General features: G+C 36.3%; 1 protein-coding gene across 1 annotated transcript; it reads right to left on the bottom strand.

The window, feature by feature from the left end:
• Positions 1-48,374: 48,374 nt before the first annotated feature.
• On the bottom strand, positions 48,375-71,809 carry LOC122315906 (bifunctional TH2 protein, mitochondrial-like). Its single transcript, XM_043132224.1, has 7 exons — positions 71,239-71,809; positions 60,308-60,416; positions 52,967-53,257; positions 52,402-52,816; positions 51,695-51,949; positions 48,728-49,332; positions 48,375-48,624 (listed from the first exon to the last, which is right to left on the bottom strand). The coding sequence occupies exons 1-6, from the start codon at positions 71,601-71,603 to the stop codon at positions 48,923-48,925; spliced, it is 1,845 nt and encodes a 614-aa protein (XP_042988158.1). The 5' UTR covers positions 71,604-71,809; the 3' UTR covers positions 48,375-48,624; positions 48,728-48,922.
• Positions 71,810-72,089: the final 280 nt, after the last annotated feature.

Below are 72,089 nucleotides of genomic sequence, written 5' to 3'. Positions count from 1 at the left end.
CTATGAAATGCAAGTTCATATCCATTCATACATGTTCTATATATATTTGTTACATAACTTATTGAGATTTTAATAAGGTCTCATTTGAGAACCCATCTCATCTCATCTTATCATCTCATTCCCAAACATCACTCAAATACAAACATATTTTTAATTTCAAGTATTCAACTTTTACATTTAATCATTACTGCTTTCCCAAATTTTAAATAAAATAAAATCAACTCTTTCAAATTTTTTTAAAAAAAATTAAAACTTATATTCTAATAATATTTTAATTTTATAATACTTTTATTCAACGTTTTCTCTCTCATTTTTCAAACCTAAATAAAATATCTTATCTCAAATCATTTTACTACTATTCAAAAATTTTTCATCTCATCTCATTTCCCAAACAAGACTTAAATTTCACCGTAATAGTCACATTAATTACCATTCCTACTCGAAATGGTAGAAGTTGTAACAGGACAATCCATAGGTGATTAGGCAAGATGGAGAGGAGCAAACCAACTCGAACGAAGTTGATTGAGGATGAGCTCGATTTTGACAAGAGGATTGAACTAACTATATTCTTCTTGGACATTGTTTTGCTATTATCTAATGGCAGAAGTTAGGGAAATGTTTTGATAGCACGTATTTTTTTGTAGCTGTTGGAGCTTTGATAACATTACTATGGTATTTTGAATTGTGGATGATGGATTTAAGTTGGAAACCCGAACAATGTTATGGTATTTTGGAAGCTTATGTTTTATTTGGGGCAAATAGTTTTTTCGGTACCAATGATTGCTTAGTTACTTTCCCTTGTAATTTATTAATACGGCAAGAAACACATTTGGTACGTAATCTAGTATTGCATATTAATTGTTATGAATAGGAGTAAGTAATTTAGTATTGCATGTCCCGACGTTTTGATTATTGCCAAATTTTAAACGGGAGTTGGGCATCACATCTAGTCTGATTTTCTTGACATTGTTGGAATATGTGACACAGCAGTTGTTTGTCTAGGTGATCAAACTCGATCAATTGTGTTCTATATTTTGCACAATATATTTTGTAGACCTTCCTTACAGTGCAATTCCCGTACTTAAGAGTGTATATTATCTAGTCAGGAATGCCATTTCAACTCAAAGCCGTATATGGTTATTATTTTTTCAACTTAATTTTTTTTTGAAATATTTTTAATAAAATAGAGGCGCTTCTAGGAGAATAAAAGTTGGTTTATTGCAAAATCCAAGTACAACTCATAACTCGGGATGGTACCCGGGTTTACGGATCATTGAAAAACTTGAATTCGTCCAGGTACTGAGCCAGGTCATAACCCAAGTTAATCAGATCGGGCAGGTATCTAGCCCGCATGACACACGAGTTCGGGCCCGAGTATACCCATATACCTGGATAGTTGCATTTCGGTCACATTTCATTTTGCAGAATTCTCCCTATAATTGTGTATGAATACATTGGCCAGCCAAAACTCAACACTGCTAGTCCCACCTTTTAACGTACGTAAAGTAGCCACCTTTTAATTGAAGTGTTGTACGTACAAACCTACTGCATGCTATATCTCATCTTAGTTAAAGGGGTTTGCTTAGGATCAGTTTACCCCGGCCCTATCAAAAGTTCAAAACTTTTAAAACCATGCAGCATGTTTCTCATAAAGAAAAAGAAGTACCACTGCCTCACGTTATTGGGAAGCCACAAACACATGGCCACCGTGCATGCCACATCCATAGGCCAGGGTGTAGTCGGCAAAAGTGGAGCTTCTTTAGCCTAATGGGCGGCCAATAATGAACAAAATGGAAAGCAAATAAAAAAGAAACACCTGCCTCCTGATCCATTGATGGCACTTTCAAGTGAAATCATAGCTAGACAAGGACTCCAAAATCTCAACTGCTCAAATAACTAAACTTTTTTTGACCGTACAATCATGACACTAGCAAAGTTATAATATATAAATCCATCCACCAAAAAGGAAATTAAGGAAATGCAAAGTGATATGATTCTTGCACGAAAGACTCAGATTCCAGATCTAAAACCCTTAAGAAATACCATAAAAAAGGCTGCAAATAAATTAAGATAACTTTATTTTAATTTAGATAGTGGAAGGTATCTCTAGTTGGTATTTGCTTCTTAGATTCTGAATCTCCTTCAGCTTTTAGTAGGTGTCATTAATGTTATGGGCCATTTGTCAAAGATTAAAATAGCTTGTCAATGAGTCACCAACCAATTAAAAAATGCTAAGCAAATTGATGTCATTTTCCACTCGAAGCTGCTAGGGATAGACATGGGGCAGGGCAATGGCTAGAGCGCTCCAAATGAAAAAAAAAAAAAAAAAAGGAAAAGACACAAAAGGCATGATGAAAGTTAAAGACTTTATAAGTGGATCATCATCATCCTTATCCTAACCTCTGGTTGATTACAGCTATGGTTTTCTTTAACATGGACGTGTATTACAAAGTTAAAAAAAAATCTGATCATGAACCTTTATTTGTGGCTTTCATGACTTTGGCACAAAAGTTGGAGAAAAGATTCCATGTACCGTCCCCATTCGAGAATGTATATAAGGTGCCACTTAGCAGTGATCTCTGGGCAATCCCCCAGCTAAATTCTATTTTTAAATTTTTTTTATTTATATTTTAATATCTATATTTTTTTAACATCTTTAAATATTTTTAAAAAATATAAAAAAAATATCAATACACTAATCTTCACTTCTTTAAATTATTAAGTAAAAAAGATTAAAAACTTAAGTGCATGAACAATCAAAATAAAAGGACAAAATAACATTATTTATATATATAATTTTATGGCCATATTGCATGCGCGCGTAACTGCATGTGTTGACCAAAAACTATATATTAATGAAAGATTGTTAAAAAAAAAAAAAATGATAGAATTAATTTACAGCATGGATATTGCTGGAGAGCATGCACACATACTTTTAACTATTATAATTTGCATAAATCTACTATGCGACTTTGGCGGTACTCTTCAAGTGTACTTGCTCGAACATTCTTTTATTTTTTTAATTTAGTGATTAAAAAATAATTTTAAGTGTATTAATATATATTTTTATTTTTTAAAAATGTTTAAATATATTAAAAAAATATGAAAAGAAAATTTAAAAAAAAAAATGACCTGGATGATATGTCCAACAGTAAGAAATAGGTAACACAGTAACCCGACCCTATACATTTATATGTGGAACGCTTTCTATGTGGCCGCATCACCAGGCCTTTCAATAATATATATTGTAATTAAAGTTAAATTCATTAGAGGTGAAATAATATAAGTAACTAATTAATTAAGTTTTTAATTTTTATTTGAAGTTATTTAGTAAGCACCCTTTGTTTTTGTTTTGTTTTATTTAGCTCGTGTCTATATATCTATGGATCGTACATGCGTGTGACGTCTAATGCATACATAAGACGCGTTACCAACATTTTTAATTCGCTTAACATTTTATAATTATGATTAGGGGTGTGTTAATAGGTCGTATTCGTGTCGTGTCAAAATATGTATATTATACTATATAGGTTAATCCTAATCCGATCTGTTAAGTTTATCGTATCAAAATCGCAAACCTTAACACAACCCATTAACATAACGGGTCGTATCGTGTCAAGCTATTTTGACCCATTAGTAAATATTATGAAATAGGTTAACATGATACAATACAATCTGTTTCAAACTATTTATGTAAATGGGTTGAATAAACCCGAAATCAATCCGTTTGATCTGATTAAATTTAGTATAATTTTATATAAATATTAAAATTACAATATCTATAAAATTTATAAAACTAACTACAAGTTCAAAATTACAATCTAAACAATAAAAATATCGAAATTGAAATTCTAACAATTTTACTTTTAAGTATAAGGATATAATTGTAATTTAACTTTTTTAACGTATCATAACGAGTTATAACAGGTCAAAACGAGTTGACCAGATATTAATTTATTAAGCAATCGTGTTTTAACAGATTAACCCGTTTTGACCAAAACCTGTTAATACTAAATCTTAATCTACTATTATTATATCGTATTTGTGTTGGGTTAATAGATTATGTAATATATTATCACTCTTAATTATAATAAGATAAGAGTTTACGTATTCTTGTTCTAAGAATTTAAACTAGACATTTTATGCAGCTCGAGTACTTTAATTTGGTCTGTTCGAAGATGTTTGCATTAAAAAATACTCTCAATCAATCTCATCTTATCTTATCATTATAATTTTTTTAAATTTTTATAAAAAATATAATAAATAATTTAATATTTTAAAATTTTAATATAATAATAATATTTTATTTAATTTTTAATTTTTATTTAAACTCATCTCGCCTCATATTCTAATTTTATTTTATTATCTCAACATTGATGGGTTAATAGAGGTGAAAGTAAACCTAATCCTAACCCAGCACTCAGTGGTCCGTACGTACGTACCATGGTACAACCTCCACTCTGCACTTGATAAGATTCGAAGACATGCATCGTGATTAGTTCCCCCGCCTAGCAAATATTGCGCCGTACGTCTTGACCAATTTTGTACTACTCGATGGCATGTTGTATCTATATCTATCCAATTGGAATGATTAAAATTTATAAAAGTAGTTTTATTATATACTAGTACTATCGTGTATTAATTTATATATTAATATTAATTTATTTATATTTAAAATTTAAATTAATATTATTTTTAATAAATTTTATTTTTTGATCAATTACATTATATTAGTGTACAATTATACTTATAACTATATTTTTTCTTATAAAAGAGATCAATACCCTACAATATACCAACACTTCATCTGTGCGAGAATTTGATTATCTTATAACCATATGATTTTTAGATTTGACGACACTGTCAACATGCAGCAAAGATTTACTGAAATAATGCATTTCTCACTAATATGATCTTTTATAACCGGCCAATAGGTATCTTCTCTCTTTATAATAACAAAAGAGAGCTGGCATGGAATCGTAGATTTTAATTCTATAGATAAGTAATCATATTTCAGTAGGAAAAAATAGAAGTAATGGATTTATTAATTATTACAGATGAAATCATGGACAGAGGCGGAACTACATGTAAGCTAGGAGGGCAGCCCCAAATTTTTCTAAAAAACTGTTATAGTATATAAATATATATAATTATTTTTCATATATAATTAAAATTAACTCCCAGATTATCAAAAGTAAAAAAGTTGGCCACCAATTTTTAGGCTTCTAAAACTTTTGCTCAAGTTATCTTTCCAAATCCCAATACTTATTTAGTCTCATTCTAACTTTTTACTTCACTGACACACAAATCTTCAACTTACTAATAAACCTTGAAAACGAGCTTGATAAATTTTCTACTGCAGTATACAGTAGTGAAAATGAGACCTTGAATAGTGAGCGAGTTTTATTATTTGAGCTATGCAGAGAACTAGCAATTTCAGAAAAGTCAAAGATTTATTATTTGATTGACGGGTTAATTCGTCTAGTATTAACTCTTTCTGTTTCTACTGCTACTACTGAACAAACATTTTCTATCATGAAACTTATGAAATCTAGATTGCGTAATCGAATGGAAGACGAGTTTTTTGTAGATCATTTGCTAGTTTATTATATTGAGAAAGAAATTGCTAAGAATTTCACTATAAAGATGATAATAGATGAATTTTAATCCATGAAAGATCATCCTCGAGCTTAATTTGAAGGGAAAATCTTAAATTAATATTTCATTTTCTTCTATTTTTGTAATGTTCTCTAGCAAACTACGAGAGTCCTAAACAAAATTATCTTATAAGATGATTTATAAACATGTATTTTTTGTATACAATTTTATGATACATGATTATTATTTTTTATATAGTCATGTACAAAAAACACAAATTACTTATACTCACACATGCTATATACTTTATCAATCGTCCCCCAAATACCAAATCCTAGTTCCACTTCTAATTATCGATCTAATCGTCACATGATATGAAGTGAATATGTTGTAAAAGATACAAAGTGCTCGAGATGCATGATAGAAATAAGAATTAACCCTACAAAGGAATCCGATCTATTTTCTCTCTTTTTTTTCTTTCCCCCCTCCCCCCAAAAAAAGAGGTAGAAGTCATGCATCTAATCATCATTCGTTATGGATGATGCGTATGCACATGCAATAGAAGGTTACAAATTATTGGAGATGTTTTTAATATGTTACCATGATATATAGTTGTGATATATATGTCTTAAATTCAAATGGCACGTTCTGCTCTTCAATGAACTTTTTCCTTCAAATAGTTTGAAGAATTGATCTCATATTCTAACTTGATCATTGGCGCCTATGTTAAAGTGAGGTGACACTTTGGTGTGTCAACACATCAATTGTGTTTACAAAGCATTTTTAACCGTCTATTAAAGGAATTCTGATGAAGGGACTAAATATTCGATCATTCTTAAAACTATAGGAAGTAAAAAATTCAATTGAAAAGCATTGATCAAGCAATTTGAGTACTTTAAGGTAAATAAAACAGTAATTATTACATAGCATTAGAATTTAGAACATGACAAAAAAATTGTAACCCTCAGATCTATTATATATGTGAATCGTGATGTTATATCATTTTGAATTGACGGTTATATATATAAGCAATTATACTAATATACTACATAATTTTTCTATTTTATTATTTTTCTATTTTCAAATATGTGGTTTATAAATGATAAGTACAAGAACTCAATTAGTTTAGGAAGAATATAATAAAAGAAAATTTTAAAACAATTAAAAAAATTAAAAAGTAAGTGTAATCATGTGTGGTGTACATGTATGTGAAAATGATGAGTAGCAAAACTCATTAATTTATAGTCTTAATTTAGTTTAAGCTATTAAGACCATAGGAATTAAGGATAATTGATTAGTTAACCTTGTTGTAAACAAACAAAATAAAATCAATCTGATTGTTTAATTTTGATATATATATACATATATATATATTCACCACAATCCAAATTAATGTTTGGTGTAGTACATTAACATTCTTTCAACGCAGAGCCAAGGTGGAGATATATCTATAAACACGAATTAATTAAATACCTCCATCGATCAATTTAAGTTAAAATGATTGATCTGCGTTGAAGGAATGTAAAAACTAAAAATGCACGCCATGTAAAAATGAAATGCATGTCATTTTTATCGGCGTGCATGTCACGTCAATGATATGTTCAATGTAGCAAATAGAGTTAAGCCATTCTCGTCTCTTTTAGAATAAAAATTCTATGTGCAGTTATTTTTGTGGACTTCTTTGTGCACTCCAGTGATATGATTGGTTGTGTATTAAAAAAAAATTAATTCAACCAATCATATCAGTGGAGTACGCAAGGAATACGCAAAAGTGACTATATGTAGCATTACTCATTCTAGAAAGAGATACCCTCTCTTCCCTGTAGAAAGTTGTCATATTTTCCAATCGTTTTTATAGGAGAGTTTTATTGGAGAGGACTCCGTTCCTTTTTCAGTTATTATTTATGTATAAGTTTTCTAACTAGTATTTTTAGTCTATCTTTTCCATTGGCTATGTTTTGATCAGATCTATCACACTCCAACAACAGATAGCTTGCACGCACCCCACCACACAACTCCACATGTGCCAATCTACTGGGAGAAAGTGGAACTGCAACAAAAATCCTTGCTCGTGAGGCTCACGCGTGGCCAATATGCACCGCAACGACAAAATGAGTTTGGCAATTATACATGCCACACTAGCAGATTCTCCACGTCAAGATCTAGAACCCACCCCACAATCATTGGCACGTGGTCCCCTTACACCACCACCGACGAGCATGAAGAAACTTGGTTCACCGTAGTCCAGCCATTTGATGCCGTCTCCCTACTATGTTTATGCTTTCACTAACTAATGATTTTGAATATGGGGATATAGGTCTCTTCAAGAAACATCTCAAGATAAAAAACTGCAGTACATCTTTAGCATCTACTGCCTCCAACGGTGTCATCATAGTTTGCACAAACATGTCAACTTTACAAAACCATCATTTAAGACGGAGCCCTCTTTTGCATAATATGGGTGAAGACCAAGTTTTTGGTCCCAAAATCCAATTTCTGCTTCACCTTAGCACCATGGTTGTTGTAATAGGGTACTGTTTGTTGGGAAACCCAACTCTCTCCTAATTATATGTATCTTGTTTTCCATTTCTTAATTAAATATTTGCTTGCTTAGAAAAAAAAAAAAATGGACTACCTCCAAATAAAAGAACTCTCTCCACCTTATATAAGATAATTAAAAAAAAAAAAATGCTCTTTCTTCCAATATATAGCTTGAATCTAGTATTTTACGACATATATCGATCTTTATCTGACTACATGATTTCGTAACAATTCATTACTAAATTATGCTAAAAATCAACGGAATAGTCATAGACTCTTAATTGGTAATTTCACGCCAAAAAGCATGGCACAGACATTTTATGTATAGACATTCCCTCTTTTTTTATTTTCTTTTTTTTCACTTGGTATTAATTTCTTTGAAGTATTTGTTGATCATTTCTTTCCCTATTTAATAAAATTACTATCTTGAGCATAATAGCAATGATAATATATATATTATTATTTGAAAAAAAAGACAAGAATTTTACGTTAGGTGACTTTTTCAGGCAGACCGACAGATTTCAAGGGTGGGTCCAAAATCTAGATTCAGTGGAATCAAATTAAGCCAATCTATGCCCCTATGTAAGTCAGTTGTTCCCTCCATATCCTCGCTCTCCTGTTAGCCCACGCTCTCCTGTTAGCCCATCTTCCTCATGGAGTACTCTGCAACAGATATTTCCATTTGGGGCAATATTATATTATTTCTTCTGCTTTACCAACAAACATTATGATTTCCACCCTAATCGTTATTATTAAAAGTAAAAGTTGTGTTAATCGGATTAATGGGCAGATCGACTTCTTTGATTTGAGATCAGCACCTTTGCTGATGATCTCTACCGAGAAAATTTTGTATTAATTTCTTTATTTGAACTTTAAAAATCACTTCACGGCTTCTTCTTTTTTTATTTTGTACTTTTTTCGAGTTCCTTTAAATAAACCCTGATAGCCTTCTTTCTCCCTAGTGGCAACCCTTATTTCAGAAGCAAGATCTTGAATTTTAGGAGTCTTTATATGGGTTTCTCGATCGAGAAAATTTGTTGGAGAGATCCAAAGAAGTAACTTCCCCACTGTGAATTGAGGATGCTGAGATGCTGTGATAGCTCAGATTGTTTTAACCTTCGATCTCATTCGAACAAATAACAAAGTTTCGAAAATACTAGTCCATCTGTCAGTCGATATCAACATAAAATTATGGGAATAGCATGCATCTCTTCTCAAGACTAAATCGATAAACGCCAAGGATGGAAACAGAAAGATGAACCCAGCATCCTAAATTTTTCCTAACTGCCAAACATCTATCTTGCTGTTGTTTTACGTCGTCGACGTAAGTGATGATGTATCGATTCTTTCATCCAGAAGGAAAATGAATAAATAAATAAATAAGCCGAGGATGCTTTCTGTTGCAGCAGCGAAGAAATCCAAGCTGTGTTGAGACTTCAGTGACCGACATTGATATTATAAATGTAAGAAAACAGTGTTCTTCTATACGGATGCTTTTTGTTATTGTAGTGTGGAAAAACACAAATTCACGAAAGAGGACAACTATATATTAAACTTGTGTGGTCACAAAACAAGACAGCAAAAACTAGAGATCATCAAATTATGGAATCTAACATGGACTCGAGATCCAATTTTCTTGTCCTCCAAACTATCATGGGAAAGAAACGGAAAAAAGAAAAAAAAAAAAAAAAAAAAAGGAAAATAGATAAAAGAAAGAAGCTGCTAGCAGGCGGTGGAGAACTGAAAAAGCCAAGCATTAGACTTGCCTAGAGGTTATATATTTCCTCAAGCTCACCTTCCTTGTAATCTTAATTTCGGCCATGGCTCGAAAGCAAATCCATATCCCCCAGAAGAACAGTCCAACATGTAAGAAAGATGATCAAGAACTAATTGTAATCCTGATCCAGTTGAGTAATTTGAGCTCGACATGAGAGCGCGCAGGCAGCTCCTTAATTTCCCAGAGTATATATAGATATGCAGCCAATTAACTTCGACACCCAAAAGCTTATTTCTTCATAGAAAGACGAGAATCGATCAGGAAGAAACGTACAGCAGCAGAAAGAAAGAGATAGACAGAGATGGATTGAGAAGATGCAAATAGTTTGGAGTTGTTGGTTATATTTATACTAGGGTTGGAGATTTTATCCTTCTTTGGTTTGCAATGGAGACGCGAAGAAACAAGAGCTACAAGATAAAACTAAGTTGGCCACGTATAGACATGTGGACCGGAGGGCCTACTTCACATGTTTGTATATGTTAGATACGAGTAAAGCGAATATATCCAATATTTATAATTTTTTTTAAAATATTAATAAATAAATAAAGTAAGGTCTTGTGCATTAATAATAAGAGTGGGAATCTGAGGTGAACCATTAATTTGTGGTCCATAAAACAACAAGGTGGTTTAATAAATAAAACAAATTAAAGTGATGATTTAGGGGTCCATTAGTGCTCAATAATTGTATGCGTCACTAGCTATGGTATCCTTGATCTGCTCTTAACTTAATTGGTATATATTTTACCACCCAATCAAAAAAATAGTAAAAAAAGCTTAACTGTAATTAGCGAGCTCAGTAATAAATTCAAGACAGAACTAAGCATCACTAATGATGAGCCCAATTCTCGATCATCCTCTCATCATCCTATAACCGCGTGACATTAGATGATTGAAAAATATTTATTATATTTCACTTGTAAACCTATCATATACTGTCATATCATGAGATGATGAAAAGATGATAAGAAAATAGATAATGAATATATATTTTCTACTACTACATACAGTGATAAAGTATAAATGCAATTATGCAACCTTAGTTAATGCATATAATATATGGAGAAAAGATATTTACAACCGTGAATTGTGCAACCGTAGCATTATCATTTTGAAGAAAGTGAATAAAATATGAGACCTACATGAAGAACATTAATTTTTTAATAGTGGATATCATCACTCTTTTTCAAATGAAGTAATTATTTAGTATTTATGTATTTTATGGTTGTATATAGAATTATTCATATATATGATCCAGGAGAGACTAATTAATATATTATATATATTCTCCCCCAAGTGGATTATGTTAGGTTTTTGTTTAATATATTTTATATAAGCAAATCATATAAATATATATATATATATATATATATATTAATATTAATTAGTCAAAGAAGGGGTGAGACGTATATATACGTAAAAGGTAAAAGAAGAAAGTGAAAAATGGAAGCAAAGTACTAATGCTTCTATCTGACAGTTTCTAATTTAATTAATCTATAGAAAATGCTATGCTACAATAAAAATGAATATTTGTAATGAATTATTTGCGACAATAATAACTACTTGCGATGAAAATAGACTAATTATTTTGACATGAAATATTCATTTTTATATGAAATAAATTACCACAAATAAAAAATTTTCTTGTAGCTATTAGAATAAAGCTGGCAAAATATTTAATTAAATATGTCTATAAAATTGTGGTCCGCTTCGAGAATCATTGATCTAGAATATGGGATATTGCGTGTGATCTGTAGGTTCTTGATCTAGAGATTTCATTGGATGGATTAAGCTTTTTCTCTAAACATGCATGCAACATGGATATGGCCGGGGAGGGGCAGTTACAACGAGTGTGGCATGCACAAGTATTATTGCCTGTAAATTAAAAGCCGGTTGACCGGAAAGCGAGTGAAGTGGTCGTGCGACAATGTGGCAATGCGCGCATGCATTGTAGTCTTGGACCATGGCTTGTCTCCTAGTCTTTGTCTGGGGCAAGGCAGGGTGAGAGATGACGGCATGCTCGTGCGTTGGTGGAGGGGAACTCTGTGGGGGAAGATGCAAAGGAAAAAAGAGAAGAAGATGGGTGGCGGCGATAGAAGGAAAATCTGGAAACCCTAACGAGCTGGGCCCCTAAATACACACTAGCTGGGCCTTTTGGCTTAGATTGGGCCTATTTGTTTTTATAGCCCATTGCCAGTTTTATTTGTTTTCTGTATTTACAGTTGTTGGTTTTGTTTTAGTTTTTTAAAATAAAAAAGAAATAGGCTAGTGTCTCACTTCTCTTTTGGAGGAACGTGGGTGTTTAGAGGAATGTAGGTGATTGTACTCTTTCTCCTTGGGAGGAGTGAGTGTGGTTATACTCCTCCTCCTTGGGAGGATGGAGCATGGGTGTACCTCTCTTCTTTTGGAAAAAAGACCATTTAGCTCTGCTTTAACATAGTGCTTTCTCCACTGAATGTTGTCAGGAAAGAAGGTATAGAAGTTTAGACAATTTTCGTCACAAAAAAATTTGTTGGAGGGGGAGCCCCTAACAGATGAATAGTTTGGTTGATAATCTGGATTTTCCTGTATTGATTAGTCACAGATGTAACTTCATTTTCAGTGAATGAAATTAATTCTATTTCAAAAAACAAATGTAGATCAATGATTTGTGATCTCGAGGTGTTGCACTAGTTAAGTACGGGATGCATCCCAAGTGCTATCAATTAATTATAGCCTTCATTATACTTAAAACCAAATAATAATAATAATAATACTTTAGCATAAAAAAATTACACAAAAATAATTTTATAAATTGATGTGGCTTAAGTAATGTGGTTTGTTAGATTATAAAATTAATTTTATTATAGGTAGATCTAACAAATCATATGAAGGTACATCAATTTATAAGATTATTTTTATATAATCTCTTTAGGGTTGTAGCAGTACTTTTCAAACAAATAACTGTAGAAGTGTTTGCAAAGTGCAGCTCTAGCCACTAATCAAAGTGGAATGTATTAGCTTAAAAGTAGGGGGCGGGGAGGAAGGGGTAGTAGTATTGGAGCTCTAATGTACATATACACAGAAATACATATACATATATATCTATATAACTTTGCTTGTATATAGAGATGCAATATATAATGTAATAATTCCCTCAAATCTAGTTTGTTCCTCTATGGCTATGTACGTGTAATATTAGCGAGTTTGCACTAGTTAAAGTATAATGTTGATTAATGTCTGGCAGACCAATATTAGCAAGTTTGCACTAGTTAAAGTATAATGTCAATTAATGTTTGGCAGACCAATATTAGCAAGTTTGCACTAGTTAGATTATAATGTCGAAGGATTGGTCTCCTAGCATGGTGCTAAGGAGGTTTTCTTAGCTCTCGGCAAGATAGGTCTCCTAGTTATCATTGAGGAGAAGTGCAGTTTTCTTTTCTTATTCTTTTCATATTGTTCTCTGCATCCAAGATGTGGTGCTGGTGCAAATGGCTGAAGAGATTATAGAGAAGTGGGGTGACCTTTGATTAACTGAGAGGGAACCGACTGCACTAGAGGTTGAGATCACAAAGGAGATTCTGACACACATACATGGTAAACTTTGTCTCATCAATTTCATTGTGGCCGAGAAGAATGTCAATACTGAAGCTTTTAAGACAACCATGTAGACGGTATGGAAGCCAAAGGGGAGAATCTAGTTCAAGGAAGTTGGTGAAAATTTATACATCATTGAATTTCAATACGAGCAAGACATTCAGAAAGTGAAAAAAGGTAGACCTTGAACTTTTGATTATAATTTAATGTGTTTGAATAACTTTGATGGATTTGCTACACCACAAGATTTATCTTTTACGATGGAACCAATGTGGATTCAACTCCACAATATTCCTTCTGGAGGTATGACAAGAGAGGTAGGGGAACAAATCAGGAGTAAGGTTGGTGTGGTGGAGAGGATAGATACAGATGAGGATGGCATTTGTAACATCCCACTAGAAATTCAATTGTGAAATTTCTATTAACTTTAGGAACCTCGTGAAGACCCCATAAGTTTTCACGAATCCATTAATCGTATAGATTTTTGTCTAACTACATAGTTAGTATTATTATTTACTATGGTATCAGAAGTGTATTTTTGATTATTGGAGATAGTTAGAAGTGTCAAAATGTATTATGGTTTGTGCCATTAGACTCGGAGCGTTATTTAAGGTCTTATGGTGCAATAACATTTTTTCATATTTTCGGACAAAACGTCTGTTCAAAACTATAGATATTATTGGATAAAAATATCTTAAACTAATTTTGTGGATATTATTGGATAAACATATTTTAAACTAATTTCGTGGATATTATTGGGTAAAAATATCTTGAATTGATTTTTGTAGATATTATTAGGTAAGAGAGTCCTACACTCCACTCTCACTCCGAGTAAGAGAGTCCTACACTTAACTCTCACTTCGGGTAAGAGAGTCCTACACTTAACTCTCACTTCAGCCTCATCTCTTCCATATCTCATCCATAAGTATCTCCAGCCACCCCTCCCCATGAAATTATCTTCATTTATACTTTCCATTAAAAGAATATCAAACACTCTCTCTCGTACAGCTTTTAGGAGTTCTTTTGCACGCCCATTTCGAAGCTTTTGTAAGTATTTTATCATAAAGTCTCCTTCATATAAGTTGTTCCTTTTTTAGTCTAGTTTACGTGAATATCTTATTTGTCCCATTTGAAAATCATTTGGTCAGTAAAATATTATGTAAGCTATAGAAAGGTCATTCTGGAAGATAAACTGGAGAATATGTTATAGTTTGGAGTTTTTGACCAAGCTAATGGATAGATATTGGTCCGAAATTTTTATGGAGTATTTTTAACATGTATATATGACTATTGGTTGAGGATTTTTGCATGATTAAAGGTTTTGATGAAAGATTTTCTTAGATTTAGAAACTTAGAAACTGGAAGAGGAAAAACAGTTTCTATCTTGAGAAAGTTTAACTCTTTGGTGGTCTAAACCTATTCCAATGACTTTGATAATTTTATTGGATGATCATAAGCATCTTATATACATGTTATATTATTATTTTGAAGATATTTGATGTTATTTTCAAAGATATAAAATTTTATGCAAAGAGATATTTAGATAAGCCAAAGTGTGGATGTTCTTGGCTAAATTTATGTTTTGGTTAATTTTTAACCATGTGATCTTGAATTAGAAGCTTATATATATTTTAGGATATCTTTTTAAACCATGTGATGGTTTGGTTTGAAGATCACATTTTTATAAGTCATAGATCAAAAGGTTAATCAAAACAAGTTAGAAACAAAAATCAATGGAAATAGCATATGGGAATTTCGGCCCTATGGAGTTTTAATAGTTGTGATTAGTTTTAAATTTTTCTAAATTGATATTTGAGTTAAGGATAAAATTTACATGAGGCATGTAAATTTTGGTAACTTTTGGAGTTAGTATGCAAAATCCTTAAGTTATGGGTAAAACGGTCATTTTCCTACATGTAGAGAGTAAAATAGAAATTTTACACTTTAAGTTAGTATTTTTCATATTTCAAGTTATGAGTGATTCAGTGCTCTTTTAGAATCACTAATTACATTTCCTCGTGATCGCGCTTAAGGTTTTATAAGAAACGTGGAGATCGAGGTAAGTTAACTTTTAACTTACTAGCAGTCTACTGTGTATGTGTGCTAAGTAAAGGAACTACAGTGTATGTATGTGTGTTATCATATATATCATGCCATGCCAAGTTATCACGTAATTGTCTATTATACAGAATTTATTCCATCATCAATTTTTATTTGTTACATAATATATTCTGTCATGTATTACTGTACCTTACAAGTACGTCATGCTAAGTATGCCATCTATTACATGTATGTCAAGTCATGTAATATTCACTGTTGCAAGTATGTCATGTTAAATATGTTGTCTATTATATGTTATGCCATGTTACGAAATATTTCTATCTCAAGTTGGTTATGTATTTCAAGTTATGTTCAAGTCACATTATGTTACGTCAGAACTTCAGTCCTTTCGTATTCCAGTCACGTTTCATCTTGAGTACATTCAGTTTTGTGGGGTCCACAACATCTGTGGCACACGAAGTATGAGGTCACAGAAATTGTGACGCATACACTACGTGAGACACAACAATTGTGACGTGTAGAATACATGGGGCCACAACAACTGTGGAGTATGCATTTACACGTAGAATACATGGGGCCACAACAACTGTGGAGTATGTATTTAACTGCATTGTGATGTGTATAATACATGGGGCCACAACAACTGTGGAGTATGTATTTTTCATGTTAAGTCAAGTTTGTGTAGAATACATGGAGCCACAACAACTGTGGAGTATGTATTTACACGTAGAATACATGGGGCCACAACAACTGTGGAGTATGTATTTTTCATGTTAAGTCAAGTTTGTGTAGAATACATGGGGCCACAACAACTGTGGAGTACGTATTTTTCATATTAAGTCAAGTTTCAGAACAAGTTCATGATAAGTCAAGTTTCATATCAAGTTCATGTCAAGTCAAATTCAGTTCATGTTTCAATTTAAGTTATGTCAATTATGTTATGTTGTACGTCAAGTTATACTTTAATTACTTATGAATTTGATTATGCATTTATGCTTTTATTGTCATCCATGCATTATTAGCTTGTGTAGAAGTTTTTTTGTTAACTTACTGAGATTTGTAATCAAATCTCACTTTGGTAGTCCCAACTACCATTCCCCCCAAATGGTAGATCTTGTTACAGGACCTGAAGGAGAATCAATAGCTGATCAACTAGACATAGTTGACTAAGCGACGGTGCGACGTCAATGTTAATATAGTAGTTAACGTAAATTACTACTTGTACGATGGAGTTGCATATCTAGTACTTTTTGAATCATAACCATTTTGTACTAGTGTTGTGATCTGTTCAATGGGTCTTTATGTATGAAGTATGTTTTAAGCATTTGGGATATTTTCAATTTGGTGCATAGTATTGCTAAAGAAAAAAAAATTATCTGTTGCGAATATTGCATAATGTTATATGCATGTTAGGAACATTGCATCTTATATGTCATGAACGGGGGCATGTAACCTTATATTGCATGTCTCGACACTTCAAATGTTCGTCCAATCCCAAACGGAATTTGGAGGCGTCACAGCATTGGATGGGGCCCTTACCTCATAGTTAAAGCTCTTATTGACATTACTAAGCCATTTATGCGAGGTATACTTGCAAGGTAGTAAGGGCTGGGTTTCCTTTAGGTATGAAAGACTACCAAATTTTTGTTTGAGATGTGGTATTATTAAACATGGTGCAAAAGGCTATGAACAAGCCTTTGGTGAAAGATCCGTGCATGGTAGTTTACAAAGCAAATATGATGCTTGGCTTCGAGCTCCTACTCAAAAGGTAGTGACTAAGACTCATACCCAAGCAATAGTGGGAAGGAACAGTTAGGCTCTCAAACCTCAGATCCACAGTTTGAAGATGAAGCTGTAAAAGGAAACAAAACCAAGGTTGGTAGGCCAGCCTCAAGTCAATTGGGAGGGAAGGCTGAATCACAGTGGGATGGTAGAAGGAAAGAAGATTTTTTGGAAAGATCCATTCCAGAGAATAAGGAGCAATCAAAGGGTCAAGGGTTATCTTTGGATAGAAGAGATCATTCAGAGGAGCCATCTCATGAATATACTGGTCCCTTTTTGGGCAGGGTTGAGGGATCAGGGGAACTAATATTGCAACTGATGATATTGGAGATATTAGGTGCTCCAGGGGACACTAAATCAAATTGGGAGTGAGCACAACATTGCTATTCTTGCTAGCACTGATGATGTCTTTAGTATTCAACAATATTCTCCTACACAACAGATGAACTATGTGCGGACCTTTTAGATTAATAATGACAAGCTTCACTTAGAGATAGAAGAGCAGATCCTCTTGGCTGATAAAGATAAGACTGAGATGAAGCATAAGAAAGAGACAAGTGGAAAAGAAGAGCCAAAAGCAAACAACCATCACTCACCTCTAAGCCTATTTGTTGGAGTGGTGCCCATAAAATAATTCTACCTACCATAACAAATGGTCTAACTGCTGAGGTGGGAGGGGCCACTGGGGTAGGCAAAAATTAAAGCGACGGAAGAGTGCAACTTGTGTGGAGGAGCAACATCATGTTTTAATGGTAGATGCTGGTGACCAACCCTGCCAACATCAATGAGTATGAACCTCTTAGATAGTTAGAGTCCTTAATCTGTTGACTAAGGAAAAGTGTCCTAGCTTGGCTTTTTTTTTATGGAAACAAAATGCAATAAGGAAAAGATGGAAGCTGCTAGAGTTAGATAAGTTTGATGGGTGTATGAGAGTGGAGAGTCGAGGTAGTAGTGTTGGACTAACTCTTTTGTGGAGGCAAGAGTTTGATGTGTAAATATGTAGTTTCACAAGATGGCATATTAGTGTTGTTATTATTGATAAACAAAATAATCAGCAGCGGATGTTTACTAGCTTCTATGGACATCCTGGAACCTCTAAAAGGGAGAGTAGTTGGAATTTATTGAAGTTGCTTAAAAATGGAATCACTTGCCAAAGTGAAAAGGTGAGAGCAACATCAAGACCTTATAAGAAATGGAAAGATTTAAAGAGACCATCAATTTTTGTTCTTCGCATGATTTATGTAACAGCCCGCTATAAATTTAATTGTGAAATTTCTATTAGCTTTAGAAATCTCGCGAAGACCCCATAAGTTTTCACGAATCCATTAATCGTATAGGTTTTAGTCTAACTACATAGTTAGTGTTATTATTTACTATGGTATCTGAAGTGTGTTTTTGATTATTGGAGATAGTTAGAAGTATCAAAATGTATTATAGTTTGTGCCATTAGACTCGGAGGGTTATTTAAGGTCTTATGGCGCAATAATACTTTTTCATATTTTCGAACGATACGTCTGTTCAAAACTGTAAATATTACTGGATAAAAATATCTTGAGCTAATTTTTGTAGATATTATTGGATAAAAATATTTTAAACTAATTTTGTGGATATTATTGGATAAAAATATTTTAAGCTAATTTTGTGGATATTATTGGGTAAAAGAGTCCTATACTTAACTCTCACTTTGGGTAAGAGAGTCTCACACTTAACTCTCACTTCGGGTAAAAGAGTCCTATACTTAACTCTCACTCCAGCCTCATCTCTTCCATATCTCATCCATAAGTATCTCCAACCACCTCTCCCCACGAAATGATCTTCATTTACACTTTCCATTAAAAGAATATCAAACACTCTCTCTCAGACAACTTTTAGGAGTTTTTTTGTACGCTCATTTCGAAGTTTTTGTAAGTGTTTTATTATAAAGTCTCCTTCATATAAGTTGTTTCTTTTTTAGTCTAGTTTACGTGGATATCTTATTTGTCCCATTTGAAGATTATTTGGTCAGTCAAATATTATGTAAACTATAGAAAGGTCATTCTGGAAGATAAACTGGAGAATATATTATAGTTTAGAGTTTTTGACCAAGCTAATGGGTAGATAAGGGTCCGAAATTTTTATGGAGTATTTTTAGCATGTATATATGACTATTGGTTGAGGATTTTTGCATGATTAAAGGTTTTGATGAAAGATTTTCTTAAATTTAGAAACTTAGAAACTGGAAGAGGAAAAACAGTTTCTGTTTTGAGAAAGTTTAACTCTTTGGTGGTCTAAACCTATTCCAATGACTTTGATAATTTTATTGAGGATTCTAAGCATCTTATATACATGTTATATTATTATTTTGAAGATATTTTATGTTAGTTTCAAAGATATAAAATTTTATGCAAAGAGATATAAAAATAAGCCAAAGTGTGGATGTTCTTGGCTAAATTTATATTTTGGTTAATTTGTAACCATGTGATATTGAATTAGAAGCTTATATATGTTTTAGAATATCTTTTTAAACCATGTGATAGTTTGGTTTGAAGATCACATATTTATAAGTCATAGATCAAAAGGTTGATCCAAATAAGTTGGAAACAAAAATCAATAGAAATAGCATATGGGAATTTCAGCCCTATGGAGTTTTAATAGTTGTGATTAATTTTAAATTTTTCTAAATTGACATTTGAATTGAGGATAAAATTTACACATGTGGCATGTAAATTTTGGTGACTTTTGGAGTTAGTATGCAAAATCCTTAAGTTATGGGTAAAACGGTCATTTTCCTACATGCAAAGAGTAAAATGAAAAAATTTTACTCTTTGAGTTAGTATTTTCCATATTTCAATTTATTAGTGATTGAGTGCTAACTTTTAGAATCACTAATTCAGTTCCTCGTGATCGCGCTTAAGGTTTTATAAGAAACACGGAGATCGAGGTAAGTTAGCTTTTAATTTACTAGCAGTCTACTGTGTATGTGTGCTAAGTAAAGGAACTACAGTGTATGTATGTGTGTTATCATATATGTCATGCCATGCCAAGTTATCACGTAATTGTCTATTATACAGAATTTATTCTGTCATCAATTTTTATCTGTTACATAATATATTCTGTCATGTATTACTGTACCTTACAAGTACGTCATGCTAAATATGCCATCTATTACATGTATTTCAAGTCATGTAATATTCACTGTTGCAAATATGTCATGTTAAATATGTTGTCTATTATATGTTATGTCGTGTTACGAAATGTTTCTATCTCAAGTTGGTCATGTATTTCAAGTTATGTTCAAGTCACGTTATGTTACGTCAGGGCTTCAGACTTTTTGTATTCTAGTCATGTTTCATCTTGAATACATTCAGTTTCATGGGGTCCACAACATCTACGAAGTATGGGGTCACAGCAATTGTGACGCATACACTACGTGAGACACAGCAATTGTGACGTGTAGAATACATGGGGCCACAACAACTGTGGAGTATGTATTTAACTGCATTGTGATGTGTAGAATACATGGGGCCACAATAACTGTGGAGTATGTATTTTTCATGTTAAATCAAGTTTGTGTAGAACCATGGGGTCACAACAACTGTGTAGTATGTATTTACACGTAGAATACATGGGGCCACAACAACTGTGGAGTATGTATTTTGATTATTTAATCCAAGTTTCAGAACAAGTTCATGATAAGTTAAGTTTCATATCATGTTCATGTTAATTCAAGTTTCAGAGTAAGTTCATGCTAAGTCAAATTTCAGAGCAAGTTCATGCTAAGTCAAGTGTTCATGTCAAGTCAAGTTCATTTGATGTTTCAATTTAAGTTATGTCAATTATGCTATGTTGTACGCCAAGTTATGCTTTAATTACTTATGAATTTGATTATGCATTTATGATTTTACTGTCATCCATGCATCATTAGCTTGTGTGGATGTTTTTTGTTAACTTACTGAGATTTGTAATCAAATCTCATTTTGGTAGTCCCAACTACCATTCCCCCCGAATGGTAGATCTTGTTACAGGACCTGAAGGAGAATCAGGAGCTGATCAACTAGACACAGTTGACTAAGCGATGGTGTGACGTTAATGTTAATATAGTAGTTAACGTAAATTACTACTTGTACGATGAAGTTGCATCTCTAGTACTTTTTGGATCATAACCATTTTGGACTAGTGTTGTGATCTTAGTTGTTCAATGAGTCTTTATGTATGAAGTATGTTTTAAGCATTTTGGATATTTTCAATTTGGTGCATAGTATTGCTAAAGAAAAATATTATCCACTGCGAATATTGCATAATGTTATATGCATGTTAGGAACATTGCATCTTATATGTCATGAACGAGGGTGGGTAACCTTGTGTTGCATGTCTCGTCGCTTCAAATGTTCGTCCGATCCTAAACGGAATTTGGGGGCGTCACAATTTACCTACAAAGGCTTAGAGGTTCACCTGGTCTAATAATAGGCTAGGCAAACTTTCACAAGACAAAGGCTTGATCGAGCCATGGCCAATCCAGATTGGCAACAGCTTTTCCCCAATAGCATCTGTCATGCTTTACCTACAATCAAATCGGATCATTCTTCACTCCATCTAACCCTGACTAGTAATGAGATGAGGGCTAGTAGGAAACTGTACATTTTCATATTTGAAGCCTCTTGGTCTTTGAGGAAGGAATGCGCTACCAGTATCCAAGATGCATAGAGGAAGGGGGCTATTGGTGATTCAACAAATGTTGTGATCAGAAACAGACTTTTTAACTGTTAAAGGGCCATTCAAAAATGGAATTCAGCTAGCAGTAGGCAGACCCCACTTATATCAAGAGGAAAATGGGGAGAATTGCAAAACTTCATAATGTTGGTAATGGAGACCATATTAGTAGTGTTTAGTAGCACCAAGAAGATTTTGAACTTCATTTACTTGAAGAGGAAATCAAATGGAAGTAACGTGCCAAGTAGCATTGGTTGGAACATGGGGATAGAAACACCACTTTCTACCACATGTATGCATCCCATAGGAGAAAAAATAATTCCATTTGGCAATTGCATGATTATCATGGGCATGTGATTACTAATAAGGAAATGATAGGTGATCTATTCTCTGCTTTCTTCTCCAATTTGTTTACATCTTCTAATCCAACTACTATCACAGGCATGAACTCTAAGGTTACAGATGCAACGAACTCAAGGCTTTTGATTCAATTCTCTGGAACAGAAGTGAAAGAAGATATTTTCCAAATGACTCCTTTAAGTTCACTTGGGCCTGATGGGTTTCTAGCCCATTTGTATTAGTCTACCTAGGAGAGTCTAGGGAAAGAAGTATGCATGTTTGTTCTTCATGTGCTCAATAAAGGTGGATCTCTAAAGGGTGTGAATGACACTTTTATCACACTTATTCCGAAGCTTAAGGAGCCAAAGAAAGTTTCAGATTTCAGGCCAATCAATCTATGCAATGTCATTTACAAAGTTGTTGCCAAGGTGCTAGCAAACAGGCAAAAGTTTGTGTTGCCTGACGTTGTTTCTCATAATCAAAGTGCCTACGTCCCTGGCAGGCTAATACATATAATATTTTGATAGCCTATGAAACCCTCCATGTTTTGAATTCTTGAATGTAGGGCCAGTCAGGCTTTATGGCTATGAAATTAAACATGAGTAAGGTTTATAATTGAGTGGAGTGGAGCTTTTTGGAAGTAGTCATGAGTAAGCTAGGATTTGCCTCAAAATGGATTTCACTTATAACGGGATGCATCCCCTCTGTGTCTTACTCAATTATGCTCAATGGTGATCCTCAAAACTCCTTTTTTTCCTTCTAGAGGCCTAAGACAAGGGACATCCTCTTTCCCCCTATCTATTCATAAGCATTGACATCCATGTTGAATCAAGTAGAAGCTAATGGCATCATCTCTAGTGTTCTAGTTGGCAAGTGTCTTGTCTATACCAATCACATTTTTTTTTAGATGATAGGCTTATCTTTTGCAAGACTAATTCTTTGGAGTGGAGTAAGATTATCCATATTCTAGAAACCTGTGAGAAAGGCTCTGGTCAAATCCTCAACAAAGAGAAGACTTCAATATTCTTCACCCGGAATACTCCAAAGGATATACAACAAACTATCCTAAAGATTGCTGGGGTAAAGTCACAAGGCTTTTTTGAGAAGTACTTGGGACTTTCTGCAGTTGTGGAAAGGGCAAAGGTGGCTGATTTTCACTCCCTCATTGATAAAACTTGGGCTAGAATTACAAACTGGAGGACTAAATTCTTATCTACAATAGGGAAAAAGATACTTCTGAAATATATGCCTCAAGCCATACCGACATATATATACCATGGGAATTTTCCTTCTCCCTCATTCAATAATACAAAGGCTTCACAAACTTTTGAAGAAGTTCTGGTGGGGATACAATGAAGATCATTTCAAGATTCAGTGCGTTAAGTGGAGTTAATTGGGGCAAAGAATCAAGGTGGTCTGGGCTTTAGAGACTTTAAATGTTTCAATATTGCTATGTTATCAAAGCAATGTTGACACATCTTAAAAAATCTAGATTCACTTTTAGCTCATGTTTTCAAGCGAAAGTACTTCCCCTAGTCAGATTTTCTTGATGCTAAATTGGGATATAGGCCTTCCTTTGCATGTAGAAGCCTTCTGTCTGGTCACCAACTATTGAAGGAATGGTTGATTTAGAGGATTGGCAATGGTCAAAAGGTCAGAATTTGGGAAGATAAATGGATCCCATGCTCATACTCCCACATGATTCACTCTAGAGGCCAAGACGCTGGCAACTATGAATGGGTATGTGATATTATTAACCCTGATCTAAAGAAATGGCAAAAAGACATCCTTCAAACCATTTTCCCCCACTCTGATATTGATCTCGTAAGGACTATACCAGTTAGCCTTGGTGGAAGAAAAGATCAGCTGGTTTGGTCTTGTACTCATAATGGAGTCTTTTCAGTTAAGAATGCATACCATTTACAAAAAGAGTTGGATATTCACAAGGATGGGGAAACTTCCCAAGGAAGGGTGTAGAGTGTTATCTTGAAGTCTATATGGAAGCTGCAAGTGTCTAATGTTGTGAGGATGTTCATATGGAAAGCTTGTAAAGATGCCTTACCCACCCTCTCTAATATGTTGAAAAGGAAAGTGAAAAAAGAGATTGAGTGTCCTATTTGTAAGCAAGGCCCAGAAACTGTTGAGCATGTTCTTTGGGACTATGAAGTTGCTAGGGATGTTTGGAGTGAAGGATGTATGAAGATTCAAAAGATGCCAGGCCACAAAAGTTCATTCTTAGAGGTTTGGAGCCATATGATCAAGAATCGGCAGTAAGATGAACTAGATGAAGCTACTGTAACTCCTCGACTGATTTGGTTTAGAAGGAACAACATGATTTGGCTTATCCCATCCAAGTTCTCTCATCCAAAATGCTAGAGAAGAAATCCAATTTTTTAACCACAGTAATGAAAGGCAACAGAAGAGCAATGTTGCGGTTGAAAAATCATGTTGTGTATGGAAAAAACCTCATGTGTGATGCCCCCACCTCCCATGTACAGAAACGCAAGAATCTTGATATTATGATGATGACAATACAGGTCACGCACCCCAAACGACAAGTGCTAAGTATGTGTACATGCAAAAAGTGTACAACAAAAGTTGCAATAGATAATTAACAATTGGTCAACTCAATACCAGAATTTTAAATACATATTTTTCAAAATCAAAATGCCTTCAAAAGTTATACAGTAATCCGGTAAAAATAGAATACAAATCCAAAATACATAATGAAAGTGGGAAACAAAACCCAAAACACGGAAAGCGACCCCAGGTCACTCCTTCAACAGAGCCGAAACCTTAGACTCAATGTTCTCATCTGCATCAAAATCTATGAATCCATAAAACGGAATCGTAGGGTTCAAATACCACGTGAGATTGTGAATTTCAGTAAGTAACCAACCAAACAACCCATGAGATAAAAACATATTTATATAACCAACATGTATGGATGCACATGCTAAAACATGCATGAGACCCAAAACCATAATTTCTCCAAAATGATTATTTTTCAATGTATGCCAAAATCCCATTTGGTTAAAAAACAATTCCATTAAAATATTAATCGCCATTTTTTCAGAAAATAGCCCAAGAATAAAACCACTATTTTCTCAAAAAATGGTCCAAATATATTTCTTTATCAAACCTGCCATTTTTCTAAAAAATAACCCAAATATCCATTTATACCGTATGCACCATGATCTCCCATAGAGACCATCTGCACACCCTGCCTCCCATCATCACACCACAGGTAACAACCGTACATGTGACTTCGTAACAAGCGATATCCAGTTTCACGCCCAGCGCGTTCGTGGCCAAGCATCCTCTAACCTTCGCCAGCAAGAGAGGCCACGGAGTCGACACGAGAGCGTTACCATCTCCTCTGATTCCGTTGTCACCTAGTGAAAACCCAGTGGACAGTTGTGCTACGCACGCACCCAAAAATCCTTTCTCATATGAAAACCCAGTTTTCATGTACAACAAATGAACATGCATGAAATTATGTAATGAATATCATGATATCAAACACAACATAAAAATACCAAGCATAAACCGATTTCCACAAACAGTCACATCCTCCAATCCAACCTGAACCCCATACTCCTTGAACCTAAGGCCCGAAATGACCAACTAGACTGCAGAAAATATGTTAATGTAAAAATATATTTAAATCTTTTGAAATTCTTTGAAAAATTACATACAATGACGAAAGGAAATTCTGAAAGATCAAGAATGATGACAAAAGTGGTGAAGCAATGGCGGACAATGATTTACAAAGGTTGGCCATGAGTTTCAAGCAAGGGAAATGGAGGGAGAGATTGGCTAGCTAAGGTGGAGCATAGAGGGCCTAACAAAGGTGTTGGGAGGCAGGTGGTGGCTGCTTGGAGCCGTGGGTGGCAACGCACGGTAGATCTGGCCATGTGGGTGAGAGAGAACCCACGAGAGAGTGAGAGTGCATGGGAGGGCTATGGGCTTTGGGTCAAGGGGGGGAGGAAGGGGTGGTCAAGGTGATGTCGTGATGGTGCTTGGTGGGACTAGGACCAGTGGATGACGATGCTAAGGTCGTGCGATAGTGAAGCCGTGTATAGGAGATGATCCATTTTGGGAAAGAGGGAGGGGGGCTATGGGTGGGGCTGCCATGGCTTGGGCTCAACTGTTGGGGGGTCAATGGTGGTCTGGCAAGGCTTCGGTGGCTACTAGCAGCAACTTTAGGCTGTGATGGCAGAGAATCACAAAGGAGGGAGGAGCATTTCGGGTAGGAAAAGTGAATGGGGAGCTGCAGTGGCTAGGTCCGTGAAGGGTGGTCGTCGGTGAGGGGGAGCAATTGCTGGTGATGGCAGGTGATAGACCACTATCTAGAAGAGAAAATCGGGTGAGAGGGAGGAGGGGTGCGCATGGCTAGAGAGAGAGAGAGAGAGGAAAGTTGGGGGGAAAAGGAAGAAAAAGAAAAAAGAAAAAGGGAAAAAGGAAAAAGAAGGAAAATTAAATCTAGGCCTTTCATCTTAAGGTCTTAAAATTGATCCAATGAAAAGGATTTCAAAACGGTAATTTAAATAAAATAATTTAAATGCAGTGACTAAGTAAAATAAAATAATAAAATCTAACAATAAACGAATTTAAAATAAAGAGCATTTTAAATAATTAATAATAATTAATAACAACAAAACATATTGAATTAAATTTCACAGTTAGAAATCGTAAAATAATACTATGTAAATCATCTAAAATTTGAAAGAAGGAAACCCATAATCTTAATAAATAAAATAATTATTTAGTTAAAATACACGTAAATAAGGGATATCATATCCTGAGGGAATCTACAAGCTAGCTGAATTGGGATGCTGCTATTAACAATGTTGTTGGTAGAATTGGCATAGGTGCTATCATCAGGGACTCAAATGGCAATGTCATTGGCACACTTAGAGCTCCACGATCCTTATTTGCTAATCCATTTAATGCAGAATCATATGCTTTGATGCTAGCAGCAACTGTTTGTCAAAACATGGGTATTACAGCAATGGTTATGGAAGGTGATGCTCTCCAAGTGATTAACAATCTTAGCAAGACTACAACTGATTGGAGTGAAGGGGGTCTGCTCATTGAAGATGCTATAAAAACATTCTCAATTCCTTTGCTTCATGGTCTGCTAACCATGTAAATTAGAGAGATGCTAATTGGGCTGCCCATAGTTTAGCTCGAAATGCACTGAGGACGTTGCATGAAGATTTATAGGACTTGGAAGATATTCCTAATTGTACTATGTCCACTATTCTCAGTGAGATTATATAATTTTAATTTTTAGCAATAAACTATTTGGTTTTCAAAGATTAAAAAAAAAAGACCTATCTGTCGCATTTAAATATTACTGATTATAAATCGTTTAAAATTTTTCATTATTTTAAAAAAATCTCACTTATTTATCACACCCTTGTTTTGGAAACACATTTCATCACTTCGTTTTCAAATTACTAACAAATTAAGCATTTGTAATCACCTCCCAAAACTACAATTTTATATAAATACAATTAGTACCCCCTAATTAAACTACAATATATATATATATATTCCTAATTTCTAAAGAAGTTGACAAAAGTACACTAAGTGTATTTTAAAAGGCAACAACTTCTCAATCCAAGGTAATGTAGGACTCTTTTCACCACCTTCTTCTTATAGTCAATCTGGGATATTACAATCACCCCATTAAATCTATTATTCTTCATCAATCCATGCATTCTATTGTAGTGGCACAATTCACACTTATGTTGGATTTGGAGTTGTTATAAAGGGTGATAATCTTTCAGTTCTAAGCAAATGAGATCTCATTTATCATCTGTGACGCCCCCAAATCTCCACGCCCGAACACGGGGAAATCGAGACATCCGGATGGTGACAACCCGGGGTCACCATCCTATCGACGGGTGCCAAGTATGTGCAAAGGCAACATATGTGCACGAAGAAACACGCAGCGGATAACGAAAGTCATAACTAAGTACCAGAATTTTTCTTAACGTAATACAAACTGTTTAAAACATACATAGATAAAATATTACAAAAACACAAATACAGTTTTAAACCAAATATAAAGCATAGCATCAGCAACCCGGCGGAGCCGCATCCTCGGGCTCAGCCTCCTCCTCTTCGTCCTCCAACTCTGCACCAAAAGCTACGGAACCAAAAATGGTACCGCAGGTAAGTAAAACCCAAACACTACCAGATAAAACACATAGAACTCAAACAACATGCATGAAACATGCCCAATGCACAAAGCCCATAAAACACGATTTTTCCACACACACCAAAAACCCATTTGGCCCAAAAACACATCCTTTCCGAAAAATACGCCAAAAGTCACATTTAGCCTTTATCCGTCTCAAACCATTATCCATTTTATCCGTATGCACCATGACCTCCTCTAGGGGTCATCCGCACACCCTGGCTCCAGTGCCATACCGCAGAGTACCACCACGCATGTGACACCTAACGAGCGATGCCCAGTTCCGCGCCCCGCGCGTTCGTAGCCAAGCATCCTCTAGCCCTCCCCAACGAAGGGCCACGGAGTCGGTGCGTAGAGCGATGCCCGGTTCCGCGCCCGGCGCGTTCGTAGCCAAGCAACCCCTAGCCCTCGCTCCCGTCATCTAGCGACAACTCAGGGGACATCACTCAATTTATTCCGCTCCCGAGTGACCAGAGGAGCTCCACCGGGATAATACCCTATCCCGGCTTGGGGTCGTGATACACATGCACCCGTAAGACCACTTACGCCAATACACAGGCTTTTCACACTTAAACAAAAACACACGTGCATGCACCATGTAATGCCATAACAATGCACAAAAATAACCAACCAACGTAAATCAATAAAACAAGTAACTCCGTCCTCCATCCATCCGACCCCTGAACTCCTCGGACTCAGTCCGGAATCAACCAACCAACAGATAAAATAAATTGAATGAGCAATATATATTTAAATCTGAAAATAGGGTTTGAAAAATACTTACAGCGCTATATGGCAATTTTAGAAAACACGAGGCGTTGCAAACGGCGGCGAAAAAGCAACGTCACAGTGAAAATTCACTGTGGCCGTGGGTTGTGAAAAACTCACTTTTGAACGGGGACAAACTAGGGCTTGGGATTGATAGGGAATGGTCTAGGGATGGTTGTGAAGTTATTGGAAGTGGTGGTTGGCCGTGGGTGGCGGCGAAATCGCCGGAAAGAAGCTGGATTTCCCAAAAAGGAAAGCTAGCTCGTAGGAGCTGTTCCGGTGGTCGTTGGAGGCCGGAAATAGGTGGGTTAGGACGGCAAGGGACCGGTGATGAAGTGGTGAAGAAATGGTGGCCGGAGGTGGAGCGACGGCGGCGGATCGAAGCCAAAGCCATGCGGGCTTTAAGGAAGATTTCCGGCCAAACGGCCGGCCGGTTGGGGGTGAGTTTCGGTGGGGAGGTGCGCCGGAGGGAGACGAAGCGAACGGGACCGGCGGTGAGCCGCACGGTGGCCGGACGGCGGTATACCGGGGAGTTGAAGCTTCCGGCGTGAGGGAGAGAGAAGAGAGAGAGAGACCGGGGGGGGCTCGAGAGGGAAAGAAGAGAGGAAAAAGAAAAGAAAGAAAAAAAAGAAAAAGAAAGGAAAAAGAAAGAAGGAAAAAGAGAAAAAGGAAAAAGAAAAGGAAAAAGGGAAAGAGATGTAGGGAAAAGACGATGTCTAATCCTCAGTTCGGGAAAAACAACACTAAACCGCCGCGAAGATATTAAAAACCACAAAATAACTAAAAGAAATAAAACACAACATCAATTAAATAAAAAAAACAATTTTAAAACGTAAATAAATTAAAATAAATAACTAAAATATTAATTAAAATAAAAATAACTATTTCAGTAAAAATACACTCAAAAGCGAGTCATCACATCATCAGTTTCTTAAAGTCAATTTGAGTTTTTGCAATCTCTCCTTTTAAATCTCTAAGATCATAATTAGGCGATTCCATTGCACGTGACATGGCTCAAATCTCATCCTTGAATTTTGGTTGGGCTGACTTTACTTACAGTCATTTTGGGGTTTTGCATAAGGTACACCTTGTAGAGACCCTTTGATTTGGTCTACAGTCTCTATTGCTTACCAAGTAGATCGGGATGTGCAATTGTTCACCCGATTTCCTATAAGTTTTACTATTGCATTTAGCCGTAAAAAAAAAAAAAAAAAAAAAAAAAAAAAAAGAGAAAGACCCATTTGAATTTGAAAAGCATCTCATTTCATCTCATATTATCATTACATTTTTATCAAATTCTTATATTAAATATAATTAATAATTCAACTTTTTTAAATCTCAATTCAACATTTTTAAATTTCAAAATAATAATAATATTTAAAAAATAATATTATAATAATATTTTATTCAATTTTTATCTTTCATCTAAAACCATCTCATCTAATCTTCTAAATCAAAACCAACTGTCCTAAAGGTCATTTTATACATATTGAATGGAGATAATGTGTATACACACACATTATATATATATATATATATCAAGGAGGTTTTAAATTCAGAATATATTGATAATCTTTTAGTAGATCAATTAGATATATACTGCTACCGATACTCTTTCAAAGATTTTATTAATTTATATGTTGTATGATTGTTCAAGATCATCAGCACCCTAACTTTTTAGCCAAAAACTTAGCTCCATACGTGGTGACATTTCATCGTAAAAACCACGTGCATCTTGGTTAATTTCTTGGATTGAATACTTTCATCTCTTAATTGTCTGCAATAGTTGAAAGGGTGAAAGATCGTCCTTGTTATCGAACAGCCCTCGACCCAAAAAACGAAAGAAAAGATCATAACCCCATAAGGAAAAGGGAAATGATATTTGCAGTCGTGGTTGTGCAAGTGGCGTGCAGTTGCTTTGAAAAAAATAAATTAATACAGGACCCACGTGAAAAAAATTAACTTTTTAATCGTGAACCCCACTCTTTTCAAAGCGATTGCGTGACATTTACAATTTCACAATTGTATATAGTATTGCTGTAAGAAAAAAGATAAATAATGCATATTGTTTTCAGTGCCAAATCAATTAAATATAGATCGACAGTACAACTGTGGAAAACTCACCGCAGAGATCAGCGGCTAACGGAAGGCTTCTGATCTTAATAATTCTGCAGGATCAGTCAGTCAGTCTGCACTAAATGCTATATTTCATTCCAATTTGAGGAATATTTGGAGGTCAATTAAAGCAAGAACGTGCGTACATACGTACAGATTATATTCCCGTTGAATATATATATATGTTATATTTTTGTGTGTTGTTTAAATTAGCTTTAAGAATGTCGAATATTATCCATGAATAACTACAATTTCTTGCATGCTTGTTTCTGTTCTGCATATACATACATACATACATACATATATACACACACAGAGACATTCCAATATTTGAATATATATGTTAAGATCAACATGAACTTTTGAAAGGAAAGAAAATTCGAGTAGTGGGAACTTAAAGGCGTAGGAAAAAAACAAATCAGTCGAGATATCTAAGACCTATCTATATATATAATATATATATATAATGGTGAATCATGACGTGAGACATGAAGTCATACGCATGGCAGCTGACGTCAACAGTTTCCACCACCACTCCCATATCTGTTCTTCTTTCCTTGTTATATCTCAAGTCAGAGACTTTTACTTTTCCTGTAGATTATTTGGTGCTAATTTCAAAGGCTATGTATTTGTCTCGGTACTCTATCTGGAATTCAAGCGCGCATATCTAAACGTCTATGAGCAAGACCACTACGCGCGAAATTATAAATATATATATAGATATATATATATTTATATAAATACATGGATAATACTAAGGTGATTATTAAATATGCACACAAAGTGTGCACGTTAATAAAAATGAATTTTTTTTTATGTTCTCTAATCATTTTTTAAGCATCATTAACTATTAAGAAAAAAAATTAAAAACTATATATATAAATTCACTAATAGTTACTTCCTTAACAGTTAAAAAAATAATATAAAAATAAAAATATTTGATAATCATACTATTATTTCTATATATATATATATAATGTTCTAAAGTTTCTACATCGCAGTATTTTCTAATCAAATCATTTAAATTTTAAAAAAATATATATAATTTTATCTGGTAATAATGTTAGATATAATCTTAAAGTATATAAATCTCGTGCATCTCTTTTGAAAAATAGTGAGATTTACAATTAAAAATTTAAATTTTTTTCATATCATGAGTATCATATTCTCACTTTTCTCAAAAGGATCAAGCGCATAGAATATACAAATTTTAAAATTGCAAATAGCATTCCTTGAACGGCAATACTCCCAGAAGTATTATTTGTTTCCGTTGGATAAATGCAACTGATCTCAATTTCTAAGATCTAATTAATTTAGGTGCATAGAATTATTTATTATATGGAGGGTGACTGTAATTTTTTATTTTTTATTTGAAAAAATAAAGTGAAACGTGTCCTCGAGTCCTTGAGACCAAAATCCAAAACCAGTAATTAAAAATTCTTAGTGCTATATATATAATGATTAAGAAATAACAAAAAGACATCTACAAGGTAATTAACGACAGATGACTCATGTTAAAGCAGCCATAAAAAGTCATGGGTCTTGTTGAAACAAACAAAAGGTCCCCACCATATGATCATGGTGGTTTCCACCAAACAAGATTTGTTTTTCCACACCTAACAAAATGAAAGTAATTTTCTCGAGAAATTTTACAACAAAAAAATAAATAAATTTTTGTGATCAATTTATTATAATTAAAAAATTATTTACAATTAATTTTAATTAAAAATAGTCATTTTATTGAAATTAACGGGTTATAAATAAATAATTTTCTTGTAGTAAATTTGTTTCAAGCCAAATTAAATCACATTAACAGATAGCAAAGCACTACAAAGTTTAGAAGTAGCAATGGCTGTTTAAAAAAAAAAATTAAAAAAAAAGAAGGAAAGATCTTCTAGAAAATTAGCTAGCTTTATGGCTTAAACTGTGCAGATTTGAAGTCCATGCTTACTTTGGATTCTCTGTTACACATGCACTAATGACCTTATGTGGGGACATGACCACTGAGAAATTCTATATATGATCACGAGCATATGAATCCACAAAGTAGTGCTAGTCAAAAAGCCATGCATGCATTCTGGTTTAATATTAATATATATTATATATATTTTTTGTGGCTTTAGTGCGTATACATATATATATATATGCACGTACGACGTTGAACATTCATGAAACAAGAAGTTCGATCTTTGATGGTTATTGATGCAAATTCCGGCCCCTTTTTTATTAGGCACTGATCATATTGTACGTCTAGTCATCGTTTGAGATTTTTATGAAAAGCCTATGCTTTTTTTTCGGTTTTTGGGCAAACAATATGAATTTTATAACTTATTTTAACGTGGGCTAAAATATCTAACTGATAACCTGATCTAAACAAGAGATGGGGTACACGTAGTATACAACTGATGTGGTAGAATGTAATTTGTAAGAAAAATTTATAAATTTAAATAATATAAATCAAATCTAACGTACTATATTAATGATATGCTTTTTAGATTTTCATTTGTTATCATGCTTTTTTGGAAGGTAAGTGTTTTTTAATTAGTGTTTTCCTCTCTACTTGACTCTATATTATTCAATTTTCCTGTTTTTTGTCTGTTTCAGTAATGACATCATAATTAAGGGGAGAAGATCAGCTAGGCAATATTGTTATTCAATATATATATATATATATAATAGTGGCCTCATTGTCCTCATGGGGTGATGGACTTTGTTAATGATCTTCTATGAGGGTGCTGTACAGTTTGAGCATTATAGAAAGTTCTTTGAAGGAGAGTTGATGAGTTTGTGTCTCCCACTATAGACATGTCCATCTCATGTAAATTATGTTAACAAATTAAGGATATTGGGTTTGATAATAACAGATTTATATCTACCTCATTAACTGCATGTGAAATTAAGTTATATATAGCCACAAAAAAGCACAAATATTAACATGTTACTATTGATTTTGAAAATTTTGTAGAGCAGATTAGTCTTGCCTCCCCATTCTGTTGTTCATGCTCATATGTTTTAGTAGTGGAAAAGCTTACAAACTTGTTTGCATTAATGGAAGAGGACCCCATAATATCTCAATAAATTCAAATTTTTTAAAGTTTTGTGTGATTACAAAGGAAAAAATTAATTTCGTTTCCTTTCTCCTCAAAACCTATATATATATATATATATAATATATATATTTATATATATTATATATTTATTATATATTATATATTATATATATTTATATGGGTGCTTCATATAAATCTCTTTCATTTAGATTAATACTTTGAAAACCATTTTTATATCCATTTGTTTTAGAGTAATATTGCTACTCATTATCTTAATTTTTATCATCATTCCATGATGTGTCATTAGATAATTAGAGACTATTTATTATATTTCATTGATAAACCCTATCATCCAATGACACATTATAAGATAATGAGAGGATGATAAGAAAATAGATAATGAATATATTTTCTTCTTTTTGCTAAGTGATTCTTTCTTTGAAATTCTAGAGGTAGTCTAATTGCAACAATTTGTAACAATCAACATTGTCTCTGTGGTTGCCCTTTTGCATTGAACCCTGGTAACTCCTTTAGGTAACAACCAAGTGCTAGGTTTCACTTTTGTTCATGGATGTAATTTCTTCTTTCACTGCATCTGAGATTCACTACTAAATATGGCTTGTGAATATGTTATTACATCACATTTGATTTTTATAACAGCACCTTATTCCTACAAGTATAAAATGTAGTCATTTGAAATAATTACTTTCCAATCTTTAAAACTTCTTAAATTTCCCAAATATACTACATTTTTTCAAAGATATTTATTCACTTTCTTTTAGGGATTAATTAGTATTGCTTTTCTATTTGAGATATCACACTCAAGGTTTAGCCTTTAATTTATATTAACCTATAAGTACTTTGAAATTTGTATGCCTTTGAAGAATAGATCTACTCATTAAGAACTCATGCACATAGTTGATCATATTACGTGCAACATTCAAAACAGTAACTTCATGTTTATGTCTATAAATAAATACAATGCATTTCATGTGATTCAATATAAGATGCACATAAATAAATGTTACACCACAAATTAAAGCTATGACTTGGAGATCATATTAAGTTTCTATTGGGCTTGAGTAATAATAGAATTAGTTGACCTAGGGCCCATGTAGTGAAACTTTACTTGTTAAACAGTTTATTTCCTTACATTTTTTAGTAAGTAGCTGCCCAAGGTCATAGGGCTTGGTTCCGACTCTGACGGAGTCAGAAAGCCCAACTCCAACATCTGACTCTAATAAAAGTCAGAGACCAAGGTGGGCTTTGACTCCGACAACTCCAATCGGAGTTGTCAGAGTTGGAGTAAGAGGTCAAAGCTCTGATCGAAATTGAATGGAAGAAGTAAAGCACCAAAAAAAAAAAAATCCCAACAAAGAACATTTCACAATTCACAATTTGTTTTCTCTCTTGCAATGTAAGATTGCAATCTCCAGATAAAGAACATTTCACAAAGAAAAGATAACATATTCACAGAGGATTTTCGCATCCTAGCAAATAACAAATAACAAAAATTATAAAAAATAACAAAAATTATAACAAATAATAGAAACAATAACAAATAGATTTTGTGACAAGTCCACCAATGAGCTCTATGGTATGGTGGAGGAGAGTGGAGCTGCTAAAGGAAGGAATGGCGAGGAAGAAGGTTAGGGATGAAACTCTAACTCACGTGTGGCGGAACTTAAATTCACAGAGGATTTTTGCATCCTAGGGTTTTAAATTGCAACAGAGGAAGACAAGTGCAGAGAGAAACTAAGGACGAAAGAAAGTTGTCAAGTGAGAGGACAAGAGACGAAAGAGAATTTGTGAGAAAATGAAGAATGAAGATGGAAATGACAGAAGAAGAGAGAAACAAAGGAAGAGGAGAGAAAAGAGAGAGACTTTCAGTTCTAAGAAAATGTAGGAAGAGGAGAGAAATGATATAGGGGTTTGATCCTGAAGCGATAAAAATAAACGAGACAGAAATGACGTTGTTTTGAACTTTCGAGGGTTTTTAAAAAATACTTTGCAAAATACACCATCTTGTACACAAGAAGGCGGCTTGAACACAGGTCAGTCAATTGGCAAAACACGGCGTTGCACCATTAGGCCATTCAACATCTTGTTATTTATGTTACAATATTAAATATATTAAGTATAAATGTTATAGTTTGGAGTCGATACGGACTTTGAACTCTGACTCCGACTATGGGGAGTAACATTGACTCCAACTCTGATTTCCAAAACTTTCGACTCTATCTGAGTTGGAGTCTTGTAGGGATTCGGCTGGAGTCTGAGTTTCAAAGTTTTTGGACACCTCTACAAGCCAAATCAAAGACCACTAGCTCAAGCCCAAGGTTATGCAGTTACCCTAGGAGATGTCGACATCTATACACCGGAGGTTAAGGAAACAAAAGTCATTACTTTGTATTTCCTCTAAGAACCCATCCTTACTAATAAAACTTTAGTTTCTTTTGGTTTCACCATTATTAAGGACATGTTCCATACCACCAATAGCATGGATGACCTGCAATGAAATGAAAAGGCGGCACTGGATGCCCAGTGAATGTAGTCAATGTATTAGCTTCAGGTGTTATTTATAGGAGCGTAATAAGGATGATAACGACTAATCTTCAAATTTTATCTTAAAGACTCTCTATGTAAAGTGGAGTGATCACCTTCCTAATGCATATCAATAACGCATATCAATAGGACGAATTATTGGGCTCGTGGATCAGCCCATGGCGTCTCAGACTTGAGGCCTTTACTATATGGGCTTATTCCTTCGAGGCCCCAAATATCCCTTTTAGTTATCCTGCTAATTTCCTTCATGCCTGCACGTGGCAAATTCACCAACTTGTGCTTTCCTTCTACCTCACTAGTTTAAGACAGATGGCGACCCTAGGGATTATACCCACTGGGAGTTTATGCTAACTAGGGTGCAGGCTTCTGAAGATTTAACTTCATGGCACGTTAGAGAAGTGGCACATGTCATTTGTAACAATTCCCGCACTTTTATTCCTCATTTTCATTTTTATTCAAAAATGATAATCGGTGGCACTGTCATATGTTCACCTTCCCAAGAATCTCCTCATCATTGTTTTCTTTCTCCTGCTTCTTTTCATTTTCTTGGGTCATTTTTTCTTTTCAAGTTCTTTCCTCCCTCTGCATCCTATTCTCTCCAACTTTCAAAGAGACTCGCAACCTCTCACTCTCATGGCCTTATTTCTTCCAGTTTATACACCAAATGGCTCACCGTGGTTCTTCCAGTGTTCCCAACTGGGCTTCTGCCCAAACCCCTTTTAGATTTCTACCCATTTTGTGCCCAAATCTTTAGAGGGTCAAACCCTACCTTTTTTGAAAGGTTCACATGGCGCTCTACACTCATTCCTAAGACTTGACGAAGTTGAGGACTTCTTGCCACATCCCTAACTCCATGATTCTCATTATTCCCTCTGAGGGTGATGTTGATGAGGCAGGTTTCTCGGGGAGAGTTGTTCTTCTTGTTTGTGCTCTGATGGGTTAAGCCTCCCATTATGTCGCCCTGTTCACGATGTTCTCAACTTTCTTGAGTTGGCTCCTGCCCAACTTCATTTGCATGCTTGGCATGTGCTTTTATGCTTTTGTGTAGTGTTCCACATGGATTTGGAACCTTTGGGGAGAGGTACCCAGACCTAACTATCCACAAGTTCTTTTCTTTCTACTCCGTGAAAGGGTTGTCAGGTAACATCTACAGTTTTCACGTCCACTCTCACATTTAGTAGACTTTGAAGGTCACCATTCGAATGCCAAACAATGGCAATATAAATTTTTCTTTATTTCTAGAAGTGACTGGGAATTCCTGATGTCTGAAATGAACATTAAGGACTTCCCCATATAGGCTAATTGGGGTAAGGTCCCTAACAATAAAAAGATCCTCATAGATCTAACCGACCGCGAATGTGATCGCATCGACATAGTTCTTAATTGGGCTAAAGACAATAATGACACCCTATGGAGGGAGCAACTCCTGACTCTCGCCAATATCAATAGACTTTGGCTGCAATGCAAGTCTTTGGACTCGACTTTGGTGGCTAAGTATGGGGGTCATGAGATCCTTTGACCTCTACGCCCTTTAGATGCACCACAAGTCTTTGAACTTGATTTTGGTGACTAAGTAATGGGGTCACGAGCACACAAGCTAAACAACCATCCGCCTTTATTGATCTTACTTTATTGAATACATAGGAGAAAAGAATTAGGGGTAAAACTTCTTCAAATATTCAACATTCCAAGGGTGTTGCAACTCCTTTTTTTGGCTATCCTTGAGGCGATATGACTATGATTACGCCCAAATAATAACGCGGTAGTTGTAGCACAGCTTTGCAGTGTCGATTCCACAAGGAGACAAATTAAAAGAATAGCAGAAGGAACGAAAAAAAACTAAATAAAATATTGAATGATTAATGGAGAACAAAGATTAATTTTAAATGTAAATTAAAGTGAAGTAAAGTAATTAACAAAAAAAGTAATCAAATTGACGAACAGTAGAGCGTCAGGAATCCCTTGCACAAATCCGGTATTAGAATTATTTTTAATTGATTAGATAACTCAATTGAAAACTCAATTCCCGAAATTCTCAATCGGAAGGTATAGATTTATAAACTAAAATTAAACCAAATGTTAACCTTTTAAAAATCATTCACCACTTTTAAAATACGTAAATTATTATCCCTATTGAAAAAATCCAACGACAACAATATACTCAATGAGCGATATTGCAGTAAAGAACTAACTTAATATAGATAAATAATTGATCCAAACATAATCCAAGAACCAATTCATTCAATAGAAAAAGTATGACTGAATTCATAAATAAAATAAATTATATGATTATTCAAAGAAGAAAACATCAATAATGAATTGAGAATGATAAAACAAAAGACTTTTAATAATTGAAAATCAAATACATAAATTAAAAGTAAATTAAAAATATCATCTAATATGCAAGTTCATCCATAATCCTACTTAAGAATTCAGTTACACATAGATATAATGGACAATAAAAATCTCCAAAGAAAGATAAAGCAAACGGCAGCCATGGAAGTGATTTTCTCCTCTCTTCAAATTTGCATCTTGTGCATCTCCTCCTCCTCTATTTTGTGCTAATGATATGCTTATATAAGGTAAGAAAGAAACCATAATGTCTTCATAATTTCCGCATAACATGCTTCAAGAGTTCGAATTTGGAAATACTTACTAGAAACAAAGTTATATCCCTTTAAGATAGATTTCTAATGTATCAAAAATCGTATCAACCTGATATGTGAATAAAATGTTACGGTCAAAATACTAAAGTATATACAGACTGTCTCCTAACAAATTTCAGATTTGGACTTCTTGCAGTTTCATTTTGTGATTTTTTTTTCTTTTTTTTTTCTTGATCCAAATTGCTCTCAAACCCCATGAAACTCCTCCTTTGAATTTGACTGGGCTTTGGTTTGCTCTTTTATAAACTTTGATATTAAACATTAAAAAAAAAAACTGATTAGGAGTATCCCAACGTAAATAGAAACTCAATTCAAGAATATACATTAATTTCTCTTATTTCTATTCACATTCTAACATTTTAATCCAATAATAAGGTATTTAGAGTGCGCGAAGACCCCAGTTAATTATTAGCTACTACTAAGTATGGCCCTTCCCAATGTGGTCCTTGTTTTCCTTCATCTTGTGTTGTTACTCCCGTTTCTTTGAGAACCAAGTCACCTATTTTATAAGATCTAGATTTGACTCACTTGTTGAAGTAGCGCTCCGTCTTTCTTTTGAAGAGGACATTTTGGATCTCGACTTCATCTCTTTTCTCCTCTAGGAGGTCGAGGTGCTCTTCCAGCGCTTCGTTGTTCTAAATTTGGCTAAAGTGACAGATTTGGTGTGTAGGTAAACTGATTTCCGTTAGGGCGGCTACTTTGCTCCCAAAAGCCAATGTGAACGTTGTTTCGCCTATTGGGGTCTTCACGATTGTTTTGTATGGCCACAACACTCCTAGGAGCTCTTCCAACCACTCCCCCTTCCTACCAGTGAGCTTCTTTTTTAAAATCCCTAGTAAAAACTTCTTTGTCCCCTTTGCATGCCCGTTAGCTTGTGGTGCCTAGGTGATGAGTACTTGGCTTGGATTCCCATTTCTTTGCACCATTCTTTGTAATGTTCCAAATCAAACTGCTTCCCGTTGTTGGATATTTTATTGTGAGGGATTTCGAATCGATAGATGATGTTCTTCCACAGAAGCTTAGTGATAACTTTTGTCGTTATAGTCACAAGGGATTCCCCTTTCGCCTATTTCGTGAAATAGTCTACGATAATGACAATATGTTTTACCCCCCCTTCCCTAGAGGGAAGGGACCAACCAAATCAATTCCCCATTGGGCGAACGGCCATAAAGTAGTGATAGAGAATAACTTATCCGCGCAGGGCGCGCGCGGGGGGGGGGGGGGGGGGGGGGGGGGGGTAGATATGGCATTTGATACACTTCTTCACAAATTGCTTGGCGTCCCCGAGGGCATTGAACCAATAAAAGCCCGCCCTAAAGGCTTTTCTCACCAAAGCTTTTCCACCAAAATGGTTGTCGCAGACGACCTCATGTATCTCTACCAGGACATATTGCGCTTCCTCAAGTAAGATGCATCTTAGAAAGGGGGTGGCAAATCCTTTTTGGTAAAGAATTCCATTAGCTCTAACAAATCATGTTGTACTCCTTTTGATCTTCTTCGTTGCCTCTTTCTCCTCAATTTGGGAATTCGCCTTTGTTTCAATCTCCACAGTGCGTAGAGCTTCCACAATCAAGAGTCTAGCTATCAAGGCTTCATTATTAGTGGTTTTAATGTGAGTGTGGTCATGTAATAATGCTCCCCCCCCCCCCCCCCTTTCTCCAACAATGTAGATCCCTATTCCTCCCTCCCGTTTGGCAAGTGGATCCATCAATGAAAACCTGTGAAGGTTGCTGGTGAGGTGTAACTTTAGCTTCTACTGGGAACCCGATGAACTCAGCAACGAAATCTGTCAAAGCCTGCCCCTTAGCTGCATTTCTAGGTACATACTCAACGTCGAATTCACTGAGTTCTACTAACCACGCAATCAACTACCCGAGTTATCTAGTTTATGCAATATTCTCCCAAGGGGGTGTTCCGTTAACACCTTCATGGGGTGAGTTTGAAAATATGGCCACAATCTTCTAGAGGCTATCACTAATGCAAATGCTAGCATTTCCGTTCAGGAGTATCTGGTTTCGGCAGCTTTCAATGCGCGGTTTGTGTAGCACACTAGCACTTGCATTACTTTCTCTGCTTTAACTAGGACCACAAAAATGGCTTGGGGGGATACCGAAAAATATACATAGAAGGTGTCTCCCTTATTAGGCTATTTCAATAGTGGTGGGTTGGATAAGTACTACTTCAATTCTTAGAAAGCCTGATCAGATTTCTCGTTTCTTAGATGTACCTTTCATAGGACCCTAAAGAAGGGAAGGCATTTTTCTGTAGACCTTGAAACGAACCTGTTCAAAGTTGCTACTCTACCTACCAATTGTTTGGCGTCATTGATGTTCTGGGGTGGCTTCAAATTCAAGATGGCATCGATCTTCTCAAGGTTTGCCTCGATGGCCCTTTAGAGAATTTTCCTATATCCACACCAAAAGCACACTTCGTCAGATTTAGTTTCATTTTATACTTGTGAAGCACATCAAAAGATTCTCGTAGGTCGATCAAGAGTTGAGTGGGTTCTTTGCTTTTCACCAACATGACATAGACGTTACCTCCATAGTCTTTATGATCTGTTGTTTAAACATCCGATTAACTAGCCTTTGGTAAGTTGCCCCGGCATTTTTTAACCCAAAGGACATTACTCAGTAGCAATAAAGATCCATGTTGGTAATTAACGTCATCTTTTCTTCATCCGATTTGCTCATGTAGATCTAATTGTATCCTAAATAAGCACAAATAAAACTCAACACTCGATGTTCCACCGTGGTGTCTACAATAATGTCTATTCGTGGCAATGAGAACCTATCCTTATGGCAGGTTTTATTCAAGTTTGTGAAATCAACACACATTCTCTACTTTCCATTGGCTTTCATCACCAGCACCATGTTCGAAAGCCATTTTGGGTAGTATGTTTCCCTTATAAATCTCATGACTAAGAGGTGATCAATCTTCTCAGCTATGGCTGTGCACTTCGCTATGCTGATGGTTCTACTCTTTTGACGTATCTTCTTTATTGCTGGATCAACACATAGCCTATGTTCCATGACAGCATTGTCAATTCCTGGCATGTCTTTGCAACTCCAGGCAAACATATCCCTGTGCTCAGTCAATAGTTGTTTTAACGCCTCCCTATATTCAAGTGGGAGTCTTGTTCCCACACGAGTGGTGGCACTATGACGATTTGGGTGTAATGTCACTAGCTCTAGAGGCTCATTTGCTTCTGCTTGCATTAAATTGTTCTCATCCCTAGCCTCCATGTCTTGGCCGGCTATGATTAATGGAGAAGGTGGCAGCTCAATAGTCGAGTTTTCGTGACACATACCCCTAACACCCCTACCTTGAGTTCTTGCGTGTAGCATTCCCGAGTTAGGATTTGCTCCCCTTGGACCTCATCGATGCCTACCTTGGTTGGAAATTTCATTTTCAGGTGATAGGTAGAAGTAACGACTTTCAAATCATTTAAAGTTGAGCCTCCTAATATGGCGTTGTAGGATGAGGGGGCTTTAACTACCAAGAATTCTATCATTGTTGTAACCACATTGGCCCCTTAACCAACTGTAACTGGTAAAGTAATGGTGCCCATTGATTGAATAGCCTCGCCGGAAAATCCCTTTAGAGGGGTCGATGACGACCTTAGTCTATCGAGGATAATGCCCATCTTGGCAAAGCCATAATAAGATGTCAGCTGAGCTCCCCTTGTCAATTAAGATCTGCCTGGTGGTGTGGTTTGTGATTAACAAAGTCACTACCAAGGCATTGTGATCCCTTGGCAATCTTCTTTTTTTAAGGAAATAACAGGGGGTATTTGGATTATCTGCCAAGTATACCTCATGATACCTTGCTTGATGGTCATGAGCTTTTCTACTAGATGCCATCAATCCCCTGCCAGCAAATCCTCTTGCTATGGTGTGGATTTCCTCCAATGGGGCTCAGTCTTGGTCGCAAGATTAGCAGGGGTTGTCCTATCTTCGTTCCCTGTCTTGCCTCTGTCTTTTTGGGCTCCTGCTCTGCCTAGGCTCAAGCCCCCGACCTTCTTCTCTTCTTGGTTTGATGTGGTCGACCAACATTCATTCGAGTTCTTCACTTCCCACCAATTTAGCCACTAGTGGTACTCGAATAGCACTGGCCCCTTGTAGGTGGGCATGCCTCTTTCCTTGTAGTTCTCGACTTTTCCATTATGCCTAGATTGTTATAGATGAGGCGAGGCCTTTGGTCTCACTGGGTCGGGTGTCTTTCTAGCCCCTCGCCCTGGTGACTTGACCCAGTCTTCCTATCTCTTGAACTACTTGAATTATTGGCTTTTGACTTCACCTCTTGCTTCCTGGGTTCTAAGAGGGCCTGCAGTATGTCCTTCGCGTTAACATAATCGTCAGCCTTATCCATGAATTCCCTCAGAGTCAAGGGGGTTTTCCTGGCCAACTCAGTCATGAATGGACTCCGAGGCCATATGCCTCCCAGTAGGGCAGCTAGCGTGATCTTCTTGTCCTAATCATCCATGGCCAGTTTCTCCTAATTAAATTGAAAAGGAGCATAAGTTGTATGCCAAGCTTAGTAAATGTGAATTCTAGCACCATGAAGTGAAATTTTTAGAGCATGTGATTTCAAGTAAAAGACTAGCAGTCAATCCTAGTAATATTGAAGCAGTGATGAATTGCCAATGCCTTACCAATGTGCATGAAATATGGAGTTTTCTAGGACTAGCTACCTACTATAGAAGGTTTGTAGATGGATTTTCCAAACTCTCAAGGCCACTCACAACTTTAACAAAAAAGAATGTTAAATATGTTTGGATGGAGAAATGTGAGCAAAATTTTCTGGAACTTAAGAAGAGGTTGACATTGCACCACTACTGGCGTTGTCGGAACCTCATAAGCCCTATGTGGTCTATAGAGATCATCTAAATCAGCACTTAGATGTGTGCTTATGCAAGAAGGATGAGTTGTCACCCATGCTTCTCATAAATCAAAATTACCCCACCCACGACTTAGAGCTAACAATAGTGATTTTCGCCTTAAAGATTTGGAGGCATTATTTGTATGGCAAAATGTGCAAGATATTCATTGACCATAAGAGCCTCAAATATTTGTCCAACTAGAAGAATTTGAATATGAGACAAAGGAGGTGGTTGGAAATGATTAGTGATTACTAATATGAGATTAAATATCATCCTGGTAAAGCTAACATTGTGGTTGATGCCTTAAGTCAAAAAATTCAAGCTGAAAGTTCTTCAACATCCACCTCAGAAATGGGGTCTCTTCTAAACAGCATGAGGAATTTGCTAATCGGAAGTCTCCAACAAGATGCAACCCTGGCTGCAGTACAAGAGATCATTCCCTTAGACTAGAAGAGGTAAAGGAATGTCAGATGGGAGACAGCAAGCTGTTAGATATCAGACGAAAGATTGAAAAGGACAAAGGGCTAGAAGGACTCAAGGATGGTGAAGATGGCCTATTGTACCTCAAGAGTCATAAGGTAATCCCAATTGATCCTTAGATAATGATAGAATTTTTTAAGGAAGCTCATCAAGTTCTGTACGCAACTCATCCTGGAAGTACAAGATGTATCAGGATTTAAAACAACAATTTTGGTGGGAAGGTATGAAAAAGGATGTGGCGAAGTATGTTAATAAATGTTATGTATGTAGAGTTGTGAAAGCAATTCATCAAAAACCACCTAGAGAGTTACAATTACAACCATTTCCAGAATGGAAATGGCCAGATCTTTCTAAGGATTTCATGGTTGGAGTGTCGAGAACATCAACAGGAAATAATTATATATGTTTAGTTGTTGATTGATTAACAAAAAATGCTCACTTTTTGCCTATTAAAAACACTGACCCTATCGAGAAGTTAACCAGATTGTTTGTAGCGAAAATAGTTTGCCTGCATGGAGTTCCTAAGACAATCGAATCAAATAGAGATGCGCATTTTGATGTCACAATTTTGGCAAGATCTTCACAGCGTGATGGGCACAAAATTAAAGTTTAGCAGTGCATATCATCCTCAAACTAATGGACAAACTTAGCAAACTATACAAACTCTAGAAGATATACTAAGAGCTTATGTTCTACGAGAGAATGGTGAATAGGAGAAACCGTTACCACTTATAGGATTTTATATATATATATATAATAATAATAATAGCTTCTAAGCCACCATTCAAATGGTGCCATATGAGACATTGTATTGTAGAAAATGCAGATCTCCTTTATACTAGAATGAAGTGAGAGAAGGAAAGATGCATGGCCTAGAGATTCTGAAAAATATGTGAGAGTAGATTCTATTGATAAAAGAAAGAATGAACGCAATTCAAGACAGACAGAAAAGTTATGCTGAGCACAGAATAAGAAGCCTTGAATTTGAGGTAAGTGACTAGGTTTATATCAAAGTATCACCTATGAAAGGGGTGATTCGCTTTGGAAAGAGAGGCAAGCTAAGTTCAAGATATGTGGGACCCTAAGAAATAATAGAAAGAGTGGGTTCAATGGCTTACAAATTGGATCTTCCCACTGAATTCCAAGGAGTCCACGATCTATTCTACGTATCTTCTCTTAAAGAAAAGTTTTGGGAAGCAGTCATCAGCCATCATAAGCACATAAAGCATTTCATTGCAACCCAATTTGTCATACGAGGAAGTTCCTATGTAGATTATTGATTGGAGAGAAAAGGAACTTAGGAATCAAAAGATTTCCCTGGTGTACTTGGGCAAAATCACTACATCCAAGAAGTCACTTGGGAAAAGGAAGAGGAAATGAAAGCCAAGTACTGTTACTTGTTTGGGTTGTAACATGTTTGTTGTATCATTTCTCATGGCATCTGAGTCCATGTATGTAATCATGATAATCAAAGCCATGGAAAACCTTAATCAGATCACCGAACATACCATTCCAATATGCGTATTTCAATTTCCTCATATGTTTTTCAATCTATTATGGCCCGAACAAAAAGAGCCGTGCAACGATTTGCCCTATCTCTAAGGCATATGAGAAGACAAATGGAAGAACGTAGAATAAGAGAATTGGACAATCTACCTGACTCAACTCATTTTGGCTATAGAGGAAAGGACTACAATACCATAGGACAGGTGTTGGATTATGACGACATGAAAATGAAAAATTCTATACACCAAACTACCATCTTATTTTTATCCCACAAAATATAATGTGGTATATTTATCACCATCAAATGATCATTTATTATATATTTTTTTATCATCCAACGATAATAAATGAACCACATCTTACTTAATAGGATGAAAATAAGATGAAAATGTGTTGTCTAACATTACTCCATAGAAATGTAGAGACAAGAAGAGCATTACCACACGAGGAACGTCCACCACCACCAAACCCAAACCCAATCATTTTGGCCAACAAAACAAGAAACCATTGGCACCGATGCCACGAAGAAGAGCGCCAAAGGACCAATGCACCTATACAATACCAATGACACTAGATACCGCCGAACAACTGGAATTCGACTTTGACGCACAATCAATATTCCACGTGATAATTCAGAATCTAGTCGTGCAACTGAACTACAAGAAGTACCCCAAGAACCGGTGATACCCAGGATCCCAAACTTACCTTCTAACCATTATCGATTCCGAGAGGAAGGAATATCGGAAGATGAATACGAGATCATGCTAGAATTAAGGGATTCAGTAAAACATGTCAACGTTTATTATGAGTCGTACGAAGATGACCTCATATATCATACCCAAGATGAAGATAAAGTTTCTATGTGGATGAGGATTTTGACCCACAGAGGACTGTTTATCTAGCACTCGACCCTAACTTCTCTGGTGAGTTCTATATTTATATGTGTATATATATATATATATGCTGATTTATATTACATTCTCCAATTTTAAGGGGGAGATGATGTAACACCCTGCCAAGAGCCATGTAGCTCAGGATAACTATTGTCAAATATTGAGAATTTGACAACGATAACTCATGATCTTGGTCAAGGGAAAGTTATGATCCTTAGGAAAAGTGAACTTTTGGATCATAAATTTAACAAAATAACTTCCACAATTCCTTTAACTGGAATTTTAAGAGATTTTAAAGTAACGAAAATTTTGTAAAAATGAGTTGTCAAGAGGCCAATAGAAGAATGATTGACCTGGTTCTACACCAAAACAAAAATTTCCGATCATTCTAACCGAATCAGAACAGAAATCAAAACTATGATTTATATAACAATTTAAAACCAAACCTTATGACATCGCACATAAATAATGATATTCTTATGAAATTAAAAAAATTAGTTAAAAAAAGAAAATCCACAAATAGAGCAAAAAATACCCTTAAAAAACTATTTGCACAACGATACCCGAATTCAAAGAAACTTCTATTGTTCTCATCTTCCTTCACAAGGAATTCCAACAAAGCTATGCATCATTACTTTAGATCTCCAGCACCATTCTTTTTCTTTTTCTTTTTCCCCTCCCTGCCAAACTACTCCAAGCACCTTCGCCCTTCATTACCAAAGCTCCGAGAAACCTAGTAATAAAAGCACTAAAATGACGGAGACTTTATAACAACCAAGGCCTAGTAGAAGTTGGGCCAAGGTGTAAGGCGAAAACGAAATAGCTCATCGGATACAACTTCCTTCAAGTCTAAATAAAATCTGATAGAAGACTTCAAGTAGCTTAAAAGCAAAAGTGCAATTATTCATAACTGAAGCAGCAATATTGCCAGAACACAGTAATTCATTCCATCTGATATTATAATACAAGATAATTTAAATGAAAATACATATATTCTGTAAATGCCATTCCTCCAAAAAGGACTGTAATAACCTTTGAAAATAGGTACCAATACTTGGATTGTTTATATGAACAAATGTATGTAATGACCTTTGTCCTGAATCACTGCTTCCGGAAACCTCTGAATACCTGAAAGGGGACATTACTAAAAAATTAATTCAAGACCAATTATTGGATGAAAGGAAATAATGATAGGGAAGCAAATGTGAGCGAGCAAGGAAATTGCATATACCATGTTCACGCCATATGGAAACAAGAGACTGACATCAAGCCTTTGAACGAGTAGACCCTGTAGAAAAACGAAAAGGGAAGATAGCCAGCAAAGGGGTGGCCACTACTAAAATCAGCCAACTTGTGTTTTCTGTTGCACTATATATAAATGGGTCCAGCATTTTGTTGTGAAGATGAGTGAGTGAAAACTGCAATTCTAACACCCCAAAATGAAGGCATGTATTTCTGCCCAACTAGAGACTGTATAGAGAATGCCAGATAGCCCCTTCCAACTAGAACTTCCTTCGACATATTCCTTCTGTTTCTTGACTAAGCCGGGATATAGTGGGACAAAAGAAACACCATACTGAGTCCCCACTCTTCTAAGGCTTGCACTCGAACCAATCACGATTCCTATATCTGCCTCAAGCAGACAAAGTATGTCACCCACAGAGTCTCCAATGTAAACAGTCAAGTTCTTTCTGTCATTGCTGCAATTACTAAGTATATTCTTAAAAGCTTGAACTTTGTCAATTGGAGACTCCACTTTCTTAACAATCTCACCCGTGGAAATGGATTCTTTATAAGTGAACTCATTTGCATGTATATTCAACTCATGTAAATCCCCTGATCCATAAAAGAAGAAAATTATTAATAACTCGATAGAAAAATATAAAGAACTTCCATTGAGACAAAGCAAGAAAGAGAAAAAAATAAAAATGTTTAAATAAAAGGGCCACGCAGGGGTTGGGGTGGGTTGTTTGGGGGGGGGGGGGGGGGGGGGTGCGGGAAGGGTTTGATATGTGGTGTGAGGACAAGTTGAAACACAAAATTGGATTTAAAACTCCATAATGCTAATCTAGATGGTCCTACTTGCACTCAATGTCTCAACAGGATACCATGTGATCGATGGATTGCATTAACAATTGTAAATAGTAGCTGACATAACGGCTAATATTTGAAATAATCCAACAATTTTATGAGCATAACGGCGAATGGCATAACAGAAGAAACCCAATCTGACTTGGGGGGAAAAAACCGCAACTGCTACCACCACCACCATAACGAGAACAACAGCAGAAAATGAGAAGAACCACTGTATAACAACATGGCCCTTCTTCAGATGATCAAAAAAAAAACAGGTAGATGCTAATGACTAAACCTTATCCCATTCACCAACGTGGCACTCATCGCATCATGTCATGTCTTAAATGTAAACTATTGAACACTTAATAGTCAATGAAAAAGAGATCTTAGAATCATAAACTTAAGCTCAACACCATCAAAAGATCGAACATTCCTACCATATCAGCACATAAGGAAAAGCATCATGACATTCCAAGCCTTGAGTTTTACACTGTCAAAACCCCATCCAACATATGAGCATAACTATCATGGCATCAACTCTTCGACCCAAAATCGTGAATGCTATTGACAAACGTTCTTGTGCAACTTAGTAGACTGACGGTTAATACATAATGTACCTCATGAAGTGACTGAAAGGGTGGCTGTGTCGAAAGACTTGACTTCTTCATTTTAGAATAAATATAAACGAATCAATCTCTCATTATTTTTCAAGTAGATCATGTTTGAATTATGCAAAAAGCCCCAAAATATAATGCCGATTCCATTAAAACAAAGATGACAATCATTTATTGCAGTCAAAGTTAGAAATTTCCCTTAAACTGTAATATGAAAGGGCACCACAAAGCCACAAGACTACAGATCATTCCTTATGTAACAACCCACCTAAAGGTTTGTCAACTTGTAATGCCCCAAGGGAGGCCCTAGCCATATCAAGTTATACTCCAAAAGGACTAGTCATTAGTACAATTGGAGCCCAATTGGAATCATTATAAAGAGCAAGAACTTCACCCTCTCAAGCAATGTGAGATCCCATACACCACCTAGACTCATCACTCATTAAGGAGTATCACACAGCTCAACGCCTAAAAACTTTAAATGTGCATTACATAAATGGGTCATCATTTGCAGAGACCAATAGTAAAACATTATGTTGCAAAACAAAATTTAATATCAGATCAATGGCTGTAACCTTCAGTTAATTGCTATTATCATCACAATGCATCAACGGGTTTCCGGTCCTCACTTCCAAAGAAAAAGATAGTTTTACAGCTAGAGGAATATCATTATAGGGCAATATCAATGAATAATGATATTCATACAACTACTTTACAATCAACGAATGCGACAGTTCCACTTCATAAAAAATATTGAAGATTTTTTTATTTGAATTTCAAATTATACATAACCGCCCTCCATTCAATTCAAGGTTGTAAAAAGAGTAGAAAAAAAATTGTATGTATATCATTACCCCATATCTAATATTTATCAAAAAAGGATAAATGGGGATAGAACAACTTTTGTACCATAAGCAGCATTATTTTAACACTACGTGTTTGCAAACATACATGCATACATAAAATATGAGGTGTATCACAATCACACAAATATCATGGAATATGTGCATATAAGAGCCTCACTTTAGTTTTCAAAATTTGTAATAACACCCAAGTAGGTGTATTATTGGCTTCTTATATTTAACTTTTCCAGTTATTCTTTTCCATTTTTAGTTCTGATTTCATCTTTGTACTGAACAATTATTTACATGTCACTCAAAACTTATCCAATATGTTACCTCTTTCCAATTGTTTTCAGAACATTGACAAAACCATTGCAACTTCTCAATAATAACGACCCATTAAATTATGTTCTAAAACATGCACAATATCTTTGCGGATGCAAAACCATATAGGAGTCAAAAGAATGCTCTCAACACAAGAGGGATCAAGTAAGCCATTCAACCCCTCTTCAGATATTGCATATAAGCATCAGAGGAATAAAATCTTCAATAAACCTCGACAGAGATTTGCATTTCATCTAGTCTACATTGGAAATGGAAAATGGAAGTACACAAGAGATTTCAATTTGCATATCATAACATTCTAAGCATACGTAAGAGACATACCTGATGAAAAAGCTGATCTGATCAGATCACCACACCAACAGTATGAAAGGACATGGACATTTGCAGTCTTTACAATTTTCTGAAAGAAAGCAGTGCAACCATCTTGAAGAATAAGACGTTCACCAGCTCGTTTTATGTCTTCAAGATTTAGACCCTTAAGTACCCCAGATTCAACCACACTATTATTTGCACTTTTCTCAAAATCCGAAAGTTGCTCAAGTGCTTTATGTAGATGTCCATATTTGAACTCATCAACTGTAGAGCCACATAAATTGAAAATTAAATATGTACATGAGCAAGTAAATTTATGACGTCACAAAGAATTTTTCAAAATCTTATAATGCAGTGTTAATACTCTAGTTAGTCTGTCTTGTTAAAAATTGCAAAAAGAAGTCTTGGATTGGATCAGTGTTGGAAATTATGTCATGAATTTTATTATTAAGATTACCTTCATCTCTGCACAAAAGTAAGATTTGGTCCGTGCTGATCTATAGAATTCACAGTAAACCCACGATAAAAATATGCCAACAGTCAATCTCTCTCCTTTTTTTTTTTTAAGACTATGTGAACCCCAAAATCAAGATATTAGGAACAAGAAATATTTTACTGACATCTGATTTTAAGGGGAAATGTTTCTTCCATGAAATCGTTTGCTGCCAATGCAAAGACAGGTTAAATTTCAGACAATAAACAACATGATAATAAACCTTTCTTGGAAGGCATAATGCTTTCTATGCATTGCTCGTACTCTTCTGTGTACTGCTGAGAAAGAAGGTCCCATGTGTTTCTCAGATCAGTTGACGACATTCGAGCAAGTTCATTTTCAGATTGACTCTGATCAGATTTTTGAGCTGTTACTATTGCAATTTCTGCCAAAATGGCAGAAGAATCAACAACAGTGCACGTTAAATCAAAATCAGAAAATATAATAACACGATCCTCCGTAGGGTTGTGCTCTTTGATCAGAGGAACTACAGTTGGCTGAACAACTGGCTGAGCAGAGAAGAACTCTATTTCAAGTTTCATGGCTTGGTGATAAAGCTTTTCAATGATGTCAAGCTCTTCTCCTGTCAAAGAGACACTTAGTTTATCGAGCAAGTCTTCAGTTTGCACAGCAGATGCCTAAATTCAAAGATAACACTAGTTGAGCAGTTGTAGTAAAGGAGGCCATTTATGCAATGTATGTTCCTCCGAGACGATAATCAGTAGAGTATAATCAGATTGACATAAGAAATGAAGTGAAACAACTCACAGCTCGGGAGGATGACAAACCTGAAAACTTTCAGATGAATAACTTTCAATCCACTTCCTGTAAGGATGACTGCCTTCATGAAGATCTAAAAGTGCCTTGAATTCTATACCCAAAAAGGCATACAGCCTCATGCAAGGTGTCATGGCACCTAGAGTGTATGCAGCAACTTTTGTTCTTTCAAAAGGAGTAGCAAGTTTTCCAGGACCTTTTACTCCTCCAACTTTCCCAGAGGCTGTTGCCAACAAGAAATCTGTGTACTTCACTGTCGCAGAGTTGATACTGCCTTCATTTGCAAGGTCTGAACCCCATTCCTACAAAAGCCAAGCGATCAGATTTGTACCCCATCACGATTTCCATAATGGTTGATTGAACAAAATAAGATAGAATCATAAACACACCAATAAATGAGATATTTGAACTAGTGCAAAAGTACAGATCACAAGTGACATAAGAAGTCTCCGATGGGGCACAGTGCCATTTGAATCAGAACTCTCCAGTGTAGGCAGAACCATTCTGATTGGTAAAATATCCCAGTACTTCCGTCTTTATGCTTCTTTCAGAAGCATATTTTCATTAGAACAGCAGACAAATTGGTAAAACCCTAGTCCATGGAAAGTATGCAGGAGAAAAGAAAAGCTTATATCACATGTTCTGACCATTATAAATCCAAAAAGATTATATCATTCTTTAATATTTATTCCAAAAGTTCTCTTTTCCCCCCAAGGACTGCTATGCTTGACTTTTTAAGCGTATCTTAAGCTATTATTCCAGAACTCTCTTTCATTTTCTACATTCCTCTGCATGTACTAAATTCGCAGAGTATAAAATTTAAATATATATAGAAGAGATTATTTAGGCACCTTGCCCTCTTTATTTTGAACCCGTGAAAATTTCTGGGTTCAAATTGTTCGACGTAAAAATCAACTATTCAGCATCATCTGCCGCCTGTAAACTTAAAGAAAAATTATATTATAATGGCACATTTCTTCTAGTAAATAGCATATAAAAAGTCATCAAGCAGCATATGCCATGTTTTAGAGAAAGGAATCAAAATTTGAAATTCCATAAATATGTACTAGAGGAATGCATGCCAATATTTTGTCCTCTGACTCTCAGGAAACACTAAACTTACAGCAATAACGTTATGGGTTCCTGATCTAAAGGAAGAGAAGAGCATAAGGATACTACAACTAGAATTAATCTCAAGCACAAAGGTCAAGTTTTTGGAACTATATATCTCACATCTTGATGCAGAGTCTAGCTAAATCCCTAACTAGGGTTAGGGATAGGAATCTCATTTAGGCCCATGAGTTTAAAGTTTCTTAATATACTGGATTGATTTGATTATTTGGATGTTGGATTATTTTTAGTTATTGGACCACGGGCCTATGGTTTCTGCATGCTGGAGTTGTTGCCATTAGTTAGTGGGCACAGTTTTGGCCCAAATCTGGAAATAAGCTATCAGATAGGGTTTGTATTTTAAGCCCAGGAACCAAACGCTAGGCTCAACCCAAGAGTCAGTCTGCTGAAGCCCCAAACCCAGCCTAAGACATCTTTTAATACTCAAAACAAAACCCTATGAATATAGGGCAACAGTTTTGCCACCCCCTGCTTCACAGCCACTACAAGTGTCCCTTCACACTGAGAAAACCCTAGAAGAAACGCTGTTCAGTTCAGGACTCCAATAGTCCCATCCCCACTGTCATACACCAGGAAGCACGCCCACTGCTGCCTGTTCACCCCACCTTTTCTTGGAGTTTCTTGAAAAAATCTTGAAGGAAAGCCTTCCGATAAGCTGCCTGCCACCTTAAGAAGTCACGGCTTCAAGAACTTAGTTTTCCCTCACATTATGTTAAATGCACCATCAAGAAACTTGTAAAAGTTCCACACTTTATATCTGTGAAATCCAAAAACCCTAGTATAACCACCTGATTGCATGATATTTTTCAATGGACCGTGACTTCTATTCCCAAAACAAAAACACTGTATGTGTGAAGACCAAGATAGAAGCTCAAATATAACTCGATGGAATGATATGCTTGTATAGGTGCTTATCAACGTGACTAATTATTTGCATAAGGTTAGAAGTAACTGTGATCATACCCTTCTTATCATTTTGTTTAAAAAATGCTCGGTTCACAAAACTATATATGTACATGTTTCAAATGATATGCATGTATAGACTATTCTTTGGTAGCCCATGTAAAATCCTCTAATTAGAAAGAGTATGAATGCAACGGACTGAACTGTATGCTTCTGTTTGCGATATTATATATAGTATCCCTATATATGAAATTAACGAAAAATAAGAAAGTGAAGGCATTGTGTAGGAAAACTTCCGAGGGTGCGGTGCACAGGACCAAGGTTTACTCTGTAGGGGTGGGTCCGAAGAGCCCTGCCTTGGAGAGGTTCCCCCGACATAATAAAAATAAATAAATAAATAAAAGAAAAAAAGAAAAAAAAAGTATAGGCATAATGAAAATTAAAAGAAAAAGAAAAAGAAAGAAAAGGAAAAGATAAAATGAGGACCAGACAAAAAATATGAGGTATATGCTTTTTAACATGGATCATCGTTTAAGATTTACAGTACCAAAGGTGAGGCAGATTACAACAAGAAGGAATGGCTCACTGGCGATGAACCTAGTTATGACATCCTAGAGGAGGACTAGATTTTTGTTCATTAGTCTCGGAAAGAGCCGAGATCACAAAGATCATTAACCTTTAGACAAAGGGGTAACATTGTATGCTAGTCATCAACAAATTAAAGAAAAAGAATGTAAATGCATTAAATGTGACAAAAAGAAACTCTGAATGTTCTGTTATAATTGGAAATCTATCTTGTTATATTGTTAACTATATAAAATAGTTGCTTACTGAGTATTTGACTCATTTTTATTTCGCAATTAACCGTCCTAGATGATGATCAATGTGAGGATAAGGCTGCAGAACTGAACATGGCTCAGGAAGAATAGTTAAAGACCTTTTTTTTATATAAGTAAACAATTGTATACGAGAGGTAACACCTATCTAAGAGGAAGAAAAAAAAACAAGAAATTCATGAAAATCAAGGCCATTGAAATCAACAGCTTTGACCCAAAGAAACAAAGTTCTAACAAAAAATAATCTAATCTCCTCCAATGAGTGCTCCTTGTCCTCAAACATCCGGTCATTACGCTTTTGCCATATGCACCACCGAATACAAATAGGTATCATCTTCCACATAGCTGTAACTTGTGGAATACTGCCTAGATTTGTCCAACTGGCCAAAAGCTCGACTACTGTAGCAGGCATAACCCAGGCTAGCTCTAACCGTCTAAATACATCTCCCCATAATGCTCTAGCAACCTCACAATGAAGTAGAAGATGACCCATAGTGTCACTACTGTTTTTGCACATACAACACCAATCTACTATAATCACCTTGCGTTCTCGTAAGTTATCCATTGTCAAAATCTTACCCAAAGAAGCTGTCCAAGCAAAGAACGTCACTTTGGGATGCGCCTTATTTCTTCAAATCCTTCTCCATGGAAAGTGATTATTCAACAATTGTGTGAGACTTATAGAAGGAGTGAACCGAGAATCAACCTTTACCTGCAGGTATGCACAACAACATGTCAGATATTTGAGGGCTTGGTTTTATGGAATACAAGTCTAAAGAAATCCTCAAAAGATGTCAACTTCCCAATCTTGGGCTGCCCTAGTAAAGCTTACATTCCATTGGACTAGGTCACCAGATATCTCCATAAGTTCACCACTGAAGCTTCTCTCTCACTTGTAATCATGAAGACTTGAGGAAATGAGTCCTTGAGGGCACTATCTCCACACCATAAGTTGTACCAAAATTTTATTTTTAAGCCATCTCCCAACACAAGTCTAGTGTGACGAACAAAACTCCCACTCCATACGCCCCTTATAACTCCCTAGCACTCCACCTCCCCCACATACCTCCATACTTGCAGTCAATCACCAACTTTCATAAAGCTTCCAATTCCTTATTGTATCGCCACAACCACTTCCCAAGATGGGCCCAATTGAAAATCCTCAGGTTTCTAATACCCAACCACTAGAAGCGATTGGAGAGCATACCTTATCCCACTTAACCAGGTGGAATTTGAATTCATCCCCTAGGCAAGTCCAAAGGAAATCACGATGAAATTTATCAATATGGGTCACCACACTCGCTGGAATTGGGAATAAATATAAAAAGTAAGTTGGTAAATTAGACAAGGTGCTCTTGATTAAGGTGATCCTACCACCTTTCGACAAGTACAATCTCTTCCAACCTACCAATCTACGTTCAATCTTCTCAATTAATTAATGGATTAAACAAAAAGAATGTATACGTGTATATATGTGACTAAAAGTAACTATGAATGTTCTGTTACAACTGAAAATATATATCATTATATTATATACTATATGATATAGTTGCTTACTAAGTATTTGACTCACATTTGTATTTCGGAATTAACTGTCCCAAGTGATGATCAATGTGAGGATAAGGCTGCAAAACAGGATATAGCTTAGGGAAAAGGGTCAAGGACCTAAATCTTTTATGAAGAATCAAATATGTGTTTTACTCATTAATAGATTTTGTTAGTTAGCCCAAGACTTCAAATTTTTTTTAACAAATGCTAACTATAACTCTCTTTTTTTTTGTTTCAAATAACTATAACTGTCTTTTACTTGGTAAAGTTTGATTTGTTTTTGTTTTATGGGATCTTTCATACCTAACTCATAAAATTTTTTTGTTCATAGCATTCCTAATCCTAGAGGAAGGGGTGTTAAAGGTTTAAATGCAAAGTTCAGGATTAATTACACTTTACCATCGAAACTATCGCTCATTCTTACATACAACATCATACTTTAATTCAATGCAACACATTCCCCAAATCAAAGTTCAATTATGAGTTACTTCCCTTCAATAAAAAATCTGAGTTACTTCCTCCATAAACAACAGCTGTAAAGAAAAAAAATATGTGAAAAGACAAAAGTGCACCTAATTATGAATTTGTTCCCAATGGAATACTTTCCCAGCATATCAATGTGCAAAACCTTTAATTATCACTTTCATGGGTGAATCTAATCTTTTTAGAATCACATCAGAAGTTATTGGAGCAATAGCTTATATGCATTCTGTAAAACTTCCAATCATGTACCTTCATAGAGAAGATAAAAGGGTATTGAAAAAAGCTTTGAGTTCCTCCAATATCCATTCATCATTTCATGATCCTCAGATTCTCTCATTCCTTTCCTCCCAAATGCACCAAATGAGTCAAATAGGAACCATCTTCCACACAAATACAACTTGCAGACTGCCACCTATCCCTCTCCAGAAACAAAATACATCTGAAAGTGTCTTTCAGGTATGACCCAAGCTAATCCAATCCAAGTGAAAGCCACTCAAACAATCAAAATGGAAGACAAAAGGAAGTCGGATTAATAGCCGCCACAAAGGAGGTCACTCAAAATCATTTAGGTTTAAAATCAAGTAAATGATGCCATAAGTCATATGGGCGGTTGAGGCGAGAGTCCTTCACTGCATTCACTGGAGAGAAGGGATCATCTCCAATGTAGTTGTAAGGTCTTGTCCCCTTATCAGTAGCCGAAGTGTAGGCCCCATAATTTAAGATAAAACTTTTCACGTGTGCATTGGAACACTTTACTTTAGTCCACTAGGCATAACCGCATTTCAACCAACCGACTAACTTGCCTTTGCAGTTCCAATCTCACAATGACGTAAAAGATGATCAACTAACTCCCCATTTCTCTTACACACACAGCAACAATCAATCAGTCTCTTAAATTTTCCATTGTAACAATATTTCCTAACAAGGCTGTCCAAGCAAAGAATGCAGCTCTCAGGAAAAGGGTTATTATTATGACGAATACGGGTACTATAGCTTTAGACTTCCACTTGTGCAGTTCCTAACTCGAGGAAAAAAGAATTTCTTTTGCTAGAAATGATGAAGAGAAAAGACTTCAAAGCAAAAACGGATACATGGCATCAGATTTTAGATCCTTAAGTTCCAAAAAAGACAGGGACAGATGAATTTGATGTCATTGCAAGATTGTTTATGAGATGGCTGAGATTGAATGTGACAAGGTGACCCATGATGGAGGAGGATTCAATGTGGCTGGATGCTTTGAAAAAATCACAAAAATGCTTAGAGATTTGTCAATAGCCACATCTATTGACAGACAGAAGTAGCAATAATGTAAAAGGCCAATGAGAGACTGAATTGCATGAAGGGAAGGATCATGTTTTGTTGGGAAATGGAATCTATATCAATCTAAATGCATTTAGGGGATTTATTTCTTGATTGGGTACAACAAAGTTCTCTTCTTTGTGTAAATAGCAATGGTGTAAACAGTAAATTCACAGACACGGACTGTTTAGTGTAGTGAGCCTTTCTGTCTTTTCCCACAGGTATACCCATAATAATCATTGGTCATGCGGCCTCGTTTGTTTTCAGAGTTGAGATGAGATGAGTTGAGATTAAAGTTGAAAATTGAATAATATATTGTCAGAATATTATTTTTTTAATATGATTTTTGTATTGGGATTTGAAAAAGTTGAATTGTTTATTATATTTTATATGGGAATTGGAAAAGTTGCACTGATTAGATGAGATGAGATGAATTTAGTTGAGATCAACTCTAAATCCAAACATAGTGTCAAGTATAACGCAGGTTACAACAGACCCATTCTTATCAAACCAGGATGATTAATTTGCCAAATTAAATTGGAAATATTAATTAACACTACCAAAAGTGCCAACCTTTGGGGCCCCAGTATGTTAAATTAGCCACCAATTAATTACCATGAGCACTAGAAGTAACACATATTGTTTCCTTATCATGATTGTTTTGTTTTTCCTTAACGTTCATTTCAGGGGTTTTGGGGGAAAGAGGAGGCAGTTTTGTATCCAAAGTGAAACACCGTCTTAACCTCCCTTTGAAATTCCATGATATTAGACGAAAATTTTGTCCATGCTATCCGGACAAGACGACACTCCATAAGCTCTGTAACTGTAACAAAAGCTCTCCAACCACTATTTATGTCTCCCCTATATTTCTTAAACTCATGAGTATGACCTAATATAATTATCAGGCCAGTTGAGTTTGGCATATTTAATAAACAAAACAAATAAAAAGATAAGAAGCAGGTTTTTTAGACCACTCTATGTTTCTTTCCCATTTGCTTCCAAAAGGTCAACCTATCCAATAAAGTAGTTGGTCTACATATATGGTTTTGATCCTTTCGGCAACACTAAGCTGATTTATCTTGTTTCAATTCCCTTCTTAACATACATTTTCTTGGAAATGGAGCAAATACCAGACAGCATAGAGACTCATACCTGTACAAATGAACCATGCATTTTTAGCTCATCCAGAACTGCCTTCCTCAATTCAGAGATTGAAAGCTTTGCATCATCATCATCCGCACACTCTTCCGCCAATCCATATCTATAATCCAACAAAAAAAATAAATGAAAAATATATATATTTTCCAAAATAGATAGCCCAGCCCTCTAGTTCTCTATAAAACTGAGGCAATAAAAGAAAATACAGCATGCTATTTTGAATTTCAACATCTAGAACTCACCTCAGTTAGAGTAGGTACATATTTCACCTCAATGGATGAAATTGATTTTTCTTTTCATCTTTAATTGTGTGCCTTATTTTACTATTCTTTTCCTAATTTTGGATTTTAGGATTTATTCTTTTAGTTTATACTTGGATTTACTTGCAAATTCCTAAGCTGTAAATCTTTTAATGGCATAGTTTGTGAAAGAAGAGGCTATGGAAACTCAAGATGTAACCTAATAAAACCGAAAATGGAAATTCAAATCTTCAGGCACGGGCACAGGTGACTACAATTTCGAAACCACAATTCATTTTTTTCTAACACAAGCACTAAGTTTCTCTTAACAATAAAAGATATCCAAGATTGATAGCATGATAACTTTGTGTTCTCTTACATTTCATACTATAGATATCCACAGTCTGAACTTCTTTGTCTACCTATACCCACTAGGAAAAGTTGATTTCCTGTTCCTGAAATTTCCACTATCATTATAACTCTTAGCATTTTCTCTCCGTACAGTTCTACCATAAGATATCCCTTCTGGTGGTCTACACTGGAATCATCATCCCATTAGCTTGAGTTTGTTACAGTTTCTAGTTTAAGATGGGTTATTAAAACACTTACTAATAAAAACTAAGGTTTTTATATTATCATTAGAGGGGGGAAATTTTTTTCAAATTACTGAAAGAGGCAGGAAGGTGACAAAGGAGTTGGGTTTCAGCCTTTATAGCGCTCGTTGGTGGCAAACACGGTGGAAGAATGCTACCATTCGGAGGGAAGAAAGGATTTCTTTTCAAGACTTTTCGGGTTGGGTCTTTGGCTATACTTGCTCACCGGCATTCTAATGCCTTTGGACACTACTTGGAAGTTACTAAATTTCGTGGTAATGGGCATCAAGGCATGGTTATGTTCCCAGCAGGGATGGAAGGACAAGGGTGGAAATTTTTGTCCATGGAGATGAAGCATGCTCTATCTTGCCTCTCCAAGGCTCCAGTGGTGGTTCAAGGTGGAGGGAAGGGAAAAGAGGTGGGTGGGCAAGCAAGGACATATGTTGAGGCTGCTGGTGGTTGTAGAGTAGGAAGTAGGGTGGTGGTGCATGGTGGTAAGGGCAGGTGTTGGCCTCACAAAATGGAGAAAAGGACAAAAAGAAATGGGTAGCAGAAGACGGTCCTTTGGCAGGGAGGGTTGGTCAAGACTTTGCACCTGATTTAGTTGGAGGTGGTCTGTCCGATGCCTGTGCAGAAGAAAGGGAGGGGCAGAAGGTACTCTTTGGAATGAAGGAGGAGCTGGCTGGTGTGAAGGAGAGGAACTATGCTGTTTGAAGAAGGCTGTCGAAGCACTTATAGGTAATGTGGACTGGGATTTAATTCCTAGGCTGTGCTTGGGTGTGGGCATGGGCCATCCTGGATCTGGGGCAAGGCTAAAACCTAGGCTGGATAAGGGTAAGGCCAAGATGGGTGTAGGATTGGGCCAGTCACGCCAAGCCCAACCCAAGATGAGCTGGCGTCTCAAAATGAGTGGGCCTTCCTTTGCAAAGGGCTCCACTTCCTCAGCTGAACCCAATGGGCTGTCAGCCCAACAATAGCCCAACGACAGCATGCAAGGGTCTCTCCCGTTGCCTGCGATGGCTAATCAAGAGCAGCAATAGCTCAACACCAATGGTTCGTCGTCGACAACCTCAAGGGCTATCTCCAGTAACCTCTGCACCAAAAACCCTGCGCCCAGAGTTTACTCAGCAAGGGTGGGTCTGAAGGGCCCTACCTTGGAGAGGTTCCCTGACATCAAAATAAAATAAAAAATAAAAAAATCCCTATCTGTTGTCCCAGGAACTCCCGAAGCTTCTGGTGGGGTTGAGGTGATGTCTCAGGCACCGAAAAATAGGAGGGTAAAATCATCAAGAATCCCTCACGTTGTGTAGTGGATTTGGTTCATGTTGGCAACAAGATTAATCTGGTGGATGATGGTACTAGTTTGTTGAAGGATTTTCTGACTGACAAGGGGAGTCAAGAGTGGGAGCTGGAGGTTTGATTCTAAGAATGATTTTGAGATTGGTGTGTCTGTATTCGATGAAACTTTTCGGGGGGAAAGTTCTTCTAAGAATCAGAGTTTGTTTTCTCCTACTCAGTTGGTTGAAGTTGATGAAACCTGTGTTGAGGGGGAGGTGGGTAGTCCAATGCCTTTGCAGATGCTTCCAAGGAAAACTAAGATTGGGTGTTAAAAAAAGTGGAGTTACAAGGTTGTGTGGGAATTTCATGTGAGGGATTTGAAGAACAATTTAAGGCTCTCCTATTAGCTATAGAAGCTACTAGTTCCACGGTCGTGAAATCAACTGTGAGGAAGGAAAGAAAGTTGAAGCGCTTGCAATGTTCTATTAATTATGACAATAAGGAGGGAACTATTGGGAGAGACAGAGTAAAAGGGAGGGATTCTCCTGGTGTAAATGAAGCCTAAAATTTTGTCTTGGAATGTCAAGGGGATCAATGACGTTTATAAACGCCTCCACATTAGAGCTCTTATCTGTAGTTGCAAGGTTTACGTTGTTTGTCTCCAAGAAACCAAATTAAAGTCTGTTGATTGTAATATCATTCGAAGTTTGTGGAGATGTCCTTTTGTTGGTTGGATCTATTTACTTCTTCGGGGGCTTTAGGTGGTGTTTTGGTGATGTGGGATAAGAGAGTCGTTGAGTTGGTGGAGGATTGTGTTGGAGTTTTCTCGGTGGCTTGTGTTTTAAAAAATATTGAAGATGGTTGGATTTGGGCATTGGCTAATGTTTATGGGCCAAATAGAGATCAGGATAGATTTACGTTGTAGGATGAATTGTCGGGTTTACACTACTTGTGGGATATGCCTTGGTGTATTGGTGGGGATTTTAATACTATTCGTTTCCCTAGTGAGGAGAGTAATTCTTTTTTGTCTTCAGCCATGGAGGATTTTTCCCAGCTGATTTGTGGTTTGGAATTGCTGGATCTGCCTTCGGTTGTTGTTTTTGTTGGTGGTGATGGTGGTGGTGGGGGGCTTGATAATAGTAGAGGTGGTTTAAGGCTGGACAGATTCCTTTTTTCTTCCTCTCAAAAGTCTCATTATCCAGAGATAAGTCAAAAAAGAATGCCTAGGGTATGCTATGATCATTTTCCCATTTTACTTGATTGCGGGGGTATTATTGACGGTAGACATTACTTTAAATTTGAGAATATGAGGCTTCAAGTTGAGGGTTTTGTAGACAAGGTGAGAAGCTGGTGGCACTCTTATCATTTTGAGGGGACTCCTAGTTTTGTGTTGGCACGTAAACTTAGAGCTTTGAAGGCTGATTTGAAGATGTGGAATAAGGAAGTTTTTGGGAATGTTGAGCAGCAGAAAAAATCTCTTTGGGAAGAGCTTCAAGCCTTGGAGTTAGAGAGAGATTGTGAGGAATCGTTGTCAAGAAAAAATGAAGTGGTGTTAGAACTTGAGATTGTTGGGAAGAAATTTCATGAAGGCAGAAATCAAGAGTCTTATGGCTTAAAGAGGGGAATAAGTCCACTAGTTTCTTCCATAAAATGGCTAATTCTCATAGAAGCAACAATGACATTGAGATGCTTAAAGCTGATAATAATTTTATGTTTTCTCCTAATGAGATTCATGAGCATGTTGTACAGTTTTATCGCACGCTTCTATCTAAGATGGAGGATTGGAGAGTAAAATCGATGGTCTAAATTTTGAGGCTTTGGATTCCTTTACAGCAACCTGGATTGAGAGGCCGTTTGAAGAGGTTGAGGTGTATCAGGTGGTTTGTGGGATGAGAAGAGACAAAACTCCTAGCCCAGATGTTTCTATGGCTTTCTTTCAAGATTGTTGGGAGATACTGAGGGAGGAGGTGATGCAGGTTCTTCATGAATTTTATGATTATCAAAAGTTTAAGAAGTCATTGAATGCAACTTTTATTGCTCTTATCCCAAAGAGAGTGGATGCTTCGGAGTTAAAAGGATTTTTGACCTATTAGTTTGGTGAGTGAAATTTATAAGATAATTTCAAAGATTTTGGCTAGTCGTATGAGCACGGTGATGAAGAAGATTATTTTTAAACCTCAAAATGCTTTTGTTAGAGGTCGTCAAATTATTGATTCTGTGCTAATTTCAAATGAGTGTTTAGATAGTCAGATGCGGGAAGGTGTTCCGGGGGTTCTTTGTAAGCTGGACATGGAGAAGGCTTTCGATCACGTAAATTGGGAATTTCTGCTCTACATGTTTAGAAGATGTGACTTCGGTGACAAATGCTGTGGTTGGGTTAGATGCTGTATTTTGACTACTTGAGACAAGGGGATCCATTATCTCCATTCTTATTTATTCTATTTATAGAGGCTTTAAGTCATATGGTGGAGACTGCTGTAGGGGCAGGATTTATTTCAGGTTTTTTGGTGGGTACTTCTATTAATGGCTTTACTTCCGTATCACACTTACATTTTGCCGATGATACTTTAATTTTTTTTGTGTTGCTGTTGAGAATCAGATTAAAGCATTGAAGGCTGTCTTGCTGTGTTTCAAGCCATCTTTGGGTTAAAAGTGAACTTGGGTAAATCGGAGTTGTTCCCGGTGGGAGATGTTCATAATATTATTGATTTAGCAGCTTTTTTGGGATGTAGAGTTTCTTCTCTGCCCATGAAATATCTTGGCCTCCCTTTGGGGGTAGGACTGTTCATTTTATCCGGCCCGGTCCGGAATCCGGTCGGCCCGGATTGAATCCAGGCCGAAATCCGGATTGCAAAACCCGGACCTATGCGGTCCGGGTACGGATTTAAAACCCGAGTACCGGATTAAAAACCCGGTACCCGGTTTCATTTATTTTTCCTTTCTCACCCGGCTAAATATCCCCCCCGTCTCTCTCTCTCTCTCTCGTTCATATAAGGTTCTGAAACAAACCCTAGCCGCCGGTTAACTTTGCCTCATTCTCTCTCGCCTTCATCAGCCGCTTATCTTTGCCAATGACACGGCTGGGCAGCTCGAGCAGCAGGGGGCCAATTTCCCCAGAACAGTCGATGGAAGGTTACCCACAGGTAGATACCAAGTTTTGTAAGTGTAAGAATTTGATTTGATTTCATATAGCCATCGTAGGCATACCTCCTTTTTTTTGTTTCTAGAAAAATCTCTTTCCATCTTCTTCTAGTACTCTTGCTTCCTCTTGACCAGTGAAAGATCTCCGAAGGTAGTGATATTTTGGGGGTGTTCGGAGATTTTGGTGCCATATTTTGAGTTTTTTTTAAAGAGGATGTTTGAATGTTTGAGAAGTATTCGGTTGTGATGGGTTTTAGAGCTTGAGCTTATACCAAAAACTTGTAGTTGTTACATGAATCCTTTGTTTCAATTTTATATTGCCCCCATCCTCTGTTATATTATGATTCCTTTAGTGTCTTTTCTTGCACGACTCTGGCTAATGATTCGGCATGGTGTCCTTGGCCTCGGATCCAGTGGTACAGAGATTAGTTGATAGATTTTGTTTTGTCCTTGAAAGTCGTTCTTCCTCGTACAGCTACGGTCTCTCTTCACTTCATGCAATCAACCATACTTTCATCCATATTTTCCCAGTTTTTGCATATGATGGTAATCGAACAATCCTGATTCTTCTCAGGTGGATGGCTATGTTAAGATATTCCCGAAAGTTGCTCATGGTTGGACAGTTAGGTACGATGTTGAAGATGAGGCAGCTGTGAAGTCAAAAAACCGGGTTTGATCCGGAACCCGAATTTCCAGGTTGTAAAAATCCGGATTAATCCGGGTTTCGGACAGGGTCATAACCCGGGTGTAACTAGGCCAGAAGCCGGTCCGGATTTTGAACCCGGGTTCCGGCCCGGGTATACCCGAATACCCGGTCCGAAACCCGGTTGAACACACCTATTTGGGGGCATCATTCAAGGCAAAGTATATTTGGGACAGGGTGGTTGAGAAGATTGAGAAAAGGTTGGCGGCATGGAAAAGGATGTATTTATCAAAAGGGAGTAGAATCACCCTAATTAAGAGTACTCTTTCTAATATCCCAATGTAATTTCTTTCTTTATTCCTTTTAGCAGTTGGTGTGGCTAATCATATCAAAAAATTGTATAGAGCTTTTTTGTGGGGAGGTTTGGGTGAGGAGAACAAAGTGCCTTTAGTTAATTGGAAAAATATATGCTATCCAATTTTGATGTTGGTGGATTGAGAGTTCGTAATTTGTGTAGTTTCAATAATATTGGGGAAGTGGTTGTGGAGATTTAATAAGGAAGAGGATGCGATGTGGAGGAGGGTGATTGCCTGGAAGTATGGAAGTGATTGGGGGGGTTGGTGCACTAAGGAGAGCAAGGGGACTTATGGAGTAGGTGATGGCTCAAGAATTCGTTTCTAGTTTGATAGGAATCTTATGGTCACGTTGACAATCAGAAGAATAACCTTTTGGAGGAATTGCAAGAATTAGAGGGAAGGGAATTATTGGGAGATACCTCGGAGGAGGTGCGTGTGAGGAAGGGCACGGTTATGGCAAATTTGGGGAGAGTCTTATTGTCGGAGGAGATTTCTTGGCGCCAAAAATCTAGGACCCTTTGGTTGAAAGAATGAGATAAGTGTACGAAGTTCTTTCATAAAAGGGCCAATTCATATTGGAGCAATAACACTATTGAGGTTCTACATTCAGGTTCTCAGGTGCTATTCTCTCCTCCTGATTTAGAAAATCACATTGTGGATTATTATGAGACTCTTCTCATGGAACCGGCTAGTTGGAGGTGGCTTATCCTTTGAGGCAATTGATTCTCAGAGTGCGTGTGTTTTGGAGAGACCTTTTGAGGAAGATGAGATCTACAAGGTCATCTCTGGTATGGCTAAGAATAAAGCGCCGGGGCCGGACTGGTTTTCAATGGGTTTCTTTCAATCTTGTTGGGGCATTGTAAAAGATGATGTTATGCAGGTCTTTAAGGAATTTCACACCTTTCAAAAGTTTGAGAAATCCCTTTATGCGACGTTTATTGCTCTCATTCCCAAGAAACACAAGGCTTCGATCATAGAGGATTTTCGCCCTATAAGCTTGGTTAGTGGCGTTTACAAAATTATTTTGAAGGTGCTATCCAACCGTTTAAGTCTTGTGTTGGAACATATTATTTCCAAGCCTCAGAATGCATTCATTCGTGGGAGACAAATCCTTGACTCAGTACTCATTGCAAATGAATGTTTGGACCATAGATTGTGGGAGGGAAGATCAGGTATTCTTTGCAAGCTTGACATGGAGAAGGCATGTGATCATGTGAACTAGGAATTCCTCCTATATCTGCTTAGGAGGTGCGGTTTTGGTGATAGATAGATTGCTTGGATGCATCATTGTATTTCTATTGCCCGGTTTTCAGTTCTAGTTAATGGTACACCTGCTGGTTTTTTTATAGTTCTCGGGATTTGCAGCAAGGAGATCCTCTATCTCCTCTTCTATTTGTTATAATTATGGAGGCTCTTAGCCGGATGGTGCAGGCTACGGTGAGTGGAGGACTCATATCTAGTTTTCAAGTGGGTAATGGTTTTGGGAACTCAATTATCCTCTCACACCTTTTATTTACAAATGATACTTTATTGTTTTGTGAAGTAGATATTAGCCAAATTCAAACTCTACGAGCATTGTTACTTTGCTTTAAAGCAGTGTCGGGGCTCAAGGTGAATCTTGGTAAGTCCGAGATAGTTCTGGTGGGTGAGGTTTCAAACATACTCAGCTTAGCAAGCCTATTGGATTGTAAGGTGTCCTCTTTGCCTTTGAAGTATCTGGGTCTCCCATTGGGAGAAACTTTTAAGGCTAGAGCTATTTGGGACGGGGTGGTGGAGAAGATAGAAAAAAGAATGGCTCGTTGGAAACGAGTATATTTATTCGAAAGGGGGCTGTCTCACCCTTATTAAGAGCACTCTTACTGATCTTCCCACGTATTTTTTACTTTTGTTTCCCTTGCCGATAGGGGTGGGGAACAGGATTGAGAAACTCTTCAGGTCGTTTTTATGGGGGGGCTTGGGGGAGAAGAAGAAATTCCACCTGGTTAGATGGAAGACAGTTTGTGATCCAGTGGCACATGGGTGGTTGGGAGTGTGTGACTTGAGAACTTTTAATAAAACTTTACTGGGCAAATGGCTATGGAGATATCATTTGGAGGAGGGATCATTGTGGAAGGAAGTTATCGATGCTAGATATGGAGCTGCTTGGGGTGGTTGGTGCTCCAACGAAATGAGAGGGGGGCATGGAGTGTGATTATGAAAGTTTATAAGGAGGGGTGGTCATGCTTTGAAAAACATATTCGTTTTGTAGCAAGATAGGGCAATCGAATCAGTTTTTGGCAGGATGTGTGGTGTGGAGAGCATGCCTTGGAAAGAGCCTTTCCAGTTCTCTATCATATTGCTACTAATAGGGAGGCTTCAATAGCAGATATGCAACTACTCTCATGGTTCTCATCAGTGGAATATTCTTTTTAATAGGAATTTCCACGTTTGGGAAGTATCTATTGTTGAAGATTTTTTCAGCCTCTTATACTCCATGGGGTCTCTTTTGACAAAGCGTAATCGATTGAAGTGGAGGTCTAATAACCACAAGAAATGTACTGTTAGGGGGTACTATCAAATTTTGACAACACAAGATCATCCTCAATTCCCTTGGAAGAACATTTGGAGGACCTATGTGCCTTCCAAAGTTGCCTTCTATGTATGGAACGCCAGTCTAGGGAAGATCTTGACCACGAACAATCTGAGGAAGAGGGGTTGTGTAGTTATGGATTGGTGTGATTTATGTAAAAAAAAATGGAGAATCTGTGGATCACCTTTTATTGCATTGTGAGGTAACAAGGGAGTTGTTGGATGAGATCTTTCACAAGGTTGAAGTTGCTTGGGTTATGCTTGCGAGGGTGGTGGATTTGTTAGGTTGTTGGAGGAAGATGCAAGGTTGTCATCAAGTGACAATTGTGTGGAAGATGATCCCGTTGTGTATCATGTGGTGTATTTGGGCAAAAATGAATGCACACTGCTTTGAAGACAAGGAACGCACTAGGGTGGAGCTAAAGAACTTTTTTCTACACACTTTAATGCTTTGGTTTTCTGCTATTCTACTAAATGGGGACAACATTCATGATTCCCTGTCTTTAATTTATCGCTCTTAGAATGTATTTAGGTGTTCTATGTATACTTCCTGTGTAAGCGAGCTATGCCTATTTCATTCAGATCAATAATATTTATCTCTTACTTATAAAAAAAAAGTTTATGGAAATTCATTAGAAAAGGATGGGATAATTTGTGAAACAAATTTATTTTGGGGTCGGTGATGGCTCAAGAATTCGTTTCTGGTTGTGGTGAGACTGCTCTGTTTAGAGCTTTTCCCTTTGTCTTCAAATTGGCTGTTAATCAGCAGGCTTCTATTTCAGAGTTGATGAGTTATTCTAATGAAGAGGGTCATTGCAATGTCAGCTTTTTCAGTTCAGTTCAGAATTGGGAAATTGAGGAGGTTACAGATTTTTTCAAGTTGCTGTATTCAGTGGTTATTAGAAGACATGAAAGGGTTCAAATTTACTGGAAAGCATAGCGTCTAAAAAGATTTCTGTTCGATCTTTTTATAAGATGATGTATGATCAGCATAATATTTCTTTTCCTTGGAAGAACATATGGAAGGCTTGTGTTCCGTCAAAGGTTGCTTTTTTTGTTTGGACAGCGGCAATTGGAAGCATGGGATGGGGTGTTTAGAAGATCTGGACTGTCCTGGGTTATGCCAAAATCAGTGACAGAAATACTTGCATGCTGGCCGAGAATTCATTCTTGCTCTCAAGTGGCAGCGGCGTGGAAGATGTTTCCTTTGTGTATTATGTGGTGCATTTGGTTGGAAAGGAATGAGAGGTGTTTTAATAATAGGGAATGTATTGTAGATGAACTCTGGAAATTTTTTATGTTTTCCATGTTTTCTTGGTTTTCAGCCATTGTTCTTAATGGTGGAGCAGTCCATGAGTCTCTGTCTTCGTTACTTTAGTAGTTGAATGTTCTTAGGTGTTTCTTTTGTATACTTCCTGTGTACATGGGCTTCGCCTATTATATTCATTGAATAAAATTTTTACTCAAAAAAATAAAATAAAAAATAAAATAAATTCCACTATAGCCAATAGAACATAGGCATCAAACAAGGCAAGCAGTTAATGGCTTATGAAAATGTCAAAAAAATAGTGAAATCGGACCTTTTAACTCAGTGATAGAGTTATGCCACTGATTTTACTTCCCTGCATTTTCCCAGCAACCAAGCTTGGCAAACAAATAGAGAAATTGGCCAAAAAAAAAAAGTGACTCCAACACATCAAGAAGGTCATCCATCAACTATATCACAATCTTCTCTCGCTTTCCTTTTTTATTATTACTTTCTGTTTGGTGGGGGTGGTGCTGAAACTACTATTTTATTGACCAGCCCGTTATGTCAAATAGGCAACTCTAGCCAACAGATTGACGAATATAAAACTTAGTTAGCCAATACCTATCAACTATACATAAAGCAAACATTTCAGCATTTCAAAAGTTTAAAAAAAAAAAACTATTGGTTCAATTCCATCTTTATCACGCTATCTTAGCAGCCAGACACACATATTCAGAACCCAACAATCCAAGTATAAAATTACATTTCCCTATACCAAACAGATTCATATTAAGCATTAAAAAAAATACAAAAATCAGATTAAAAGGGGGAGGAAAAAAGGAATAAAAGATAACTGACGCTTGAGCGAAGGCGCGGAGAAAGTGGACATCTTGAGCGATGTAATGCCGGAAAGTTTCGATCCTGAGATTCCCAGCAGCCAAAGAGAGGACGAAGGGACTGTAGAGCGCGATGACCGATTCGGTGCGAAACTTGATCCAAAACCGTTTGGCGAGGCCCACTTCGGAGTCCAGGGCGGCCACTGACTTTATAGGAGGGGGAATTGCCATTGAGGCTGGATATCTCAGGGCTGAATCGAACGACTCGGAATAGGATCGGAGAGAGTTGAACCGAACGATTCGTGGATGGGAGGTGGTGGAGGAGCGGACAGCGGAGAGGAAGAAAGTGGGTTGGAGTGTGGTTTTCAAGGAGGAGAGGAAGCGCATCACAGGGACAAAGGGGGAGGGAGGGAGGCAGACCGTGGGTAAAGAGAGTGAATAAAAGAAATAGATAATTAAAAAGTCTTAAAAATTATGATGTGATTCGGGGTTTTTTCAAGCGGAAGAGCCGAGAGGAAGCGCATCACAGGAGGGACAAACAGAGAGAAAGAGACAGGTAGCCGAGAGACAGAGAGAGAGACAGACAGACAGAGAGCTAGTAAAATAATTATATAACTGCAAATGAAATATCATATGAATATATAGATAAAATACAAAAATGTTTCTCATGCTTGTCTTAAATTCAAATCTCTTTATGTATTTTTTATTGAATTTTTTATTTTTTATCTTTAAAAAATCAATTTTCTTTATCAAAATTCTGTTAGTAAACCAATGATAATACTATATATTAAGAATGTATTTTATACCACCAAAAACATGGATAACCTATAATGAAATGAGACGGTGGCATGAGGTGCCCAGTAGAGGTCTAAA

Source organism: Carya illinoinensis, chromosome 7, assembly GCF_018687715.1.
Source record: "Carya illinoinensis cultivar Pawnee chromosome 7, C.illinoinensisPawnee_v1, whole genome shotgun sequence".
NCBI classification, from domain to species: Eukaryota; Viridiplantae; Streptophyta; class Magnoliopsida; order Fagales; family Juglandaceae; genus Carya; species Carya illinoinensis.
The sequence above is the reverse complement of the archived record's forward strand: the minus strand, read 5'-3'. Positions and strand labels throughout refer to the sequence as shown.

Bases quoted from the DNA above. Each gene is read 5' to 3' on its own strand.
- LOC122315906 (XM_043132224.1), bottom strand. From the start codon at position 71,603: ATGCGCTTCCTCTCCTCCTTGAAAACCACACTCCAACCCACTTTCTTC. The intron at 60,417-71,238 runs GTCAGTTATCTT...GTTGGATTATAG, and splicing joins CTCCGCGCCTTCGCTCAAGC to ATATGGATTGGCGGAAGAGT. The intron at 51,950-52,401 runs GTTTATTATCAT...GTGGCTCTACAG, and splicing joins CATTATGCCTTCCAAGAAAG to TTGATGAGTTCAAATATGGA.